This window comes from Musa acuminata, chromosome BXJ1-1 (genome assembly GCF_036884655.1).
Source record: "Musa acuminata AAA Group cultivar baxijiao chromosome BXJ1-1, Cavendish_Baxijiao_AAA, whole genome shotgun sequence".
In the NCBI taxonomy this organism is placed as follows: Eukaryota; Viridiplantae; Streptophyta; class Magnoliopsida; order Zingiberales; family Musaceae; genus Musa; species Musa acuminata.
This window is the reverse complement of record NC_088327.1, coordinates 35,043,981-35,116,069: the sequence shown is the minus strand read 5'-3', so window position 1 is coordinate 35,116,069 and position 72,089 is coordinate 35,043,981. Positions and strand designations below refer to the sequence as shown.

The following is a 72,089-nucleotide window of genomic DNA, read 5'->3' as shown; positions in this document are numbered from 1 at the left end:
TCAAAAGGGATTCAGAATAGCATTTCACTTTTCGCACTAAGTGCAAACCCAAAACGTGCCTTGATTTCCATCACATATGGGTCAACCCATGTCAAAGGTGGTTAAAACACGACTAAAATTTGTCGATCAAATTGCTTAAATTAATTAAATCATGTCAAAGATGAGTTAATGATAATACCATACCATCCTCCACGCACCTCAAACCTATTTCAAAAATTCTTCTTTAAGGGGTGGGGCAGAAATATTTCAAATTTTGCTACATCTATATTTTCACAATCATTAATACATATTTCAAGGAAAAAATTAGCTTTAATTACTAACAAAAGTAGACATAATTATAAACACATAAAATTTTGTCTCATCAGAAAAATTGATAGATTTAATTTTGTGTAAGAATTGTAAAATTACACATGGCAAAAGCTTGACCAATCAACATATTTTGATAGTTTTAAATGTATGTTTGAGGAAATGGAGCATAAAAAATTGAAGTAGTTTTACTAAAAGTAGTTGGTACTTGGTAGATATCAAAGAGAAGGTTTGGATTTTGGATGGGGAATTTGGATTAGGATAATACAATTATAATGTGGAATTTCATAGCTACACAGTTTAAAAGTGTGACAAACGTAATCGTTTGGGAATCTAAACAAACTAGTGTGGCTTCAAGATAGCAGACCTGATGATGGTTTGGGGAGGTTCAAAAAGCAATAACTACTAAAAGTAGTATGTTTTAAAGATTGACAAAATTATAAAAATGAGAAAATTTTGGAAGATATGTAAAACAACGAAGCAAAAGAAACTTATATATATATATATATATATATATATATATATATATATATATATATATAGAGAGAGAGAGAGAGAGAGCAAATTAGAAGGCATTTGATAAATTTTACAACAAGCTAGTAAGTTAAAATATGGAAAAGGACATTTTCCATGTTGCTAAAACCAGGGAAAGGAATAAGGATAATTAAGCGTATAAAGAATGACGATCAAAAGGTACATATTATTATTAATGATATAGAATTTTTAAAAATATGAAGAGATTATTTTTAAAAATTATTTAATGAGCATTCTCTGGATAACTTAATTTTAGCAATAAACAGTAGTGATAAATTTCAAAATCATAGATTAGTTCATAAAATTAAAACAAATTAAAGAGGGTGAAGATAGGTAAAATAGTATAATATGATGAGAAGTCAAAGAGTTTAGAGAGAGGTAGTTTGGTTTACTAGTTTATTTAAAAATTCTGAAAATTAAAAAAGATGTATGACAAACGAAATGGCTTCTAATAACAATTTAGAAGACTTGGAAAAATATTCAAAATTGTTGAAACCATATAAGAATTAAGCTAATGAGTCACAGTACTAAACTTTGGGGAAGGGTAATGGTACAGTAGTAGGAAATAGGAAAACCCTCGGGTTTGACTGCATTCCTCTTAATAACTGGCCCACCTTTTTTAATATGGATGAGATGATGAGGTTCTGGTTTCTAAGTTGATTTGTAAAAGTAGTTGGAATTCTTAATAACTTCATGAACTGCTTATGCTGTTTTAGCGAAGAGGATTTGCAGGATTCGTATACCCTTAGCTTCTAGTGATGACAGCTGAATTTGGGCTTCTCACCCTTTATTGGATGCCTCAGGCAAGAGTCTTTACAAATTTAAGCAAAACTAGCTGATAGCTGGACTGGAAGGCTGAAGTGGAAGGGAGGCAATGTGAGGTTTGGATATAGTTCCTAAAGTTAATTTTTTTTATCTGGAAACTCATTTAGCACAGGCTTGCCTTGTTACATGGGCCTCTGTCTGGTCTGACTTGGAGGTTGTGAGTTGTGACTCGGTTAATCATCTCCTTTGAGTATAGGTACATGATTTCTGTTTGGAGCATCATTCAGGATACTATTTTACTTAAGAGGATTGGAAAAATGGGGCTTGGTTGGAGAAGGGAAAGGATTTAGATGTTTGCTCCAACAAAATCACTTGAGCCATTATAGCCTATGCCCCTGGTTGTTATTGGGAAAAGAAAAGAAATGACACTGTGCATTGCAACCACACTCTGCACCCAGCCACTATATGGACCAATTGTCCAGGTCTGGGCCAGTGAGCATAGCTCAAGTATAGCCTCATCTGAGGGAGCTTGGGGTATTTGCCCAACTGGGAACATCCGAGTCTCCAACCAGGTAATGTACTATATATATATTGTGATAGCTCTTTTGTTGTTAATTTGGTATGTGTAGAGGCACTGGTTTTTGCATCAAAGACACGGAGGAGGAGGACATGGCGGCAGGAAAAGTAGCAGTCAGTCCTAACAGCCCCATCAAAGCTAGTGTAGAGCTGTGTTCCAGGGGCTGAATTGGGCTAGGTAAAGAGAGCTCCAGCATATTTTGGTGACTGGAAGCTAACAGATTGATCTAGATTCTAAACAACTCTGAGCGAAGAACTTGGACTATCAGAAACCTGCTTATTGACTGTACTAAGCAGGGAAATGATGTTAACAAATGGGTTCATGTGCCAAGCAAAGCAATCTTTTGGCCCACCATCTTGTTAACCAATCAAGAACCAATGGCATCTCTCTTTTTTGTAGCAGAAGCTGCAGTTTCTGTAGCTGGACCAATTTCCTTAATAGTGAACAGTTAGTTCTCTTAAAAAAATTTGGGAAAGGATGACTCAAGGAAATATAAGGTGCAGAATATTTATGAGAATCAATGTGGTTTTATGCTCAAAAGACCAAAACACAAAAGCTACTTATTTTTAAGGTAATTTATGAATTACTATAGAGAAAAGATACAGTTGCATATGATTTTTATTTACTTAAAAAAGTCTGACTTTCTAGGTTTTCACTATGGTGGGTTTTATAAAAAAAATGGAAAATCTAGTAAAGGTTGATGTGACAGAATGTGTATAATCGAGATTGTTTGCTGGCATTAGGACTGTAGGTTGTGCCTAGCAAATTTTGTATAACTATAAGGTTACCTCAAGTATCTTGCAAGTGTTTACTATTTTAACTTACTAGTCATATACAGATTAGACAATCATGGTGTATATTATTTACTGTAGATTTTGTTTTGGTTGATGAGAGTCCAGTTGTGATTCATTTTAAATTTGAATTATGGAGACAAACTCCATGCTCTAAAGGTTTTTAATTAAGCAAAGTTAAGACCAAATATATAATATGTAATTTTAATAAACTATTTTAGTATCTTGAATCTAATATTCAACCGAGAGGGGAGGTTGATGAAGATATTCTTCATAGAATAAAGATTAGATTGCTAAAGTGTGAGGGGTATTAGGTATTAGGAATTTTCTGTAATCATCCAGTGCTCCTCTTTTAATGTAGCTAAAGTGGGAATGTTTTGAGTAGAAAATGGGGTAACCCTTTTTCCTTTCCAGGACCATCAAGGACATAATTTGACTTGGATGTGCCAAGTTAAAAAAATAAAATACAATTAAACATGTTTTCATCTTAGGGAGATTTGTCCAAAATTAGGGAGATTCATCCAAAATGGTATGGACAAATTGAAAGAAGGTATAAATGTTTTGTAACAAGACAAAAGAGAATCGATCAAGATAGTGGTGCAAGAAAAGGTAGAGAATTATTTACGGTAAGAAATAAAAAGAATCTAAATAATCTTGATTTAACTTCAGCTATTGTCTCAGCTTAGTGGCAGGCAAATATCCATTGTGATTCAGGTGACCCCCAATATTTGGGACATTATGACTTATTTTTATTGAACAGATCATAAAGATTGAGTTAGGTTACCCAATTAATAAATTGGTTGTGTTTGGAATACAACATCATTATCAATTTAATAGGAACAACACAATAAGATAAGTACAGTAGGACAATTGAATGAAGTGACTGGATTAAAAAATCTAAAAAATATATATGAATAAAATTGCCAAGTACTATTTTACTCATGAAATCCTTCCAAACACCACCCTGGAGAGCTGCCACACATCATGTAAAAGATCCAAACGCACGAGATGAAACAAAAAATACTTCAATTGTGAATGCATGCAACCAAATGATAGCAATTGCATCTCCAAATGCAACATTCTCAATTAACATATTAGTCCAACTAGACAAAAATAAATCATGTTTAACAATAAAGTTCCTGTAGCACTTCTAGATTGTGATTCATCTAACCATCAATATCATCAAGGGTATGTTATTTGTAAAATTGATCAATTAATTATATGAGATGCATGACAAGCCAATAGATGGATTCCACCACTTAAAACAAGCAGAAAAGACAATAAACAAATTTCATTTGTTCATCGCTCAATATCTGAAAAAGTAAACAAAAAGAAAACAAATCAGATTAAGTCAATTGTGAATCTAAGCTTGTTGCTTTAAGACTGAATGATAGTGAAATAGTTGTTTCTGCATACTTAGAGAAGGAAAAAATTCTGAATGAATAAGAAAAGAATGAAGAGAAGAATAACAATATGACAAGGGTAACAAACAGATAGCAAACCCTGCTATCTACCAAAATTGAGTATTGTTCACCATTCAAATCCATATTCTATGCCCTGATTTTTATGTTAAACTCGAGCAACTACTGTCCTAATCAAACTAAGTCTTATTAGACTCTCTACAATTCCAAGAACTTATCTGGATAATGATGAAGCCATATATTCTAAGTGATCTTAACCATTTACAAGACATACATCACAAACTAAGGATATACTCCAAGTAAAAAGGTGATCGACAGAGAAAATGACATACAGATTCCATTCGTCATTAATCAACCAATTAACAGATAATAAGCAAAGTTGTTATTTACCAAAATTGAGTATTTTTCCTTTTCACTAACCATCCTTATTCTATGCCCTCATTGATATGTTGAACTCGACCAGCTATTTTCCTACGTGAGCTAGATCTCAAGAGAGTCCTTACAACTCCAAGAACTGATCTGGATAATGATAGAGTCCTAAAATTGAGATTCTATTTTCATTAGACTTACTTATTCTATGCCCTCATTCTTATGTTGAACTCGACCAACTATTTTCCTACTCAAGCTAGGTCTCAATAGACTCTCTACAGCTCCAAAAACGGATATGGAGAATGACTGAGTGGTACACTCTCAGTGATTGACCAGTTACAGGACATACAACACAAAATAAGAATATATTCACAGTAACAGGAGACCCACAGAACATGGCATATAGATACCATTAATCATCAATCACCCGTTTATATGATAGATCAAGAAATTCTACTAACTGCTATCAAGGACAATACCCTGGAACTAACAGAACACTGCGACGCGTAACCCTAACCAAAGGGAATAAACCAAAGAAAGGCGCTAACATTTCACCTGGATCGCACAGCTGGTAGAACTTTTCGACATCTGCAGCAGCAGCAAAGGCAAAAGTTTAACACATCGATTTCGAGGAAAAAACAACAAGGAATCAAACAAATCCGTAAGAAAAAGAAAAAATGTAGTGATTAAGCACCGGTTGTGAGCGCCTTGATCATGCCGGCTCTTCGGCCTCTGAAGTCGCGGAAGACATCCTCCGCAGTGCGAGAACTGTAAGCTCCATCGCCCCCGTCCATTGCTCGATTCGACCACAAGCTAACGGGAAAGAAATCGAGGATTCGAGCGGGAATTTGACGCTATGGATGACGAAGAACGAGCTCGAAGGGAGGTAGAGAGAGGCTTAGGGCTTCGAATTCATTGAGGGGAAAGATACGGTTGAAGACTTCGAGGGGAAGGAGGGATTCAAAAGCACATCAGACCACGAGCGACAGAGAGGGCTGTATTTGTTATGGGTTTTAGAAGAAGCTTTCTATTTACGGCTCTCTTTACTATTAATAATCTCTTATTATTAATATTTTAAATAATAATAATAATAATATGTTATCGATTTTATTTTTTTTATATAACCTCTTATTTTCATCCTTATCGGTCCCACCCGACCCGCTCATCAACCCTCGATATTGTAATTCGAGAAAGAAAAAAAAATAAAATAAAAGGAATGTGGAGGAGGAGGGTGAGAAGGAAAAAGAATAGAATCTTTATATTTATTTTTAAAAGAATAATTTAAAATTTTTAAAAATAAAATTATAAATAGTAAAAAGATTGTAAAATAATAACCTCCTTTTAAGAATATGGGATGGTTGTAGGTTCATTTTTGTTAGGCAGGTGTCGACAATTAAGAATAATGTCTCTTATGTTTCTTTAGGCGGTCTTCATTTTTTAAATTTTAAATTTGTGTCCTGTCCCTTTCTTAATACTCAACATATTCTTAAACATATTAAAAATTATTTTTTGATGATCACTCTATTAACCATAAGATATATTACTCTAAATGGATGAATTGATCTATACTATGTTATCGACCAATCTGCATCTTCCTCCTCTCCTCTCAACTCTCTCCTCTTCTTCTCTCATCTCTCATCCCTCCCGTCTACTCTCACCTCTCCCATGCAATCTACTAGTGTTACAAGTCTTCATTTTGTAGAATAACATAGCATCGTTTTTTTATTATTGCTCTTTTTCTCTTCTCTCCGAACCAAAACGTGTTAACCAACTTGCGTAGCCGTGCGGCCAAGGTGTCAACATGGTTCAATCTGATTACCGATGTTCAAGATCATCCTGATGATTAAGCCTCCGTCAAATCGGGTTGGCTTCGGACGTAGCTCTCCGACGAACACGTTGTCTACTTCGTGATCATCAGGCTTCAGCACACTTGCCTAGGTTGGGAGATGAGAGGTTTCTCGACTTAGCCTCTTTGATGATTAAATCAGTATCAAGTGAGTTTTATGTAGAAGGGTCGCCCCTATTAGATGCTGATCGGAGGGCTTTTATGCTTGCGGTCAAGGGTCAATCGTACATAATCTGCCTGCACCGACTGACTTCTTGGACGATTGAGTTCGTACCTTTGGGCGACCGCCATCCAGTTTGTATGGAATGGTGTCATTCCAAGCTTTTCGGAACACCCTTCGTCGGTACGATGCTTTCTCGTGTGGCTCCGGATGGTGCGGGAGGGTGCAATCATCGTTTCAAGTCCGAGGTGGCATGTTTGATGTGACGCTTCATCTGGATCTTGAAATTCTACGTCGGCACTGATATATCTGCTGATCACATCCAATGCCAAAATATACCCTATCGATATATGCTCAAACTTCTTGTTACCGATGTGTTTGAAGTATCTTCACAGATATACAGTTCAGCTATCAATCACTTGTGAAACGTGTAAATGTACTCCAACTTTTACAGTGTATTCCTCATTGTATGTGAAAATGTATATTCATATATGTACATGATAGTACTATAATGCACATCATTTTAACATTTAAAATAGTTGTAGTGTGTTTTTTAATCTGAACGAAAATACTATAACGATGTTTAAAAACATTAAAACTAATTTTTTATTACTTGAAATTCCCTCCTATTGTACATATATTGCTCATAATTGATTGTTTAATCGCATAAATTTCAGTGTGGTGTTTTGTTTATTGTTGATAATTAGAATAATGATTGTGACATTTCCTTACATGAAATAGCTAAATGTAAGTTTTATCATACTTCTCAATGCAAATTATGTCAATATCAATTTTAAAGTCCAAGATAATCAAAATCATCAAAATCACTTTCAAGAGATTCAAAATGGCATAAATAACTTTATCAATCTCTTAGTGAAAAATCAATAAAATAGAGAAAAAAAATTCAAGAAAAATACTTTCCTCTTTTTAGTTGTTTCAATTTAAGTAATTTGATTTCTTATAAGCATACCCAAGTTTTTATACCAAATCAAAACATGCATCATCGTTTAAAAGCAAAGTTCATCATCGCAAAGATCATCATGCATAATTTTAAAATATAAACTCATTAATCATGATTTTAAATCATTATTATATTATTTCATCAAACATGATTTCGTAAAGTATTTTTAATCAAAATCATTTTGTTTGTTGTAGTAATGTATTTTTCTTCTTTGCATCAATGATTCAATCATATAATGAGATATACAAATCATAAATACAAAGGAGTCATGAAAGATATAAGATCAAAAATATAACATGTAATTCCAAAATATAAGATTTCAAATCATTATGCATCATTAAATCTACAACATGATCATTTTCAATTAAAATGATTAAGTGAATCTAACTTATCATACTTAGTGCTAAGAGTTAATATGTAATTGTCATGCTCAATATTTTATTTTTTTAAAATCACTAGAAATATAAGCATAATCCCAAAACTTTTCATATTTTCATTATAATATCAAGCATGGTTTCATTCAACATAAGGCATCTTCAATCAAAATCGAAAATCATTAATTTATATACACATTATTTTATACATAGGATTAATCATTATATTTAAATCAAATATTTTATTATATTTTCATAAAACATGTAATTATCATTATCATTTTTAAAATTACTAAAAAAAGAAGCATGATATAATTTTTTTAATTTTCTTATTTTTTAACTAATTTATAATAAATTCATGAAAAATTATCAAGTAATTTTAAAATAAAGTAAAGGAGTTTCATTTGAGTTGTTTACTCATTATCGAGAGTCATCAAAGCGAAGTTTATCGTTTCGTCTTCATCGGTTTGCTCCTCGGCATCGGATGAGCTCAATTCATCCTAAGCTGCCTTAAATACTTTCTTCTTCTTTAGTAACTTTTTTTAAGTTTATTTTTATTCTTTAATTCTTGTTTCATGAATTTTTTAAATTTTATAATGAGAAGTTCAAAGTTATCATTATCATCACTTTGAGTTATCACTCAAGTGGTATTTTAGTGTTCGAAGTGTCAAATTCTTTATGTTCTTTAGAAGGTTATTCTTGTTAGGATCGAGAGCACTAAGAGGGGGGGGTGAATTAGTGCAGTGAAAAACTTTCTGCGATTAAAATCGAAAGCTGCGTTCAAACGATAAAAACGATTTCTGTGTAAAATCTGATTCTAAGTAAGACGATATTAAAGTTAATCTATGCAGGCAGTTTGCAGCTATGATGAAAACCAGAATATAGGCGCAAGCTGAAATCCGACGTTCGTACGAAAAAACTGATTTACGTCTATATGCTGATTCGTAAATCACTTGATTAGGCAAGATGTAGTTTAAGCAAGAGTATGAAGGCAGTTTGCAGTTATGGTAAGGCTCAAAACGTAAACACAATCTGCAATATGATGATCGTACGAAAAAGCAGATTTACGTCTAAACGCTGATTCGGAAAGTAAAAGGCTTGAAACCCGATCGTAAAAGCGCAGAAGGCAGTAAGCTTCAGAGAAGGTTTGCAGTAAAGATAATATGCCCAAAGTAAATGCAAACCGAGATTTAGAGTGGTTCGGTCAATCTTGACCTACTCCACTTTTGGCTTCCTCCACAAACGAGGTCACTTACGTCAACTAGAGGCCTTCCTTCAATAGGCGAAGGCCAACCACCCTTTTACAGTTTCACTCCTTTTGACGGGCTTAGGAGACAACCCTTACAGAAATTTTCTCTCCTCTCTTTACAACTCAAAACTTGAAGAACAGAGGGAGGAGAACTTTTGGCCTTTACAACAATTTTGAGCTCTAAGAATCACAGAAAGATGTCAAGATTTTGAGTGTTAGTTGCTACCTTTCAGTGCTGAATGGGTGGGGTATTTATAGGCCCCAACCCAGTTCAAATTTGGAGCTCAAAACTGTCAATTCCCGGAATTCCGGGATCAGGCGGTTGCACCTCCTGACTGGGGCGGTTGCACCGCCTGGCAGAGCTCGAAGACTGAGCCTCTGGGCGGTGCCACCTCTGTCAGGGGCGGTTGCACCTCTCTGCCAGAGCTCGAAGACCGAGCTCAAGCGGTGCTACCTCCTGTCAGGAGAGGTTGCACCGCCCAGTCTCGCTTGGAGACTGAGCCCAGGCGGTTGCACCTCCTGGCTGGGGCGGTTGCACCGCCCAGTCTCCCTGGGAGACTTAGCCTAGGCGGTGCTACCTCCTGGCTTGGGTGGTTGCACCTCCCACAGCAATTAGGGTCCGAATGGGTTGATCCATTCGGCCCAATTTGGGTCTTTCAGGGGTCTAAATTCTCTGTGCTTATGTATGTTAACCAGGGATGAGAGAAGTATTTATAGGCCTTAAGTGGATTCAAACTTAGAGCCTAAAAGTGTCTCATTCCTGGTTTTCTAGATACTGGTGGTACCACCACCTGTGTTGGATGGTACCACTACTTGTGTTGGGCGGTACGACTGCCTGCAACATTGACACTAGACGATACCACTACCTAGTCTAGCGATACCACTGCCTGACACCCTACCACTGGGCGGTATCACCACCTAAACTAGCAGTACCATCACTTGACACAATCTTGGAGATTATACCATGATGGTGCCACTTGTTGGGTCACTATTTGAGCCTTTCACTTGGCCCAACACAGCCCAAACTTGGGCCTAATTGACCCCTAATTGAGTTGGCTCAATTTCAACCCAATTATGTGTTAATTATAAATTTTAAGACATATACTAAGCTAAATAAGTTTGGTAAGTTTAGGTTTCTTTCGGCAAGCTCCTAGACTTCACGACGATCTTCTTGGTGAGTTTCAACGAGCTTCTTTGGCAAGCTCCTAGACTTCTTAGTCATTTCCAACAGAACTTTCGATGAACGTTCAGACTTCCGATGAACTATCGAACTCCCAACGAAATCTCGTTCTTGACTCCGAGACTTCATTTTGCTTTATGCCTTAATCGCTATCATAGTTAATCCTACATACTTAAAACCTACTTCGATCTAGATGATTATTATAAAGCTTAAATCAAATATTGTCCAGTATGTCATTGGTTTATCGATGCTTCATCCGATTCTTCGGCGCATCGTCCTCTCTTGCAACCTATTACCCAATCGGCTAGTTGACCTCCGTAACTCCGATTTCCTTGGCGTAATTTTTGCTCTTCTTAGCCCGATGCCTAAACCCATAGCTCGAAGCCTTCTGTTGATACGTCGATCAATCCTTCAACTCGACGTCTCGGCTCGACGTCCAATCTTCTAATATGTTCCACTCCGACCCAACATGATTTTTCCTACTTTAATTGTCTCTCCTTGATCGAAGCTTCCTATGTCACTCAAAATGCAGATCAAATCATAAACACTATCAATTGGTTTCATTATCAAAATCTAATATTCAATGTGTTTATGTAATAGACTCTTTTAAAGTTATTGGACAATTCGACGAGTTCTCAAATACTATTTTGGTCACTAATTTTAACTCTTCATTTATTGCATCATATCACCTTTTTTAGAATAGTGAAAACACTGAGGGATCCCTTTGATTCCTATATTATAATATGATTCTTATAAAATATATCACATAATAGTCATAAATGATATAATTTCTTTTCTTTTGAGAAATTCTCAAAACTATCGATTGTGGTTGTTTTACAAGATCATTAATAATGACATCAATATTATATAAGAGTTTAATAATTATTATTTTATTATTCACCTTTATCAAATCATTTAATGATTTGAGTAAAAACAATATCTCGAATGATAAAGGAATATTAATCTATATTTTCTTACTATCAAAATTAAATTTTAAGATTTTCACTCTCGCTGATTCACTATTATTTCTTGGAATTTTACATTACTAGATTCATACTATAATTAAGATAATAAGATATATACCCCTTTGAACTTTTTTGAATAAAATACTCAAAAATAGTTATTAAATCTAATTTCTTTTTATATGAATTGAATATCCTTATCTTTACATGACAATCTCAAATATATAAATATTAGTTTTCTATCCATCCATAATTAAAAAAAAGTTAATAAAATTAATTTATTAGAAACCCTATTCATTATATACATAATCATCTTTATTGCTTCTTATCACATTGATTCGAGTATAGAATAATAACTCATTATGCTCAATCTATGAGAGTATGATTTCATCTTTCAACAATCTTATTCTGTTATAATGCATATGATAAATTATACTGAATATGTATATATATATATATATATATATATATATCCTATTTTTTTAAGAATCTAACAAAAAAACTAGAATTATGATCGAGTTTATCATAAATATCATAAAATTTATCATCCGTGTTTGATATGATAATTATGACTTTTCTATCTAATTATCTTTTGATTTCATTTATATACACCTAAATATATTAACAGCCTGAGACCTTGTATAAATTAGATATATATGATCATATCTTAATATGTTATATATAAGATGATAACATGTCTCTTTTTAATAAAATAAAAATATAAAGTGACCCACGTACATAAGCATTATTTCAAGGAGTTTATAAAACTATATTTTATTTTAATATTTGTTTACAAGATCATTGTAAACTCAATATTTATATTAATTATATATAGATTATTATATAGAATTCAAAGATTAACTTTTATTGAAACATACTAAGTTTACAACCACTAAGAGAGAAATAATATCATAATAATTATAGGTAAAGAATAAAAATTCCTAGAATTATAAGAACATAGCATGTATCCTTAAGATTCATTAAACGAATCGTCTCTAAGCATAAGCGATAAGTACCAACTACTATCGCTTTCACTTTAAGATGATTCCTTGTAATGATTAATATTTTATTCTCCTTTGGTTTTCAAATTAAAATGAATATATATTATTGGCAACATATGTTGAAGCGTTAGAATTACTTTACCAAGTATTAAATTTTTTTATATAATATTTAATTTAAAGATAAGACTTATACATTTTCTTTTCAAACCAAACCTTATGATATTCTTCACATGACCTTCCTTGTCACAAAAGTAGAACTTAACTATAAAGATTTTTTTCTTTTATGAGTTTATATAAAACTCAAGTGATTTACGCTTCAAGTTTCCTTTATTGTTACCAACTCCTTAAGTAGTACCCAAAAGATTATGAGTCTTTTTTATTTTAATATTAATTCTTTCTAAACACATATACTAGTCAGCTTATTTAAGTTTTATTTATCTTTAATTTTATTATTGTGAATTTTAAATAAGTCAAACTTAAAAAGAAAGAGAATTAAGAATAAATTGTATGAGAAAGGACTCAATTACAATCATACGCAATATTCTTGAGTTTAAAATTTTGTTAGCTATATTAAGGATATAATCTTGAATTCCTCAAATACTATGACTTAAATTTCAGTCAGTTCTTTCGTTAAGGTGATAGTTAATGACTTATTAGTAAATTTAAATTGATTTTTAAATATTCTAGTGCTCTAGTTGTAAACTATAATAAAGTCTAAATATTACCGACAAGTATCAGAAAACATGATCTTTTAGACCTTTCTTGATCAATTATTTTAATTATTTATTCCATAAAACTTTTAGTAATTAAGTCTATGATCCTTTCAACTAATCTGATCAAGTTCTAAGACACCCAGTATAAATTGTTTATGCTCATGCTATTTAATCTAGAAAATATAGGGGCCTTTGTAAGAATACAATTAAAGAAGTACCATTATAATATTATAATATTATTACTTTGAGTTCTATTAATATCATCTTTATTTTGGGTGAAATATTGATACATCTGGTGTTCACACGTAATATTATTACTTTGAGTATAGTATAAATTGATATACATTAATATTAATTAATTTTTAGATACAATTTATTTTGGACCAATATGACATTTGTGTTGATTAAACACGTTCAATTAAAAGTGTCGGTGAATGTATTGTTTCAATTGGGTGAATTAACAAAAAAATGAGAAAACACAGGAGAATGGTTGATGACACTTATGTTCAAATGAGAAAATAAAACACTCAAGAAAAATACAAGATTATGGGTTTTTTAAGGAAAATATTTTTTATAATCTCATGATTGAAATAAACATTTATTTTTTAAACTACATTTTACCTATTTTACATGCCGAACTCTTTCCATTATTCCTTATGCTCATATTTGCGTCTTTTTGGACACGTCGATCACTATCTTCCATTTTAATGCATCATTTTCTTTTCCATGTCACACCGTTGCAGCACCTTATCCATTACTGCATTATTATATGAAAAATAAAATATATGAATGTTTGACTTATTTGACTGATGTCATCAACAAGCTTTCGCAGGTCAAATCTTCCAGGCTCCCATCTAAACCATTGACCAGGAAAATAATATCATCTAAATCCCGCAATTATGAAAAGTATTTTTTTTTAAATTTATAAAATATTATCTTTGCTAAAATTTGAATTATTATAATATTTTTTAAGTTTTAAAATAAGGTATATTACTAGAGGTATCTAAGAAAATACATGAAAATTTATTTCTTGGAGTTAAAGGGTATGTGGAAAATTTTTCGAAGGATAGGCGATGGGAAAAATAAAATTTGCAGTAACACCCATGCACTCCTTTTATATGCGCAATTCCATTTTGCGTTATTAATTCTTGCGGGTCGTTACGTCTCCCCTCTTTTGAGTTTCGGAGTTGGACGAAAGGGTGTCGACGGAACAAGGATCGAGAGAGGCGGAAGGCGAACGGCGGGACGATGGCGCCGGTGCCGGCAAGCGTGGCAAGGCAGGCGGAGCTCCTGAAGCAAGACGGCAACAGCTACTTCAAGAAGGAACGCCTCGGCGCCGCCATCGACGCCTACACCGAGGTATGCATCCCACTCTTGATCTCTTTATCGCGAGGATAATTTGGCACATGTGCCCCTCTAACCCTAGTCGGTCCGATCATTTTGGTCGCGCCCCTCCTTTGTTCTTATTAATGGCTAGCGAATTTGAATTTTCTCTAAAATTCAGATTCTTTTGCTTTTTTTCCTTTTGATTGCAATCAATTTGTTGTTTATTGTCGTTGATTCTTTTAGTTGTTAAAAAAAGAGAGAACGATTGGCATTGATTTTCTTTTTGATGTTAGAATATTGCCTCATAAATTGTTGTTTTCATGCGTTTATTGGTTTTAATTTGATTGTGTGATTTGACAATCTAGGCTATTACCTTGTGCCCTAATGTGGCGGTTTATTGGACGAACCGAGCGCTATGCTACCGGAAGCGGAAGTTTGTGACAGCCACTCTATGCTTATTTTTCTTTATTTGTATCAATTGGATCAGTTATCTTAATGAACATGAGACTGTCTTGCTTTTCGAGGATTGCAGTGAGTGGAATAAGGTTGAAGAGGACTGTAAAAGAGCTCTTCAGCTGGATAGTCATTCGGTTAAGGTACATGCATTTGTTTTTCTCCTCTTAATCTTCACGATCCTTTTAGATTTGCTGTGCTGGGGATGTTCTTGACCATTTTCTTGGACATTAATTGTGATTCATCTTGCTGTATGCTGCTTGTTCTTGATCATTTTCTTGAACAATAATCACAATTCATCTTTTGAACTTGGGTTTCTCCTGAGATTAAGTCTATAGCTTTTCTATGTAATCCCATATATTTGCCAACCATCCAATTGGCATATAGTTGAAGATTTTCTTTCCTCCCTAAACGAAAAATGTTGGAAATATTGGGAATTCTTAAGTTATTGAACCACTAGAACAATTTTGTCTGTGCTCCGTTGATTGCTGAAAACAATGTTAAGCACAACCTGGTGAACCAATAGTAGGAGAAAGGTTTTGAATTTATTATATTTAAATAGAACTTAGTGTGTCCAATGTGAGAAATTATGATTTAGACAATATGTCGAAACTCCAAATTGTAAAGGTATTTAGAAAACTGTTGTTTTGCTATGTCATGAATACATCAGAGAGACTGTTTTATCATGTCCCTTTTACTTTCTCTTCTTCTTGCTTGTTTTAAAGATATCAGCATAGCAAAATTCTTTTGTTTCCCTTTTATCACTGATAATTAAATTATTGTTTTTTGTGTTACTTTTGAGATCACTACCTGTTCCACAGCCTCTGATTTGACAGTACCATCTATATTTTGACTTAATGGAAATTTTGTAGCAATGATTACGAAGCAACAAAGCAGGAAATCATGTTTGTAAATTGTAATAATTCTTTCTGGCTTTCCATGGAATTTTTTAGTAATTCCGTAAGACTCACAAATCAGCCTTAGAAATGATCATTCAAGTTGGTCTAAGTTTTAGGTTCCCTAGAAACATATGGAACTTAGTTTGCCTTTTCTTTCTTTTGTGTACTAGTAGAACTTAGGGCCACAGATTGAGGATCCAATTCATGAACCCTTGTGATTTTCTTTCTTGTTTTATTTTTTTAGGAAATTCATAAACCTTTGTGATTCTTTTTCTTGTTTTTTCATCGTTTTGTAGATGATTTCCTACTTTGGAAGGAATGCATATTACTTGTAGCTAAATAGGACAATTGTTTCATCTCTTGTGGAAGGAAGATATTGGATGGTGATTTATGTTCAACAGAACATGGGAGATAGATGGTGCACCCTGTCATAGCATCTCTAGGGATATGAGGTTGTACATGTAATGGAGAAGAATAAAAAATTGAAAAGTAGGTAGTTTATGGAGATAGGCGTTGCAATGCACTTCAGAAAGCTTGTTACCTTTGGTGTAAGATTATTTTATTGTATCTTTCAAATGGGAGTGTTATTTATTACTAGGTTCCTGAATATCTTAATTGTATAACTTAACTAATAGTTTTGCATTGGAAGAAAAAAAAAACTAATAGTTTCGCTATCATGCTTAGTTTCTTAGTAGGGATTAGAATTGCCGATGTCAAATAACAGTTTTCTAAATAGATGGGATCAGAAAAGGATAGCATATGGTATGCAAGTAAGGTAGTTTAAAATCTGATAACAAGGAGGTGATGATGTCCGAGTTCTATTTTATGTTTGCATGATGTATTGATTTCGTCTCTTTTTTCTTTATCTTTTTCTTTCTCTAGTGCATGCACACATGTGCAAACTTACCTTGTGGTGGTTGGATATTGTCATATAATGCTTAAGTTATTATTGTATTCATATAATTCGTTTGAAAAATGTGTTGTTTGTTGCTATAAGTTGCGGTAGTAGTTATGAACTTACTTTTTAATGATTAAAAAATGACCATTCTTAGGAAAAGTAATCACCTACTGAAAGGATAATGGAGTTGATACATTGTTGTGCTTTGTAAATTTATATGTATCTTTAATTATAATGAGTTATACTATTAAATAAATCTGTTTAAATTAGAACAGTGTTAAAAGAAGTGGGATGTGTGTCATAGTCATTTGTAGAGCTAAGATGATACACTACTAATGGCATCAAGTAGCATTTTGGGTTTATAGAGAGCACTCCACTGCTATAGCGACTACTAGGCTATGGACCAATATTTACCATTCTATCTAATGCTTTATTTACATAAAACTTTTGTGGTACATTCTCTAGGCACATTTAGTGCCTATATATTTGTTACAGTAAATTGTTTGATTCATTTTGGTATTATAAGTTTGACACAAGGTCTACCATATAGTGTTGATTGGTGGTATCAGTTCTGGACCAGATCGGTATGTGATACAAATCGGTCTTCGAGAAAAAAAACTAGAAATTCTAATTCAATGATATTTTAATTCTATTTAAATAAGAATAAAGTGTAAATAAGGACAAAATGAGTAGTTTTTATAGGTTATTAGGATGAGAAAGTGAATTTATCTTTTTTGAATCATCATGGAGTGACTTTGTCACATAGTCCTCCATAGTGGGAAGTTGCTTTTATTGATCTTGACTCACCTAGAAAGATAAGGAGTTAAAATGTTGTATTAAGTGTTGAAACTTTATGATTTCAACCAAATTAAATAATAGACAAAAGTAAATTATATAAACCTACTTCTACCACCAATATGAACGAGGCTCCACAACTGGTGGATTAGGGTCAATGATCCTATAAATTTGTATATTAATATGACATGTCAGTCTAACCCAATCTTGAAACTGCTCCAATGACATATTATATAGATAAACCATGTATCGTTGATGCATTGACGTGGTAATAGTCATTGTTGTCTGATGGTCATTGCTAACACGTCTGAGGAGCCTCATGTGGCGATTATGACATGTAGGTGGGGAGGTTGGAGTATATTGAAACTTTTATCACCTTAGATCTAGTGCTCTTTATCTCAAGAATGATTAGATTAAAAAAAATGACCAACTATCATTGTATATATTTTTTTGGTAGGATTCTTCATAATATGAAAACTATGAATATGACAAGTTACTATCAGAACTACAAATGTGATAGGCTACTATTGGTGTCGACATTGTAAAGGCTTTGTCACGTCTGCTCAAATCATCGATTGCCTTCCCCTTTTCTCTATCCTTTTGACCCTAAGCGATATACGTGGATCCTCGTATTAGGATTGGTAATGACACTAAGAGGGGTGAATTAGTGCATATGCAAAATTTAATAAATTTTAAAATTTTGATAAAGCAAATAAGCAAGTATATGAAATTTAATTGAATAAAGCAAATAAGTACAATTAAGAGAGAAAGATAAATATACTTATAATGGTTTTGTTATCTCGACATAGGTTCATCTTTGATCTTTTTTCTTAAGGCCATCGACTTTCCTTCAAATGGGTCAAGATCAGCTATCTATTACAATGAGAAAGATAAATATACTTATAATGGTTTTGTTATCTCGACGTAGGTTCATCTTTGTGTTAGGAACGAGTCGGCACTAAGAGGGGGGGTGAATTAGTGCAGCGGATAAAAACGTCGGTTTTGAAAAATCTTCATTTCGATAAAACCGATATCGGAAAGTATTTAACTTTGAAAACGTTCGTAAGAATGTGCAGCTAAAGTAATGAGGAAGTAAAGCAGTTTGCAGTAAAGGTAAATTGTTCAAAAAGAAATGCAAACCGATTTATAGTGGTTCGGTCGTCGTGACCTACATCCACTCCCGATTCCTCCTCCGTCGAGGCCATCGACATCCACTATCGGTCTTCCTTCAATGGGTGAAGACTAACTACCCTCTTATAACACTTTCTCCTTTTTACGGGTTTAGGAGATAACCTTTATAAATCACTCTTTTACAACTATTCCCTCACACACCTCCCTTAAGACTAATTCTAAGCAGTAGGAGGAGGGAACTCAAAGTTTTGGAAGAGTTTACTCAGTTTTTTCTTCTAAAATTCTTGCTCCTTTCTTACTGGCCAAGTGGGGTATTTATAAGCCCCAAATGGTTTAAAAAATGGAGCCAAAAATTCAAACTTCTAGGTCTTCCGGGTACGGGCGGTACCACCACTTGCAGCCTGACATTAGGCGGTATTATTGCCTACAGCCTCAGAGACCAAGTTTTTCGATTTTTCCAACTTACAGGCGGTTCTACCGCCTGTTCTGGCGGTGCCACCGCTTGGCCCAACATTTGGGTTATTGAATGAGCCTCACTTTAATAGTTCAAGAGATTCATAAAATAACACAAATAGATTCATTAATCTCTTTTTAAAAAAATCGATAAGATAGAGAAAAAGAAAAATTTCAAGTAGAAAGATTTTCTCTTTTTACGTGTTTCAATTTATGTGATTTACGTTCAATATCACATGATTGATTTTATATAAGCATGCTCAAATTTTTATGCCAAATAAAAACATGCATCAATGTTTAAAATCGAAAAAGCAACTTTCATTACGACAAAGATCAATAAGCCATAACTCATCGAGCATAATTTCGAAATATAAACTTATTAAGCATGATTTCAATTCATCCTTATATTATTTCATCAAGCATGATTTCATAAACGTTTTTAATCAAAATCATTTTGTTTGTTTTGGTATTGCATTTTCCTTCTTTACATCAATGATTCAATCATATCATGAGATATACAAATCATAAATACAAAGGAATCATGTCATGAAAGATAAAAGATCAAAAGTATAACACGTAATTAAAAAAACATAGGATTTCAAATCATTATGCATCATCAAATCATCAAGTATGATTTCATTAAACATAAACTATTTTTAGTCAAAATCGAAAAGCAATATGGAAATCATTAAGATACACATTATTGCTTCTTAAAAACATACATAAGATTAATCTTATTAGGTGTATAAGCATTAGATCTAACATTTTGTTCCTTTATCATGAAACATGTAATTTTCATTATCATTTTCAAAATTAATCGAAAAAAAAACATGATATATTTTTGTATTTTTATTTTTATTTTTTACTAACTAATTAAAAAAAATAACTCATGAAAAAGCATCAAGTTATTTCAAAATAAACTAAAGGGGATTTTGATTACCTCGTCGTCGAAAGCCGTTAAGGCGTAGTTTGTCACCTCATCTTGGTTTTTTCTTCATCTTTGGATGAACTCGATTCGTCCCAAGCCACATTGAGTGTTTTCTTTTTCTTTTGTAGCTTCTTTTTAGGTTCATTTTTCTTCTTTGATTCTTGTTTTAACTTTTAAGAATTTTTTAAGCTTTATAATTAAGAGTTCAAAGTCCTCATCACTTGAGCTTTCACTCGAGTGGTCTTCATTTGTTCTAAGTATCAAATCCTTCCTGTTCTTTGGAAGGTTGTTCTTAAGTTCAAGTGCCACATAAGTCATTTCATAGGTCATCAAAGATCTGATAATTTCTTCAAGTGGAAATTTATTTAAATCCTTTGTCTCTTGTATTGTAGTTACTTTCGAATCTCAATTTTTAGAAAGAGATCGTAAAACTTTATTAACAAGTTCAAGATTCGAAAAATTTTTACCAAGTGTTTTTAAACCATTGACGACATCCGTAAAACGGGTGTACATGTCTCCAATGGTTTCACTTGGTTTCATACGAAATAATTCAAAATCACGCATCAAAAGATTAACTATAGAATCTTTAACCCTACTTGTGCCTTCGTGTGTGATTTCAAGGGTGTGCCAAATATCGAAAGCCGTTTCGTAAGTAGAAACCCGATTGAATTCATTTTTATCTAAGGCGCAAAATAGAGCATTCATAGCTCTAGCATTTAAAGAAAAAGTATTCTTCTCCAAATCATTCCAATGGTTAGACCTTTGAAAATTGCTTTCGATAATATTCCATAAATTCAAATCCAAAGAAAGCAAGAAAATTCTCATTCGAGTTTTCCAATATGTGTAGTCCGTCCCATTGAACATGGGAGGATGAATGAGAGAGTGACCCTCTTGAAAGCCGAAAAGAGCCATTTCTCTTGGGTGTTAAACCAAATGAGAAAAACCAGGCTCTGATACCAACTGTTAGGAATGAGTCGACACTAAGGGGGGGGGGGTGAATTAGTGCAACTGATAAAAACGTCAGTTTTGAAAAAATCTTCATTTCGATAAAACCGATATTGGAAAGTATTTAACTTTGAAAACGCTCGTAAGAATGTGCAACTAAAGTAATGAGGAAGTAAAGCAGTTTGCAGTAAAGGTAAATTGCTCAAAAAGAAATGTAAACCGATTTATAGTGGTTCGGCCGTCGTGACCTACATCCACTCCCGATTCCTCCTCCGTTGAGGCTACCGGTATCCACTAACGGTCTTCCTTCAATGGGTGAAGACCAACTACCCTCTTATAACACTTTCTCCTTTTCACGGGTTTAGGAGATAACCTTTACAAGTCACTCTTTTACAACTATTCCCTCACACACCTCCCTTCAGACTAATTCTAAACACTAGGAGGAGGGAACTCAAAGTTTTGGAAGAGTTTACTCAGTTTTTTCCTTTAGAATTCTTACTCCTTTCTTGCTGGCCAAGTGGGGTCTTTATAAGCCCCAAATGGTTTAAAAAATGGAGCCAAAAATTTAAACTTCCGAGTCTTCTGGATATGGGCGGTACCACCGCCTGCAGCCTGACACTGGGTGGTACCATTGCCTAGTTTGGCGGTACCATCGCCTGACACACTGTCATTGGGCAGTACCATTGCCTGACAGCCTTGGAGATCGAATTTTTGGAGTTTTCCAACTCACAAGCAGTTCTATCGCCTATTCTGGCAGTGTCACCGCCTGGCCCAACATTTAGGTCATTGAATGGGCCTCCCAATGAGCCCAAATCACTCCCAATTTAGGCCCAATTGACCCCTAATTGAGTTGGCATTGTTTCATCCCAATATCGACTCAATTAGACCTAAACTAACTCGATCTAGGCATAAACGATTACAAGCAAATCCTATATTGTCCGACATATCATTGATTCATCTAGCGCTTCGTCCGATCCTTCGGCACATCGTCCTCTTTTGCGGCCTTTTGCCCAATCGGTATGTTGAATCCGCAACTCCGATCTCCTTGGCGTAATGTTTGCTCTTCTAGGCCCGATGCCCGAATTCACGGCATGAAGACTTCTACTGACACGTCGACCGATCTTTCAGCCCGACGTCCAATCTACTGACATGTTTGCTCTGACCCAACGTCTGATTCCTCCTGCTTTAATCGTTTTGCCTGTTCTGATCGAAGCTAGTCCTACGTCACTTAAAATGCAGATTAGATTAAACACATCAATTGATTTCATCATCAAAATCCGAGATTCAACACTTTGATCTTTTTTCTTAAGGCCATCGACTTTCCTTCCAATGGGTCAAGATCAGCTATCTATTACAATTTCTAATGGTTTAGGATAAGGATTACACTTGAAAGTTGAAACATTCCTCTCTCAACAAGGAGCAAACTTTATCACACAAAAGAGGACTTCTCACAAGGTGAGCTTCACTCTTGAGAGCACATACCTCAACTCACGAAGCTATATATATATATATATATATATATATATATATATATATATATATATATATATAGGCTCAAAGCATCTTAAAAGATGGAATAAATAAAGAATAATTACCTTAAAATAGTGGTACTAGTTGTCATGAACAAATTTGTACAAAGGATGTTCAATGTAATGTTTGTGTCTTTCAATTTTGTTCATGCTTCGTACAACATGTAGAGGGCTTGCAGTAGGCTTGACAGTCCTATTTTGGTTGATTTTTGTAGTCGTCTTACTCATATAAACGCAGGTTGTATGGAATCATCGTATAGAGACAAAACTTTCTAAAAACAGGCCATCCAGACAGTCATTTTAGGGGGTTTTTAGCTCCATAGAGTGATGTGGAGTGTCAGCCAATACAACACCCAAGAGCTACTTGGGTGGCACATGGTTGGATGGGCCTCTGGAGTAGTGTCTAGGGCTTGTTCATTGCTTTGTTCCGCTGCAGTGTCATGACATCTGATCCTCTAACACAATTTTTGATCTTTTGACATGATAGCCAAACCTCTGGCATGGTGTTTAATTTTTCGACATGGTTCAATATCCAACTCCCTACATGACAATCTTTCAACATACTGTTTGATTCTTTGGCTCGAAGTTTTGTCCTCAAATGGTTCGAATCCTTAGACGAAGTATTTTTTGCATTACTTTTAATAACATTAGTTCCTCAAATTTATCAATTGATTTCATTATCAAAATTCGAAACCTAACACATTGATCTCTGTAATCTGAATCTTAGCGGTATGTGTAAAGTGTTGCTTCATCCATGCCTCACCTTGAGGTTGAGTAGATGGAACAATTGATTGGTCATCGCCATCACCATCATAGGTCAAGGCACTACTGTTGACTTCACTACTATCTCTATGGATCTTATGGAGTGTTGAATGCAAGGGAGGTGTCTTGTCATCGGACTAAAACTGTTGCCCAATAATTCTTCCCAATAGATGAGTCGATGCTACTGCTTTCTCCTTCCCCTTCCTATGCTAGGCAAATGTCTATCATTGTTCGGTGCCACGACCCCTACTAGATTAACTTTGCTATTGAGATGTTGTTCCTCTTCTTCTATAGCCTTAATGATGAAACAAGAGAAACATGGGAACTCCCACTGTTAGGATTCCTTTATTTTATGAGCTTTTAAATAATGTTTATTGAGTTCTTTTAGTTCAGTAAGAGTCGGATAGAGGTTTATTTAATATTTATTTATTATTAAGAGTCTCAAGTCTTGGTGGATTCTGGGTGGAACTCTATAAATAGGGATGTATTTATTTCTTTTAATCAGATAATAAAATATTATTCAGTCTTTTGACAAAACCTAAGAGGCCGATCCCCTCGAAGTGATCATCCCATTTTCCCACTTTCTTCTATGATAAAACCCTAGGGTCTTATCATTTGGTATCAAAGCGGCGATCCTTGGCGTTCTCGCTGTAGTGTTACCGTAGCTATCATCATCTAAAAAAAAAAAAAAAGAGAGAAAGGGTGAAGCCGATAGCCACGCATGCCAATCCTTCTCGATTGAGAAAGAACCCCTACTTCCCGACTAGCGACCACCGCTTCCCTTTCTCCACCGCCGCCGTCGCTCCCCAGCCAGTAACCTTCCCTCCTCGCTGCCCTAACTTGCTCGAGCGAGAAGGGCCGCGACCGCTGTTTCCCGACTAGCGGACCACCCCCCTCGTCGCTTTTACCGTCGGCGACGCTGCCCCCGGCCGCACCACCATCGTTGCCTCCTCTTGGGTCGCAGCCGCAGCCGCTCGACCATCCCTCCTCGCGGCTACCGAAACAGGGCAACCACGACCGCCGCAGCTGTCTCTATTTCCTCCTCGACTAGCAACCTTCCCTCCTCGCTGCCCCAACCTGCTCGGGCGAGAAGGGCCACGATCGTTGTTTCCCGGCCAGTGGGCCACCCCCCTCGTCGCTTCTACCATTAGTGACGCTGCCCCCAGCCGCACCACCATCGCTACCTCCTCTTGGGTCGCAACCGTAGTCGCTCGACCATCCCTCGCGGCGACCGAAACAAGGCAACCACGACCGCTGCAACCGCCACTGGTTCCTCCCCTCTTCGTTGCCGGCATCGACAGCAACCGCTGCAGCCTAGTGCTCAACCATCGCAGCCGCTGCAGTTTCCTCAACCGCCCGCGATCCCTCGGCGTCGCCAGCGCCTCCTTTCGCGATGCGACAGAGACAGGGCAACGCTTCCCTCCATTCACGCCGCTGCAGCCTAGTCCTCAATCGCCGTAGCCATCGTAGCGGCGAGCCCTTGGCGGCGCTGCCCCCAGCTGCACCACCATTGTTGCCTCCCAGCCCTTAGCAATAGCGATCCCTCCACGCAGCGACCGCAGCAAGCATCGCTGCCTCCCACGTAGTGACTGCAGCTACATCCCCATATCCTCGCAGCAACCCTTCACTCCCATAGTGCTGCCATCGACTACGTCACAACAACAACACCAAATAGGGCAGTGTTGATGCCCTTGTCCCGACATCAGAAACAAGAGTTGAGATTACAGATTTGCAGTCTGACGCAATGACTACTGACAACTCAGTAAAAGCCTAAATCGAAGCATTGGAAACCAGAATTGAAAACCGGCTGCAAGAAACACTTAATGATTTTAAAAAGAGCCTACTGGAGAGCTTCAACAAACTTCAACAAGATGAAAGTTCAAGTCTTACATTGAACCGATCTAGAGACACAGGAAAAAGAAACCAAGAACAGGGCACAAGCTACCCACGCATGAAGGTGAAATTTTCAAGATGGGAAGATAGAGATCCGACCAGTTGGATCTCTAGGGCAGAAATATTTTTCCGTTTTCATAGAACCCCAGAAGAATTGAAGGTGGAAATATCCTTAATCCAACTAGATGGAGATGCAATCCAATGGTATGATTGGTACGAAACTTGCCATCGGGTTCCCTCGTGGGAGCAATTCAAGAGAGGACTTCTTATTTGCTTTGGACCATCTGAATATGAGAATGTTGATGGGCAGCTCATTAAAATTCGTCAAACTTCCACAGTGTTAGAATATCAAAGCAGATTTGAACGATTGTCAAATCAAGCCAGAGATTGGTCCGAACGATAACTGGTGAGTACATTTATCGAAGGACTTAATCTAGATATCCAGTGTGAAGTCAAAGCTCACCAACCCCGCACTATGATAGCCGTAATATTATTTGCACGTTTACATGAAGAAAAAATCAGCAGGGAAAATCTTCGAAACAAAAGTGACAACAAACATATGATCAACAAGCCACCCGCCCCATCTATTCCCAACCGGAACCCTAACACTAGAAGACTAACCCTAGAATAACTCAAAGAAAGATCAGCAAAAGGTTTGTGTTGACACTATGATGAAAAGTGGAGTAGGGAGCACCGATGTAAACAAGGGCAACTTATGATGATTGAACCAATTGGGGAGGAACCAAAAGCTAGCAATGTGGACTCTGATCCTGGAGGTATGGACTCTGATGAAGATGTTGGACCTATCATACATACAGTGCATGCATTAGCCGGCTACTCTAACCCACAAATTATGAAAGTTGGAGGAACTTTGGAACATAAGCATGTTACAATTTTGATTGATATTGGTAGCACTAACAATTTTATGGACAGTAAGGTTGCTGACCGATTGGCCTATCACATTGAAGACTGTAACAAATTCGAAGTAAATGTCGCTGATGGACGAATTTTAACTTGTGATAGCAAATGTTCGAAGATAAAGTTGATTATACAAGGCCAAGAGTTGCTTGTGAACTTCTTTTTGTTACCTTTGGAAGATTTCGAAGTGGTGCTTAGAATTGAATGACTATCAACCCTGGGTGATGTTTCTTGGAATTTTTCTAAACTAATCATGAAGTTTTTTATTAATGGAAAGCAAGTGATCATAAAGGGAAGACATGAAAGTAAGGTCACAACTGCCACCAGCCATTGGATGGAGAGGGTTCTTCAGAAGACTGCAATGGCTGCTACACCGAAAGGCCGACCTATTGCTTACACTATCAAGAAATGGAGACCATACTTACTTGATCAACAGGTTGTGATGCGCCGCAAATACCCTGTGACTGAAGTGCTGAAAAAGAAACTCCCCGAGTTAGATGTTGCTCAGCCTTAAGGACAAGACTGATTTAAAGGAGGAATTGTTAGGATTCTTTTATTTTTTGAGCTTTTGAATGATGTTTATTGAGTTTGTTTAGTTTAGTAAGAGTCAGATAGGGGTTTATTTAATATTTATTTATTATTAAAAGTCTAACTCCTGATGGACTCGGGGTGGAATTCTATAAATAGGGATGTATTTGTTTCTTTTAATCAGGCAATGAAATATTATTCAGTCTTTTGACAAACTCTAGGAGGTCGATCCCCTCGAAGTGATCAAGGAGGCTGATTCCCCCGAAGTAATCATCCCCTTTTCCCCTCTTTCTTCTATGATAAAACCCTAGGATCTTATCACCCACCTCATCGAGCAAAGGATCCCAGGTAGATGCTCTTTCGACTCATTCTAGCATCAATTGAGAATCCTTGTTATAGAATTGGAGATCAAAAGGATCTATCTTTGGCGGCTTCTCTAGTTCCTTGTCACGCCAGGCGCATTGCAGTCTTAACATTTATTGTAGTGCATATATACAAGCTTCTCTAGCCATCTATATGGTAGTTCATTACACCTTCATATGAATCAACTCGAACGTTGACCAATTATATTCACATTCACTCGATACCATCATCTATGAAAGCACATATGCTGCAACCTTTGTTAGATTGGGCACAGACCCTCTAAATTATAGCCACCATTCAGATGTAGGAAAATATAATTATTACTATAACAAATCATTAATGATCATTTGAATTTATAATCGACACAATATAACTATATTATTAGAGAATAATCTGACACCTTGTCGCTTTTTGGTAGGAGCCTATATATAACATTATGTAGTGTCTGCAACATATCTAAAGAAGTGACAAGGCTATAATACTAGGATTTAGGTAATAGATTGCAAGACAAACGACTTATTTTGGTCAATATAACATGTTATTAATATAGATTATCTAAATTCTAATTGAAGTCGACATTTAACATACTTGCATTGTAAATATCTTGGTCCATATGGGTCCTACACATACTGATCAGTATTCCACTCATTGTTTAATGCTTTTGTAACCTCCTCTTCTGTCGAAATCAATATATATATATGTCAAGTAAACCAAATCGACTTTGTGGAGGATGCCTTAAAGTAGCTCAACCACTTTTAGGTTACCTATGGTTGCCTCTCCAAATCGTGGCTCTAACCATGAGTATAATCTTAGAGACTGAATCCTACTTCTCCACTTTCTCCCCTTTCGATGAATTCGAATAATGAGAATCAACTTATTCTTGTGATGTAAATGTTGCCTTTAATCCATGTCTCTTTTGTTGAATGGACTTCAAAATGATAAAGTTCATTGCAAGTCAAGTGATGCGTATCCTTCTATTTGTGTACTTTTACATTGAGGAGTGTATCTAGTGATGGTTGTAGATAAACTTCTTGATCGATTGTGCCTTGCCTCTTGTTTATTGTAGCTCACCAGTATCCTTGATAATGAGGTCTATGTAGTATGTTGCATTTGGAGCAAAAGAAAAAAAAATTCCTTTCAGATCTATCGATTGCAAATCCAACTTCTTGAAATTTACTACATTGTTGTTAATAATTTGCACAATATATTGTGAGTCAATCTCCTCTACCATAGTGTCCTTTTGGTTCTTTATGTAGTTCGCATCTTGACTTTTATTTGATGCATTAACGGACATGTGAAAGATGACCCTTGTGTTTCAATATATTAAGAAGTCGACGGTGCTCATTTTATCCAATCTTTTAGTTTTGCAACTCATATACGCCATGTATCTCCTTCGATGTAGGAGGTTAATTGCCTATGCCAGCCTTTTGAATTGAACTTGGCTATAAGCATTGGAACCTAGATGTAAGCATTTGTAAGCATTGGAACTTGGATATAAGCATTAGAATAATGTGAAAGTTAAACCAGTTGGTAATGACTTTGCCAATATGCCACTTTTTTCCTTTGTATATGCATCAATAATCCTTGTTTGTTTTTTTAGTGGATAAGCCTACTGATCAATATCGACAATATTAGGTGTTCCTCCTAGCAAAGCCTCCCATGAAACCTTGTAAGCCATCCTATCTCATGCTATTGATTCTACTCAATTGAGTTGGGGTAGTTGGCAACCTCACTCCTATCCAGTCTTTGTGGTCTAGTGCTACTGTCATTGCCATGCTTCTATTGTGAGTTGCTTGATCGATGTCTCATAGTCACATAATATATATGCTAATGCTTCGATGAGCTAGGGATGCCAATTCCAAGGTCTGAGTCGATATCATTACCATGACCCTCATATTTATCATAAACTAGTTCTTGCATAGCAAACCTATATTATTCCATAGTTTTTCAAATTTTCTTCTTGTAGCCTTTTTCTGCGTAGCAACTGCCAATGATGGTGGTTGTCCAAGCCCCGAGTATGCTCTCAAGCCTAATCGCTTGATTGTTGGTTTGGGATCATTTTTTTACAAAGAATTGTACTGTGATTAAGCCTAGATGATCCTTCATTGGCTCTAAAAGTAAGAAAATAACACTAATTGATTTTATTTAACTTTAGTCATATTAAATACATGAAAGATCCTTAATCAACCTATCAATTCTTAATCAAACCAAGGTATGCAATTTCGTATCGTACTGTGAGTTTCGACGTTCGCTCGGTACGGTACGAAACTGTATACCGAGCGGTATACCGTTCGGTGTATATATATATATATATATAATTCAGCGACGTCACCTCTCTCTTCTCCCAGGCTCGACGACGTCGCCTTGTTTATATATATATATATATATATAAATTAATAAATATGTATTTATATATAAAAGATTATATATATATATATATATATATATATATATATAAAAGGGGACGTCGCATCGCCTCGGCGACGTCGCCTTTTCCTTCTCCCACGCAGGGCGGCATCGCCTTGTTTATATATAAATATTTATATATAAATATTTATTATAAAAGGCGACGTCGCCTCGTATATATATATATATATATATATATAAATATTCTTATATATATAAGGCAACGTCGCCGAAAAAGGCGACACGACATCGCCTTTTATAAAATATTTATATATAAATAAATAAATAAATAAATAAATATATATATTTCGTTCCGTCCGGTAACCGGCGGTCCGTGTACCGGTAAGCTGACGGATCGGTACGTACCGCCCGGTATTATTCAAAATTGTATACCTTGAATCAAACAACTAATAACAAGCTTAATTAAGCTAAAGCCTCTAATTGGATTAGGTACACTAATTCGCTCTAATTACACTTTAATCATATTAAATACAAGAGTTGGTTAATCATATTTCATCATTTGAGTTGGTTAGTGTATTGTTGCACAAGTGATAACTGATAAGTCTCAAGTATGAGTTCACATGTGAGTATCATGTACGCCATTTGATGTAATAGAAATTCCTTCCGTTCTTTTTAAAAAAATATCAAATACAAGAAAAGATTCTTAAACAACTAAATTTATAATGAAACAAATAATAAGAAACTGTGATTAAGCCTGGCTAATGGCCCCTAGTTGGGTCTAAGTATGAAAAATGATACTAATTGCCTCTAATTACAATTTAATCATATTAAATACGAGGAAAATCGTTAATCAACAAATAAATTTATAATGAAACACTAACGACAAGCCATGATTAGGTTTAATTACTCTTAATTTGGACCAAAAGTAAGATAATGGACCTAATGGTGTCTAATCTTACGACAAAGGCACTAGCTATTAAGCCTAATTACCTCCAATTTGGGCCTAAAAGTAAGACAATAGACTTACTTGAGCCTAAAAATAAGAGAGACACTAGTCACCCTTAACAAGCTGTGATTAGACATAATTATCCCCAATTTCGACCTAAAAGTTAGATAATGGCCCTAATTATGCCTAAACTTAAAAGAAAGATACCAATCGTCATTAACAAGCTGTGATTAGGCAAAATTAACCCTAATTTGAGCCTAAAAATAAGATAGTAGACCTATTTGATCCTAATCTTAAGAGAAATACACTAATCACCTTTACCTATTGCCATTTGTAGAATGATAAGCATCTAATTATGTTAAATGATAACTAAAACATAGAAAGAGTATAATACCTTCAATTGAGGACCCCTGATTTGATCTGATTGAATCGATATGGTCTAAATCCGACCATTAATGATCAATACAAGTCGGTAATGAGCGAATTTCAATCGTATCAAGTGGATTGGGTGATATGTACTGGTCCTTAGGCAGAATCCAGCCATTAATGATCAACCGTGGACTGAAATGTACCATCAGTTTTGTATCATTTTGGGTGGTACGACAGTCCTTGATTTGATGTTAGTGCTGCTATTGAGACTTTTACAGCCTTCTATAGCACCTTTTCCTACCATTGGCTATGTACACATCAAATAGTAACAGAGAGAAACTATCAAAGTGCTCCTATAGTGTCAGAATTAAGGTTTATACAAACCAACTGATACTTACAAGTCCGACCAAGTACCAGTATCAAGCATATAATCTATACTGGTACATATATCTTTTTATATTTTTAATTAATTTTTCAATGATACATTATAGATCAGTGTAATATCCAATACCAGTCCAATGGTTTACCAAAACCCAAATCAAACTTGTATTTAAAACCTTGATCATAACAATCATTGTGTTGGAATTCAAGCCTTGTTATATAGAGCTTTTATCATTTCAATCAATTAGAATACAAGGATATTCATCTATAACTAAGTTGTTGGTTGGTTTTCGCAATTTGTTCTTTTATCCTATCTTTGAATGTTTGCTATGGCCATAATTTAGTTACTCTGGTGGTTGAGAACTTAAGTTGAATTCCTTGATTGAGTTGCAGGCACACTATATGTTGGGGCTTGCGTTGTTGGAGTGGCAAGATTTTGCTGGGGGAATCAAGGAATTGGAGAAGGTATGTTTTTGACTTGTTGGTATGATCTCTGTTCTTTATTTCCTCTTTAGGTATGATCTCTGTTCATGGCCTTTACATGAACATTAAGTCTTAAATTGTCATACATTTCACTAAAGGTTATTGTGAATACTGCAGGCACTCAGGTTATCATGACAATTAAGGTTTTTCCAACATATTTATGGCACATGAAGCTTCTATTTCTATGAGAATCCTGCCCAACATTGAAGTTCACATCCAAAGGACCACAGTGCATAATTCAACACATAACAGTACACATCAGTCACATATTCAGGAATAGATGAAAACAAAACAAATATGCTTTGACCATGCTATAAACAGAACAAGGACAGGAAAATTATATAATTCATCTTCATGCCTTTTTTAACACTTGAGTTTTGGATGGATTACCTCTTCAATCAGCAAGAACAGATTCATTTATTTTAACACAAGTTTGCAAGCAATGAAATAAGAATAACTTTGTGAACAATGAACAATATATCATTTTAAAGCAACAATAATAGAAATATGAATCAATACTACTACTTCTTCAAGCTTTTTAAATTTCCATGCACAAACCACATTCACAACGACAAAGATGTGTAAAAGCATATTCAGGTATAACAGTTGAGTCAGGGATAACTAATAAATCTAGTGCCATAAAACAAACAACGAAAATCTAGAAAAATTCACCTTCCGCCAAATGATTGTATCAAAATTTTTATAAAATTTTTCAACTGCTTTTTCTAAGTGTCTGTCCAGCTCTGATTTGCCTTCAGAGTACTTATTTTTCTTTTGCCTTTTTTCTCGTATGTCTTTAGATAATCTAGGCTTGGAGATCATCTACTTCATCCATGTCTGGCACACTGTTGTTATATATCTGGATCTTCTTGTTTGATCCTTCAATAGAAGTTCCTAGAGCAGATGCTTAGTATTCAAATGAAACAAAATATACTTCACTTTAGCATGAAACACACAATTTTCTATCACAAAGAGACGTTTAAACGGGTAACACAGCACAGGCAGAATCCCAGTCCTCATTGGGAAAACCTCTCATCCTTTCTGTCCACATCTCAGATCTGTGTTGTATCATGTTCTTCTGACCTGACAAATGATCTTTGAAACTTTACAACACTCTCTAGCATCATGTGTGTAAAGTATCACCTAATTTCAATATCCATGCATACATGGCTTTTGCTATTATAAAACCTCAATCTTTCAAATCCTCCTTAACAGTTGACCTGTATGTCTGCAGAATGCTTTGGTGAAGATCCTCACTCTTTGGCATACTTTCTTATCATTGCTTAAAAGTCTTTAAAATTGAATACCAAGGCCACTAGAGTTCACATTGTCAACTGTGATTGTAAGAACCCTATCAATTTCCCAGTACCAAGGCCATTTGGTTTTCCAATAATTTCTCCTGAATGTCTATATGGGAATGTAATTAAATGGTCTTTTATGTAATTTTTAACTTTTATAAATTAAGTTAGCCATGAGGCACATATAACTAAGGTTTTTCCTTGAAGTCCATATAAGACAAAATCTTTGGGCTGATTTTGTCAAACATGTCTTCAGCCCTTTTCACTAGCATAGGTGTTAAAACATTTCTGAATAACAGTGAGATGGAATATAGAATTGAGGTTGTATGCCATTGTAAAATTTACAAAATCTGTTATGCTCCAACTCCCAAAAGGAAATTCATTAACCAAAAATTTCCATATCTTGATCAGATTACCATGCAAGTTTACTGCTATTATTAGCTTCACTCTTCCATAATTAATTGATGTTGAAAAACTAGTGTTCTTTGTTTACATTAGTCAGTGGGTACTTTGGGCATTTATTTAGATGGTTTCATGCAGAAGTAGTTCCACTTATATAGATGGTTTCATGCAGAACTAGTTCCACCTATAGTCAGGCACATTAGACAAGTAACCTTCATAAGGCATCTTGGTGGCGAGCTTCCATGCCCTAGAGGTCATTTTAGCTGCCTTACTTTTTTCTTGCTATTATTTCTAGCCTATGCTAATCATTTTGGTGACTTTTAGCAGGAGTTCCAGATTATGGAATTCCAGTTGGAGGATTGTCTGTACTGGTTTTAGGTGGAACAAGCACTTTGAGTGGCCTGCAACAGTGATGCTTGGTTGATTGGGAGAGAGATCAAGGAGGTGGGTTTCTGGTCAATGGGAGATGAACGATCTAGCTTTGGAAAGTGGGAAATTGAGAGAGAGAGAGAGAGAGAGAGAGAGAGAGAGTATATAATGGTGGCGAGGAGTTGGGTTTACAACTTGAGGATAGTGAGAGATAAGAGGAGCTTGACATCACATAGCACGTGCAACTTATGTACTAGGTAAGGTTCAAGTGTACGTGTATCGGACAAATTGAAAAAAATAACCTGATATGTTTCTGTAAAAAACTTGAAAAATAATGTATAATATATTTAAACATATATGGATCTGTTATTCCATTGCATTCAGTACCTTTTGGTTTTGTAAATAGACTGAGACCGAACTGAATTGAACAATTTTTTTCGTTTAACTTCCAAATACAAAAAAAGAACTTCACTAAACCAAACTGCACAAATTGTCTTTTTTTTTGGCTAATCTCGGTTTACAGCAGATGTATAACATATTCGGATATCATTTTTAAAGTAGGATTTTTGCAGGGTAGACCTTATTGATCTTTTTTATATTTGCACCTTAAATTTTGGAAAGTGATTTCGATGTAGTACTTCTATCTGAGACACTTTTGTATCAAATAAAGAACACTTTGGGACATGCACATGACTTACTTTTCTTTGTTATTCGTTGTTAGGCAGATTATTCATTGTTCAAGCCTTCAAGGTGATATCTTGAACAAGTAATCTTGTGGTTGGTCACTTTTTGAATGGTAAAAAATTGTTCTCTTCGAAGTTGATAGAGGACCATAAGTTGGAATAAGGGCAAATGGGAATTAGAAGCTTCGATGCATTTAGCCAGCTCAAGTCTGAATTTAAAATACATGCTAGACTTTCCCTCTCTTTTGGTGTTCTTTTTAAATACTCTTCGAGCATCTAGTCTATCTTTGATTTTGTCAGCACTTTTAGTTTCATGCTGTAAATACTTTTAGTTACTAGAATTTTAACAGTAGGAACTTATTGATGTAGGCACTGGAACTTGGAAGGGGTGCAAATCCTGCGAGCTACATGGTCGAGGAGATCTGGCAGATTCTTGCCAAAGCAAAGTATATGGAATGGGAGGATTCGTCTAGCAAGCGGGCATCAAGACTGCAGAAATTGAAGTAGGTCACATCTTATCTGCAAGTTGTTGACAGATGCATTTCTTGATATCCTCATTATGACGTTTTGAGTCATCTATGCTAATCTTTTTGCCACTATTTGCTTGTTTCAGGGAAGCATGTGAAAGATCTCTTATACATTATTATGCAATTGAGGACTCTCAAGTGGAAAATATCTCTGAAGAAATTGCAAATGGACACTTGCAACAGTTGGGACATCTTGAAGAGGTATTTAACAAAGCTGCACAGGCTGACCAACCTACAGAGGTGAGACTTCAAATTAACTTTTCTAGACAGCATCTTTTGTCATTTTATAAAACTGGTAAGTTGGTAACTGTAACTTCATAGTGATGTTTCAGGTGCCTGATTTCCTATGCTGTAAAATTACACTTGATATATTCCGGGATCCCGTGATCACTCCAAGTGGCATTACCTACGAGAGGGCTGTGCTTCTTGATCATCTTCAGAAGGTAGTGTATCTCATTCTTTACTAATTGTGCCAATATTTCTTGGGGGTATTGACACAATAAACTACTTTTTTTCTAGTTTTGAAAAAATGAGTCACTTTTTCTCTTGAAGAATTGTTTCTTTAAATGGACTAAACCTTTTATCTCATGAAGTCGAAAATATTCAAATTGGAAAGTGGAGGATGTGTGAAAATACAAGTGATGGCTCCTGCCTTCCTTTTTTTCTGCTAGTTGCCTATCATTAGCACAATTACCATCACCACCATGATGTGCCCCTTGTTGGAAGACAGATTCCTCTTTCTTTCTCTAGTCACCACTTTTACTAGGAGGAAAAATTTGTTTCTCAAGGTTAGGTCCATCTCCCTCATCGGCATCACCTTTTACATCTCAGCTTGTTGGGAAAAAAATAGGAAACGAGGGAGAAAAATTCTCAAGATCTTGTTTTTAAATACTTACATACTTTGTTCTTTTGGTTTAGGAACTAGTGGACTACATATTTGTAGCACATATAGGAGCGCTATGTAGCATGGAGAGAGACTGGTACTTGTCAAATACATCTTGAAATATGTGGGATTCTTTGAAATATATTAAGACATATGTATCACCTATACTGATAAGAAAGATTATTACTTCTAACTTTTTATATCTGACATATGTATGACACCTATATAATATGTGCAATACGATTCTATAGTTGACTTTTGGTTAAGTTACATATATTATGATTTCTGTTGATTGTCTATTATACATTAGTATACTAATACATGGAATGTTGGTAACATTAACTGCCAAGTCCATACTATGTTGTGTTCTATATTTTAAAGAATTGTCATTTTGTCATGAATTGTTCATATCGAAGGTGTTCGATGTAATATCCATGCTTTTCCATATTGTTCATGCCTTCGGCAGCATATAAGGGGCTCGCAATAGGCTTGGTGTCATCGAAAAAATTGTAAACGGGGTGTTCGATGTAATGCTTATGTATATCCGTGTCTTTTGGTTTGTTCATGTTTTGCACAGTATGTAGAGGGACGGTCGAAGGTTTAACAACCCCATTTTAGTTGGGTTTGGTGGCCGTTTTTGGCTTGTAAATAAAGGATGTGTCATATGGACACTTGTCGGAGATTTCGGTCTGTAGTGGACCATTTTGGACCCTTTGTTGTGCGACCGCTCAGAGCTTGTGAAGTCTGTTTGTAATTTGCATTGACTATGAAGTGTTTACTCAAATGATTGTTTGTGGATCCGAGTGAGACACTTTCTCTAACTCGTTTTTTCTTTTGTAGGTCCTAAGGGACCATAGGAGGTTTAGGGGAGGCTTACCTTTGCGGATGAATACGCAAGGGTGCTATACAACTTAGGCAAAACCAGCTAAGTGCGTGACATATTGACACGGACTTAGCTGGATTTGCCTAAGTCGTGCGGCACCCTCGCGCGTCCGTCCGCAAAGGTCAGTCTCCCCGAAGCCTCCCATTGTCCCTTAGGACCACCAAAAGAGAGAACGGGTTAGAGAGAACGCCTCCAACGGGATCCACAAGCAAACATCTCCGAAAAACACTTCATAGACAATGCAAATTACAAACAGACTATTACAAGCTCTGAACAGTGGCACAACAAAGGGTAAAATGGTCCATTACAGACCGAAAAGCTCTCGCACGTGTCCACATGACACAACCTTTATTTACAAGCCTAAAGAGGCCACCAACCCAACTAAAATGGGACTTATAAGCCTTCGGCTGCCCCTTTACATTCTGTACAAGGCATGAACATGCCAAACGACACGGACATACATAAGCATTACATCAAACACCTTGTTTAGAAGTTTGTCTGTGACATTCTCTCCCACTTATCCCTTCGACGTCCTCGTCGAAGCCTTTGTGAACACTGCAACTCTTCACCTTTGCTGAGTCTTCAATCTTCTGCTCTAGCTGCAATGCGCCTCCTGGCTCCCAGCTGCTGTTTCTGAGTAGTCGAACCTTTGATCCGCTATGCTGCTTCAACTCACCAATGACTCTTGACTCTGGTGTGGGGTTGGCTGAGTTGTGTTGATCATTGTTGATTCTTACGGATCCCCCAAATGAAGGAAAAAGACCATCCTTACTGCGCCAGTCTCTCAAAATTTCCACATGCTGCTTGAACTGGGTGGATGCTTGTTGGAGCTTTAACGAGCATCGCCTCGCAAACTTCTGAAGTTTTGGGTCCTTCCTCCACAAAATCTGCTCATTGACTCTTCTTTCAGTTAGTTGTCACATCCAAGTAGGTTCGCATCACTTCCGCTTTCGATTGGCATTTCGTTGGGAAATGAAGCGGACAATCTACTCTCAGTAGCACTGATCACCGTTGGTGAGGATTTGACAACTATTGTCTTCCATTATCTTCGAAGGGTCTTTGAACTTGTGCAGAGCTCCTTTGCTGGATAGATAAGAGAACTGGGGTACTCGGTTTCGCCCATTCTCTTAAGAGTTGAGAAGGCAAAGGTTACTTGACTTCGCCCGCCTCCTCGAGGTTGTACTTCATGCATCGAGCTGGTTACTGGCCTTCGCCTGCTCTTTGCTCACACTTCTGAAGCACTTGAAGTATTTGCACTCCTTGCGTTGAGTTAGCTACTGTGATTCACCTTCTCAATGCCATTGAACTTCTGGAATGCAGGAAGTTTTCACCCCAACTTGGAGTAATTCTCTGATAGATGAGGTCGCCTCTGGGATTGTACCGTCTTCTCCATCAACCCTGCCGCCTACTCCACTAAGTAGCAAAGGTACAACACCACGTACTGCCTGCTTCGTTCCTTGGTCGTGCACTCTTGCATGACCCGAAGTCCTTCACTTACGGCTATCTTGATGAGAAACTTGTTGACACCGGTCTTACGAAGTTTCTTGGCCTCTGCCCTTCAGCCTTGTCTCGGTACTTGGAGATTGCCTCTGCATGCTCCACCTCCTCGGCCCCTTTCACGACCAAGCGCTCTCCCTTCGTGAGAGCAAGGGATCAATGACTTTCACGGAAGTCCCGCCTCTGCGGTACCATGGCGCTGCCATGCCCATGGCGCTACTATCCGTCGCCTCGCCTCTGAATCCCTTTTCTTCACGATCAGTAGATATGTCTCCGTGGCACTCCTCTGAGTTCACCTCCATTCTAACTGATGCTTGATTTTGGGTAGCTAAGTCCCTCTGGACTCGTCGTCGCTTCCTCGCCCCTTTCGACCTCCTGCTTCAACACCTCTGTGTTCTCCAAGCAGTCTGTTTGGTCGATGGAAAGACAGACTGCAACTCCCATGCATGGCCTCTGCCATCACATTGTAGGGTTTGCACCGATTCTGTTCTCCTTAGCTTCCTTGGTAGCAACGTTCGCTTACTCGACCTTGTCCTCTGACTTGTCGGGCTCCCTTAAGCGAATATGAGCTCTGGAGCAGTCCAACTCTCCAGCTGCTTCGATCATACCTCTGCATGATCAAGTCCCTCCCATGGAACTCACTGGTACTTGCCTTCGAACTTTTCCCTTAGTGGAACACAGCCCCCATATGCTGATGACCAAGGTTTTCATTCGATGCAAAATTCGATGCACGCCCGGAAGACCCGCCTCTGCGGTACTATGGCCTTCACTCCTTGAATCCATAGCCCTTCTTGTCGTCGTGTTGTTCACCGAAGTGGAGCTCCCAGTAGCTCCCGATCATACCTCCATATGATCTAGTCCCTCCCGGGACTATGTCGTGTGTGTCGCATTGCCACGAACTGTTCCACCACGATCCGCTGCACCATGTCGCCTCCTGGTGACATCTCCATTGCATTCTGATCCTTGTGGAATAAACTCGAATTGTGAACCCTCCATGTGTGGCCTCTGCCAATACATCGCAGGTTCTCCTCCACCTTCGATTTTGTTCGCTCCTTTGGCAATCGACCTTCATCCACCCACTCTTGGGTCACACCTAGATGAAGCACCGCTCTAGGACAGTCCGTTGCCTAGTAGCTCCCGAAGTCCACCGACTTCACTGTAATTTGTGCACCATTGTCTGGATCCTGGGCCTCTGCCCCTACCAGCACAATCTCCGCTGCGCACTGCTTCCTTCATAGCAATTTTGAATGACAACACTGTGGCATATTCTTCAAGAGTACCCGCCTCTGCGTCCTCTTGCCCCGTGCTAAGGCCTTCTGAACCCAACTTCGCCTCCGCAAATTGAGTCGCCTTAGTTCCTCCATCAAATGCTCCTCCGAGATAAGGTGCATGTGCCCAGAAGCTCCCTTCGTCTTTGGCACCATGCAAGATGAGTCCACCCCATCAGAATGAAGGACCCATGGCACAACATGATCCTGCTCTTGCCTCTACAAGAGTTCATGTCCTTGACCTCTGTCTAAGGAAAGCACTGTGCCTCTGCTCCATGTTCCAACTTCTTTGCTGGCTCCCTTCATGCGGCTTGGGTACTTCGCCAAGTTACACCCAAGTTGCTCCGCTCCTCGTTTTTGCATTGAGTCGATGGTGGCCCTCGCGCCCACCATTCCACGGGTCAGCCCTCCCTTGAGTCCGATCTCCATATCGACTCTAAGTGTGCCTTCATTTAAGTTGCTTCAGGTCGCTCCCCCACTTGATCTCGCAATGCATCCACCAATGCATTCTCTCAAGCGAGATCATGCGACGACTCCTCGCCGCTTGCTCAGTCCATCGAGCTTCGTGGAGTTGTTGTTTGTTGAGGTACTCCTCCTCAACATGTGAGGTCCGTCTCACATGATTCTCCCTCTGGAGAGCCGAGACTTATCCCTCCTGGATAACTGTCCCATTGGAGCAACATCTCTCTTCGTTTCGGAGACCACCATCCCCTTGGACTACTCCGATCTGCTGAACAAACTGTGCATTGTTCTGCCTCCTGCAAACGCACTTGCTAGATTGCGCCTCCACGTCAATACAGCCACCACTGCACCCCTCAAGGCCTAGCAACATGCTGAACTCGTTGCACACTTCAGCCTCCTCCGGACGTATCCTTCGCATGCCGAAGAGAAAGTTTCAATGCTCCATAGCGCCGAGTCTCGGTCGCCTTGGGATGGCCACGAACAATCCATCGTCCGCATACAAGCCCATGCATAAGTACCGAATTCTTCGAGTTAGCAATTCCCCTCACCTCTGTGAGCTTTGCACAACTCTTTCGGTCGCTGAGCAACTCATTCCACTTTGCATGGTCTCGTCCTTTGCCAAGCGCCTCGCTTGCCTTGAGCACCATCAAGTAAAGTTGTCAACGTTGAGCCGTAGCTCAAACTCAGCCATCCCAACCTTTGTGCGCTCCGCATTCTTCCAAGCTTGCCTGTTCTCGTGGTGCCTCTTGCGCGAAGGGTTGGCCATTCCTCTGAATGCCAATGTCAGATGCCCGCTCCTCTGAGCGACTCTTTTCCCTATATCTCCATGCCCGTTTTCCCTCAAACGGTCGCGCGTGTGCTGACTGCCTTCCATGCAGCCCCACTAGGTCCCCCACGTTTGCATGTCAAGTGTTTCTATGAGTGCTTGTCCCGCTCTGATACCATATGACACGGACTTAGCTGGATTTGCCTAAGTCGTGCGGCACCCTCGCGCGTCCGTCCGCAAAGGTCAGCCTCCCCGAAGCCTCCCATTGTCCCTTAAGACCACCAAAAGAGAGAACGGGTTAGAGAGAACGCCTCCAACGGGATCCACAAGCAAACATCTCCGAAAAACACTTCATAGACAATGCAAATTACAAACAGACTATTACAAGCTCTGAACAGTGGCACAACAAAGGGTAAAATGGTCCATTACAGACCGAAAAGCTCTCGCACGTGTCCACATGACACAACCTTTATTTACAAGCCTAAAGAGGCCACCAACCCAACTAAAATGGGACTTATAAGCCTTCGGCTGCCCCTTTACATTCTGTACAAGGCATGAACATGCCAAACGACACGGACATACATAAGCATTACATCAAACACCTTGTTTAGAAGTTTGTCCATGACAATATGGTATAAGAGCGGGACAAGCACTCATAGAAACACTTGACATGCAAACGTGGGGGACTTAGCGGGGCTGCGTTGAGGGCAGCCATCATGCGCAACCGTTTGAGGGAAAATAGGCATGGAGATGTGGGGAAAAAGAATCGCTAAGAGGAGCGGGCATATAGATTAGCATTCAGAGGAATGACCAACCCTTCGCGCAAGAGGCACCACGAGGAAAAGCAAGCTTGGAAGAATGCGTAGTGCACAATGGTTGGGATGGTTGAGTTCGAGCTATGGCTTGACGTTGGCAATCATACTTGATGGTGCTCAAGGCAAGTGAGGCGTTTGGTAAAGGATAAGACTATATAAGGTGGAATGGGTTGTTCGGCGACCGAAAGAGTTGTGCAAAGCTCACATAGGTGAGGGGAATTGCTAACTCGAAGAATTAGGTACTCATGCAAGGGCTTGTATGCGGACGATGGAATGTTCGTGGCCATCCCAAGGCAATCGAAACAATGTGCCATAGAGCATTGAAACTTTCTCTTTGGCATGAGAATGATACGTCCGTAGGAGGCTGAAGTGTGCAGCGAGTTCAGCATGTTGCTAGACCTTGAGGGGTGCAGCGAGGGCTGTATTGATGTGGAGTCGCAATCTAGCAAGTGCGTTTGTGGAGGTAGAACAATGCAAAGTTTGTTCAGTAGGGCGGAATAGTCTAAGGGGATGGTGGTCTCCGAAACTTCCACAGGGAAGGATGCGAAGAGAGAAGTTGTTCCAACGGGACAGATACCTTGGAGGGATTAGTCCCGGTTCTCCAAAGGGAGAATCATGTGCAACAGACCGCACATGTTGAGGAGGAGTACCTCAAAACAACAGCTCCACAAAGCTCAACGGACCGAGGGAGCGATGAGGAGTCATCGCATGATCTCGCTTGAGAGAATGCATTGGGGGATGAATTGTGATATCAAGTGAGGGAGCGACCCAAGGCAACACAAATGAAGGTACACTTGGAGTTGATATGGAGATCGGACACAACAAAGGGCTGACCCGTGGAATGGTGGGCGCGAGGGCCACCATCAACTCAATGCAAATCGAGGAGCGGAGCAACTTGGGTGTAACTTGGTGAAGGACCTAAGCCGCATGAAGGGAGTTTGTATAGAAGATGGAACATGGAGCGGAGACACGAAGCTTTCCTTCGACAGAGGTTTGGGACATAAATTCTTGTGGAGGCAAGAGTGGGATTATGTCGTTCCATGGGTCCCTCATTCTGATGAAGCAGACTCATCCTGCATGGTGCCAAAGTCGAAGGGAGCTTCGAGGCACATGCACCTTATCTCGGAGAAGCATTTGACGGAGGAACTAAGGCGACTCAACCTGCGGAGGCGAAGTTGAATTCATAAGGCTTTGGTATGGGGCAAGAGGATGCGAAGGCGGGTACTCTTGAAGAATATGCCACAGCGCTGTCATTTAAGTTGCTATGAAGGAAGCGGTGCGCAGTGGAGATTGTGCTGGTGGGGGCAAAGACCCAGGATCTAGACAATGGTGCACCAATTTCAACGAAATCGATGGACTTCGGGAGATACTAGGTGATGGACTGTCATAAAACTGTGCTTCGTTTGGGTGTGATCCGAGAGCGGGTGGACGAAGGTCGATTGCCAGTGGAGTGAACACAATCGAAGGTGGAAGAAGCCCTATGATATATTGGCAGAGGCCACACATGGAAGGATCACAATCCGAGTTCATCCCATAATGATCAGAATGCAATGAAGATGTCACCAGGAGGCGACATAGTGCAGTGGATCGTGGTGGAATAATTCGTGGCAATACGATACACACGAAACTAGTCCTGCGAGGGACTAGATCATACGAAGGTATGATCGAGAGTTACTGGGAGCTCCACTTCGGTGAACAACACGACGACAAGAAAGACTATGGATTCAAGGAGTGAATGCCATGGTATCGAAGAGGCGAGTCTTCCATGCGTGCATCGAATTTTGCATTAGATAAAAGCCTTGGTCATCAGCATATGAGGACTATGTACCATCGAGGGCGTATACCGAATGCAAGTACCAGTGAGTCCCATGGGAGGGACTTGATCATGTAGAGGTATGATCAGAGCGGCTGGAGAGTTGGACTGCTCCAGATCTCATATTTGCTTAAGGGAGCCCGACAAGTCAGAGGACAAGGCCGAGTAAGCGAACATTGCTACCGAAGAAGCTAAGGAGAACAGAATCGGTGCGAACCCTGTAACATGATGGCGGAGGCCATGCATGGGAGTTGTAGTCTGTCTTTCCATCGACCAAGGGGAACTGCTCGGAGAACACAAAGGTGTGGAAGCAGGGGGTCGAAAAGGGCAAGGAAGCGGTGACGAGTCTAGAAGGACTTAGCTACCCAAAAACCAATGAGTCTCATGGGGGGGGGGGGACTTGATAATGGAGAGGTATGATCGAAGCGATAGGAGAGTTGGACTGCTTCAGAGCTCATATTCGCTTAAGGGAGCCCGATAAGTCAGAGGATAAGGCCGAGTAAGCGAACATTGCTATCAAGGAAGCTAAGGAGAACAAAATCAGTGCAAACCTTGCAACATGATGGTGGAGGCCATGCATGAGAGTTGCAGTATGTCTTTCCATTGACCAAGGGGAACTACTTGGAGAACACAAAGGTGTTGATGTAGGGGGTCGAAAGTGGCGAGGAAGTGACGACGAGTCCATAGAGACTTAGCTACCCAAAAATCCAAGCATCGGTTAGAATGAAGGTGGACTCGGAGGAGTGCCACAGTGCCATAGAGGCAAATCTACCGATCGCGAAGAAAGGTACGTAGATACGAGGCGACAGATAGTAGGGCTGTGGGCATGACAACGCCATAGTATCGCAGAGGCGGGACTTCTATGAAGTCATCGATCCCTTGTTCTCATGAGGGGAGAGCGCTTGGTTGTGAAAGGGGTCGAGGAGGTGGAGAATGCAAAGGCAAACTCCAAGTACCGAGACAAGGCTGAAGGCCGGAGGCTATGAAACTTCGTAAGACCGGTGTTAACGAGCTTCTCATCAAGATAGCCGAAAGTGAAGGACTTCGGGTCGATGTAAGAGTGCACGACCAAGGAACGAAATAGACAGTATACGGTGTTGGACCTTTGCGACTCAAAGGAGTAGGCGGTAAAGATGATGGAGAAGACGGTACAATCCAAAAGGCGACCAAAACTACTAGAGACTTGCTCTAAGTTGAGGTGAAAACTTCCTGCATTCCAAAAGTTCGATGACATTGAGAAGGTGAATCACAGTAGTTAACTCAACGCAAGGAGTACAAACACTTCGAGTGCTTCAGAAGTGTGAGCAAAGAGCAGGCGAAGGCTAGTAACCAGCTCGATGCATGAAATACAACCCTCGAGGAGGCAGGCGAAGTTGAGTAACCATTGCCTTATCAACTCTTAAGAGAATGGGCGAAACCGAGTGCCACAATTCTCTTATATATCCAGCAGAGGAGCTCTGCACAGGTTCATAGACCTTTCTAAGAAATCTAATGGAAGATAACAGTTGTCAAATCCTCACCAATGTTGATCGATGCTATTGAAAGTAGATTGTCTGCTTCATTTCCTAACAGAATACCAATCGAAAGCGGAAGTGATGCGAACCTACTTGAAAGTGACAACTACGTGAAAGAAGAGTCGATGGACAAATTTTATAGAGGAAGGACCCAAAAACTTCAAAAGTTTGTGAGGCGATGCTCGTTAAAGCTCCAACAGACATCCATCCAATTCAAGCGGTATGAGGCATTTGAGAGACTGACGCATATTAAGAATTGTCTTTTCCTTTATCCGAAGGATCCGCAGGAACCAACAGTGATCAACACAACTCAGCCAACCTCGCACTAGAGTCAGAGTCATTGGTAAGTTGAAGCAGCATGACAGATTAAAAGTTTGACTACTCAATAACAGTAGTGGAGAGCAGTTGGGAGCCAAGAGACGCATTGCAGTTGGAGCAGTAGATTGAAGACTCTACAAAGGCGACGAGTTGCAACGTCGACAAAGGCTTTAACGAGGACGTTGAAGGAATAAGTGGGGGAGAAAGTCACGGACAAAATTGTAAACGGGGTGTTCGATGTAATGCTTATGTATGTCTATGTCTTTTGGTTTGTTCATGCTTTGCACAGCATGTAGAGGGACGATCGAAGGCTTAACAACCCTATTTAGTTGGGTTTGGTGGCCGTTTTCGGCTTGTAAATAAAGGTTGTGTTATGTGGACACTTGTGGAAGATTTCGATCTGTAGTGGACCATTTTGGACCCTTTGTTGTGTGATCGTTCAGAGCTTGTGAAGTCTGTTTGTAATTTGGATTGACTATGAAGTGTTTACGAAAATTATTACTTGTGGATCCCGAGTGAGACGCTTTCTCTAACCTGTTTTCTCTTTTGTAGGTCCTAAGGGACCATAGGAGGTTTCAGGGAGGCTGACCTTTACGGACGGACACACAAGGGGCTCGTAATAGGCTTGACAGCCCTATTTTGGTTGGGTTTTGTGGCTCTTTCTAGTATGTGTAGCTTGTGTGTGATTATTGTGTGGAGGCAAAATTGCCTAAAAACGAAACCTCTAGCCTGCAACTTATAAGGATTTCCATGAGAGGAGAGTGGCCCAAAACATCAGCCATCTCAGACCCTTAGAACCCTAGGTGGCATATGACTGGATGGGGCTCTCGGGTAGTGCCTTGGGTTGGTTCGTCGTTTGGTTCCGTAGTAATGTTGCATGACACTTGTGCGCTAGGACTTGCATATGGCAGAATGACTTGGACCTTTCGTTGTTCGATAGTTTAGACCTTTCAGTGCCTATTAAGTGTTTACATTAATGTTTGCTTGTGGGATCCTGAGTTTAGGCTTCGACGGAGTAGTGGCGGTAGTATGCTTATACGTTCGCTTGTTTTGTAACTTGTTTTCTCTTTTGTAGGGTTCTTAGGGGCTTTCCGAGGTTATAGGGTTGTATCTTTACAAATGAATATGCAAGGGTGTCACATGACTTGGCAAACAAAGTATGGTATTAGATGAGACAAGCACACCAAGAAACACTTATGATACAATGTGGGGACCTAGCGAAGCTGTATAGAGAGTGGTCTACACATCCAATCGTTTGAGGAAAACTAAATAAGTCATAGAAATAGGTGTAAAGACAGAGAAAGGAGTTGCTCAATGGAGCGAGTATCAAAGATTGACATTCAGAGGAATAACCAACCCTTCGTACGAGTGGCACCATAAGGATAAGTGAACTTGGAAGAACATGCAGTGCAAAAAGGTTGGGATGCCTTAGTTTTAGCTATAGTTTGACATCATAAACCTAACTTGATGGTGCTCAATGCGAGCAAGAGTGTTTGACAAAAGATGAGACCATGCAAGCTGGGATTGATTGCGTGATGATTGAAAGAATTCGTGTAAAGCTCGCGGAGAGCGAGCGGAATTGCCAACTTGAGGAATTCGATGCTAAAGCAATGACTTGTGTATGAATGGGAGGTGTCCATGATTATCCCAAGGTGAATGAAATTCGATGTCATGGAGCATTGAAATTTTTTCTTCGATAGGAGGGAAAAGGATGACTTTAATCTGTGTAGGGACTTCATTATATTGCTAGGCTTTGTTGGGTACATTGGTAGACGACAATTGTATTTGGGAACACATTTCAGTATGCATTTGGAGAAAAAGCTTGAGTGAATATGCAATTATAGAATACCTTGATTGTTTGATAAAAATAAGTGAAAACTATATTTTAAAAATGCATTGATGTAAGTGTTATTTAGGTAAAATTATATTTCAAAAGTCTATTGAATATTATGTGACAAATCTACCCTTCTAATATTTTTAATATTTATTCAAAAACAAATACATATTTTTATTAAATTAATAAGTAAATAAATAAAATAAATAAATGAATGTATATAATCTTACAAAAAACGTATGGCCTAATATATAATAAATAAAAATTATAATCATATAAATGAATATAAAATAACCTTTGAAAATAAATAAATAAAATTTCACCCTATAGAAGACAAATCATGTTGGTTTCTCATTGAATCATGTTGACAATCCTATGATTTTAGATAATGTTATAAGGTATTTTGCGTACTGGAAAAATTATATTAGCTTCTCGCAAAAGGCTAAATGTGAGCATTTGCAATGCAGCATAAAGTTTAAATGTGATTTGAAAAAAAATATTAAACACTAAGTCATATTTGAAATATGCATTAGGCCCTCAATGTACATTTCAAATATGTTCTCAAATGCACCCTACATTGGTGAAGAGTTATAATCTAGTATGTGCGTTTTCATAGTGACGAAATAGTACTCTATTGTGTCTTGGAAAGACGAAGTATTCTTAGGAGATAATGGTCTTCGAAACTTTCAGGAGAAGTATACCAAGATGAAAGTTGCTTCAACAAGACAAGTATCCAACGAATGTTTCTTGGGTTTTTAGTGGAGGATTCATGTGCAACAATATCGCATGTTCTGAGGGAGGTACCTCAAGGTGAAAGCTCTATGAAGCTCGAATGGGGCTAAGAATTGAGTAAGTGGTGAGGAGTTATCACAAGATCGCATATGGGGTAATACATTGGTGGATGTATTACGAGATCAGCTGGGGGAGCAACCGAAGGCAACATCAAAGATAAAGACACTTGGAGTCAGTGAGAACATCAAGCTCGACGAAGGATTTGCTCATGGAACCATGGTCTCAATGAATATTGTGATCTCAATGCGAATTGAGGAGCGGAGCAACTTGGGTGAGACTCGATGATTTAGGGATGAAGGGAGTTGATGTTGAATGTTGAACATGGAGTGGAAGCACCAATCTCGTGGAGCATTCATTGGACAAAGGTCGAGGACATGGTGTAGAATCATGTTGTTCCTTAGTTTCCTCATTTGATGGGCTAGACTAATCTAACATGATGCAAAAGTCGAAGGGGGCTTCAGTGCACATGCACCTTATCTCGGCAATGCATTTAGGAAAGATTAAGGTTAGGGATCGACTCAACTTGTAGCAGTAAAGTCTCAATAGGGGGCAAGAGGACATGGAGGGGGCAACTTTTTCGTCAATGGACTATTCATCGCTTATGTTTGCTTATATATTTATTTGGCATTATGTTTTGCCTATTTTTGTGTGTTTTCCTTGGTTTTTGAAAGCATAGATAGTTCGCAAGGCTGCTCAAGGATTGCTCACCGTATAGGGCAAAATTGGACCAAAACAACCTCATTTTTGCATGTCGTAGTTTGACTTCTCAAGCCTATAGCGTGGTGCAAAATGTCAGCTAGTATCAGCCCCTTAGAGCCCCTCAGGTGGCATAGGGCTAGATGGGGCTTTGGTGTTGTGTTGGGCCCTTTTTGGATTACTAGTTTATATGCAAAGTGTGCGTAGACTTGCCTAACACCCTAACACCCAATTGAGTGGCCATTTATGGTCTTGCGATTGTCTTTTTCCCTTCCAAAGTCCTTGTTGTTCTTTGCTCTTTAAGTGTTTGTTGAATTGCTTGTTTGTTGCACGTTTAAGTGAGATGTCGAGACTCATCCACCACTCATTTTCTAAATTCGAATCAACTTTCTCACTTGCAGGTCCTTCGGGACTTGTATGTGGTTGCTTCTAGACTTATCCCATTGAGGATGAATATCGCAAGGGTGCCTCATGACCTAGACAATTTCAGCTAAGTCCATAATAGGGTGCTCTTGGAGAATATGTCGAAGTGCTGCTATTCAAGTTGTCGTAAGGAAAGTTGTGTATAATGAAGATTGTGCTAGGGGCTGAGGCTTAGGATCCTAGCTATGGTATACTAAATTTCAATAAAGTCAGGGGACTTTAATAGCTGTTTGGTGATAGATGGACAAACCTAAAGCTATACTTAATTCATGAGTGACCCGAGTTCAAGTGGATGAAGGTCGGTTGTCAAAGGAGTGAACATAATTAAAGGTGGCGGAGGCCATATTATGTGTTGGTTGAGGCCTCACAAGGAGAGATCGTAGTCCAAGTTCACCACACCAAGCTTAAAGGGCAATAAAGACGTCACTATGAGACGATGCGATGCAGCAGATCATGGTGGAACAATTCGAGGCAATGCGATAAATCAAGAATTCCTATGAGGGATTAAGTGACTTAATGATCTGGAAGGACGGTTGGAGCTACTGAGAACTCTATTTTGACGAGTAACCTAACAAGAAGGACTATAGATTTAAGGAGTGAATGTCATGGTACTATAGAGGCGCGTCTTCCATGTGAGCATCGAATTTGCATCGGATGAATGCTTGGGAAATCAACAGATAGGGGCATTGTACCACAGAGGCGGACCTTCCAAGTGTAAGCATTAGTAAGTTCTATGAGGAACTTGATCATATGGAGGCATGATTAGAGCTATTGGATGATGGACTTCTCGAGAGCTTATATTTACTAGAGGGAGCCCAGTGCAGTTAGTGGACAAGGTCGAGCGAGAGAATATTATTACCAAAGATGCAGAGAAGAGAAGAATCGTTGTGAGCCCTGCAACATGATGGTGGAGGCTATGTGTAATCATATGGTTACCAAAGTTGTAGTTAGTCTTTCTATCGACCAGGGGAGAATTGATTGGGAAACACAGAGGTGTTGAATCATATAGTTAAAAGGAGCTAGAAAATGATGATGATTCCAAAGGGACTTGGCCACCCAACATCAAGCATCGATTAGAATGAATGTAGATTCAAATGGAGTACCAAAATGCTGTAGTGGTGGATCTGTCGATCATGAAGAGAAGGGATATGGATGCTAGGGCCATGGGCATGAGGAAGCACCATGGTATCATAGAGGCGAGACTTCCATAGTGCCACTGACCCCTTCCTCTCATGGAAGGAGAGCGCATGATCGTAAAAAGGGAATTGAGACAGTGGAAAATGTAATGGAAGACTCCAAGTACTAAGACAAGGTAAAAGTGTAGTGGTTAGGGAAATTCATAAGACTTGTATTGAAAGGCTTCTCATCAAGATAATTGAAAGTGGGAGATTTTAGGTCAATGTGATGGTGCTCGACTAGGAACGAAATAAGTAACATGCGATGTTGTACCCGTTTTTGCTCAGTATAGGTTACGAAAACGATGGAAGTTGTACAATCCTAGAGAGATAATCAATTAGGGACTTGCTTTACTTGGTGCAAAATTTTGCTCTTTTTGGGTAATACATCTTTTATTTCAAAAGTTCAATAGCAACAAGAAGGTGAATCACAATAACTTAGTATAAGGAGTGCAACACTTCGAGTGCTTTAAAAGTGTAAGCAATGACATGTTGTCACGGAAAAACTTGTAAACGGGGTGTTCAATGTAATGCTTATGTATGTCAGTGTATTTCGGTTTTGTTTATGCTTTTGCATAACATATAAAAGGTTGGCAGTAGGTTTAGCAGCCCCATTTTCTTTGGTTTTGGTGGTCGTCCTAGGCTTGCAAACAAACGTTGTGTCGTGTGGGCACTTGTGAGGATTTCGGTCTGTAGTGGACTATTTTGGATCCTTTGTTGTGCGACCGTTCAGAGCTTGTAAAGTCTGTTTGTAATTTGCATTAGCTATGAAGTGTTTACTGAAATGATTGCTTGTAGATCCTGAGTGAGACGCTTTCTCTAACTCGTTTTCTCTTTTGTAGGCCCTAAGGGACCATAAGAGGTTTCGGGGAGGCTGACTTTTGCGGACGGACATGCAAGGGTGTCGTACGACTTAGGCAAAACCAGCTAAATGCGTGACATATGGTATCAGAGCGGGACAAGCACTCATAGAAACACTTGGCATGCAAACGTGGGGGACCTAGCGAGGCTGCGTTGAGGGCAGCCAGCACGCACAACCGTTTGGGGGAAAACACGCATGGAGATGTAGGGAAAAAGAGTCGCTCACAGGAGCGGGCATCTAAGATTGACATTCAGAGGAATAGCCAATCCTTCGCGCAAGAGGCATCACGAGGACAAGCAAGCCGGGAAGAATGCGTAGCGCACAAAGGTTGGGATGACTGAGTTTGTGCTACGGCTCAACGCTGGCAACCATACTTGATGGTGCTCAAGGCAAGCAAGACACTTGGTAAAGGATGAGACCATGCAAGGTGGAATGGGTTGTTTAGCGAGGGACCATGCAGCATGACAGATTAAAAGTTTGTCGGCAGACACGTAAGGGTGCTGCTGTATGACTTAAGCAAAATCAGCTAAGTCCATTAACAGCACATACGAGTTCATACAATGGTCATGCTTGTTTCACGGTTGTGTCCATGTTTTGTACCATGTAGGACATAAAATAATAAACTAAAGTTTGGCTTTACAATAATGTAGCAGTTGATTTCCTAGAGGCAACTGAAGGACCATAAGCAATTTATGTAGTTGTGATGCTCCAGTTACTTTTGTTTTACTTTTCTGATTTACTGTGCTTTAGATCACATTTCAAATTGGTGATTTTAATCCTATGTCAAAATTTAGTATTATCCTTTGTATCTATTGTTGCATACTTGCAGATCCTTTTGCCTGTCTAATCTTCTTTGTAAATTTTCTAGGAATTTGGAGATGATAACAATGAGAGTCATCAAATTCTTCTATTTATTTTAATGTTTTGACTTAGGACTTGTATGTATACAACTACGAGTACTACTTGTTCTCTGAAAAAAAAGAAAAAACATTGGATATCTGGAGAAGGAAAAGGGGCATGTGATCGTTGCATAGAAAGAAGTATATAATGATACAAAATATCCTGTTGTTTAGAAACTTTCTTCTAACTCTGACCATCAATCTTTAAAATTAGGTGGGGAAGTTTGATCCGGTAACAAGGGAGCCACTTGATCCACACCAGTTGGCACCAAACCTTGCTATCAAAGAAGCTGTTCAAGCATTTCTAGATGAACATGGTTGGGCTTACAAGATGAGCTGATCCAAGTTGTTTTGCTCCAGCCATTAAAATTCGTCTGATCAAAGAGAGTAGAGTATGTTGTACACTCCGTAATTAATTTTGTTGTTCCCTTGGCTCTTCTAACCATCATGCAGGAAGCTCTGGAACAGTGTACATATAAATCATTTTAACTTCTTTTGTACAGTCTGATTAGAGTTCTATGTGAATCTCATCCCCCGGAAACTGTATTCATGCACAGCGACAGACAACTAAAGCTTTGGATTTATGATGGAAGTGTTTGATGACTTTGTGTTAATAATTCTTCTTCTCTCCGTGTTCCTTGGTTATACTGCATTTGATTTGTTTCATGTACATGGAAAAAACGGGGTATCATTCACCGGTGTTGGGGGTTTGTTACCATCTTTTTCAATTGGAATTTAAATTTAGAGAAACATTTTTTTTTTGTTTTTTGAATCACTACTGATGTACCTTTTAGGCTACAAGCTTTGAAGACTTGGTCTATTATTGCAAGTGCTAATTACTTGTGCCAGAAGAAACCAGTGAATTTAGTAGCTTTTCTCTTTTCCTTCTTTTGCCCTTTCTCAATTTTGTTTAGCAGGGGAGGAGGATTAACTAAAACTTGATATTTAGCCTGGACATAATAACACTCTTTCGTGAGCTAAATTTTTATTACTAGTATGTCAGCTTTATGTTGCTAGTAAGTCCAATTCTTCACACTTACCGGTGTATCTGCAGAAGATGATGTGACGTCTGAAGCTTCCTCTGACCGTGATCTACAGCGTAACTACTAGTAAATTGAATCATTTAAGTTTCAAAAGTGCCTTTAGCTACTGCGATCTGAATTAAGTGTAATGTATTTTTTAGTCATGGTTTGCAAAAGGTGGAAATAATTAAGATTTTATTAACGTACTAGATCCGTACGATATCAAGATACTAAGTGGTATAGTGATTTAAAATCGGATATCACTAAAAGAATATAATGATATGCCCAGTTATCAATATCTAGTACGGTGTGAGTATTAATCAGTATACGAGTACTTTGAAACTTGGGGAAATTTTTCAGAAAAGTTTCTTGTATTAAGAAATTCTCGGTTAGCACCTCATTTTTCAAAAATTTTCAGAGAGAGCATTGAATTTTAAAATGGTAAAAGTAATCATCAATCACTTTTTATCTTTTTCTTTTTAAAAATTATCATCTCTCTCTCTCTCTCTCTCTCTCTCTCTCCCCTTTTTCAAATTCATTATATTAAACCAAACTATTAAATTGGTCAAAATAAGGTCAAACATCATGGAATCTTTGACAATAGCCCCAGATGAACAAAAAAATTTAATATTTTCTATTTTTAAGAATATAATAGATAAGTTTTTAATTAATTTAGCTTGTGAACAGTTTGATTTTTTTTTAAAATTCAATTAAATTTCATAAATTTTGATGCTTCTATGCATTATTTGATAACATTTGAACCTTGCTAATTGGTTGGAAAGATGTTATGAAATTTTGATTCAAAAACATCAATATTTAGACCTAATCAAAACGAGGCCAGATTTCATGGAAATTTTAGCAATGGTCCGATATGGACAAAAATATAGTATTTTCTAATTTTAAGAATTTAGATGACCATTTTCTGGTTTATTCAGCTTGTTAATAGGCTATTTTTTTTAAAATTCAGATAAACAAAATTCGATGCTTCCATAAAATCTTTTGTAGCATTTGGAGTTGTTAATTGGTTTGAAAGATTTATGAAAGATTGGCTACCTAGGTTTAGACCCAATTATACTATTTTGGTCCCTTTTAAAAAATAGTGTAACTAGGTCTAAACATGGTCAAAATAAGGTCAAACTTGATAATGGTCTAAGATAGACATATATATTGTTTTATTTTGATAATTTAAATGATAAGTTTTTGATTAATTCAGTTTATTAATATATTGAATTTGTTGAATCTCCAATTTTGATGTTAAAATCAATTGAGTCAGTTATGATTTAATCAGCGTTTGAGTGATGTAGGACTAACTTCGATCATGGAAAGACAAATCGATTGAAGTAGGAGGAATCATACATTGGGCCGGAGTGGAACATGTTAAAAGATTGAACGTCGGGTCGGAGGACTGGTCGATGTGCTGGAAGGACTTCGTGGCCATGAGTTCGGGCATTGGGTTAGAAGAATCAGACATTGCACCAAGAAGATCAGATATTGCGATAGGTCAATATGTCGATGGATTGAGCAACACGCCAAAGGAGAGGATGATGTGCCGAAGGATCGACGAAGTGTCGAAGGATCGGACGAAGTACCGGATAAACCAATGACATGCCGGACAACATAAGATTCATGTTTGTAATTGATTATGTCTAGATCAAAGTAGTTTAGGTCTAATTGAGTTAGTTTCAAGTGTAACCAAGCTAACTCAATTAGGGGTCCATTGGGCCTAACTCAGGGCAGATATGGGCTCATTGGGAGGCCCATTCAGTGATCCAAAAGTTGGGTCACGTGGTAGCACCGCTAGAACAGGTGGTGGAATCGCTTGTGAGTTGGAAAAGTATAAAATGTACTTCTTATAGAAGACTCGTCAGTGGTACCGTTAGTGTTAGGCGGTGGTACCACTATGCACAAGCGGTGGTATTGCTAGTACCCCAAAATCCCAAGGATTTAAATTTTGGCTCTATTTGTTAAAGTCATTTGAGGTCTATAAATGCCCTAGTTATTCCTGCTTGGGAAAGAAAGAAAAAGAGTAAAAAGGAAAAAAAAATCCTTATGAAAAAAGAGTTGTAATCTCTCTAAACTTTAAAGTCTCTTCCTTATAGGTTTAGAAGTTCTTCTAAAGAGAGGAGTGAGGTCAGTCTTAGTATAAAAGAGAGATATAAAGATTCTCTCCCAAGCTTGTGAAAAAGAGAAAGAGTTATAAGAGGGTAGTTGATCTTCGCTCGTTGAAAGAAGATCGGTAGTGAATGTCGGTGGCCTTGATGGAAGAGGGATCAGGAGTGGACATAAGTGGCGATGACCGAACTACTATAAACTCAGTTTGCATTTTTGTTTATGCTTTTCATTTCATTATAAACTAATTTATTTACTGAATGTTTTTAAGTTAAAATCGATGTTTTTACAAAAGCACTAATTCAACGTCGCCTCCACCTGCTCCGTCTTAATGACATTTTCGGTCCTAACAGAATTTTTTAAATTCTACTAAGTTTCACAAATTTTGATGCTTTTATGAAATCTTTTGTAACATTTGAACTTGTTAATTGATTTTTAAGATAGTTTGAAAGTTTGATTCAAAAATACCCATGTTTAGACCTAGTTATATTATTTTTTTAATCCCTTTTCAAAAGTTAATTGAGTTTGGTCCAAGCGAGGCCAAAGTTTATGGAAACTTTAGAAATGTTCCCAAATGGATAAAATTATAATAATATTTAATTTTAAAAATTAAATGATCACTAATTAATTCAGCTTGTTAATAGGCTGAATTTTTCTAAATTCAGTTAAATTTCATAATTCTTTGATGCTTCCATGAAATTTTTTGTAATATGTTGACTTGTTAATTGGTTTGAAACGTATTATGAGTGTTTGGTTTAAAAAATCTAGGCTTAGATCTAGTTATACTATTTTTGGTCCTTTTCAATAGCAGCCTAACTGGATCTAAATTTGATTAAACCAAATCAAGACAAACTTCATGAAACATTGACTATGGTGACTGATGGACAAAAATATAATATATATTTTTTATTTTTTAAAATTTAAATGATTATTTTTTGATTAATTCAGTTAGTTAATATGCTGAATTTGTCAAATTTAGCTATCAAAACAAAATCTTCTTAATTGGTAATCGTTCTTGAATCAAAGGGTTCATCTTTATCTGTTTTGATTTAAGTCAAATTCGAAACTGTTTGAATTGTGTGACCTCACAGTGAAGGGTAACCAATCTAAAGTAATTTGATTATAACACAATCCTGATCATAAGTAGAAAGTTTATATTCTTCGATCATTTATAAACATTTTATTGGACAACACTCGATACAGTCACTACAAAACCATACTATAATTAATTAATTATTTCTATTTTATATCTCTTTCCAATCTTCAATCAACAACAGATAGATTTATTGGGCATACACGAACACATACTTCGCAAGTAATGCAATTTATCAAAATCAAATTTAATTTGACAACAAAAATGCTCTAACGTGATTGATTTCTCATAAGAATATTGAATAATAAACAGTTTGTGTGGGATAAGATAATTATGAAACTTTGATCAACGTACCTTATAGCTCATATTGTTTGTTGACCATAATTCTTGAACTTAGTCACGATGGGAAATATATTGTAGATATCTATGAATAAATTGATGTTTTTTTTAAAGTGATTATGAATTTAGAATATCATTATTGGATTTTGTCATCTATAGTGGAATAAGTTTGAGAAGAAGTAGTGAATAATAGAATACCCAAAGAAATAGAAATATGTAAAAGAAATTTCATCCAAGATTTAATAGCTAAGTCTATTCTCATCATAGGTAAAGTCCATCTTGTTGACAAATAAATTTTAGCTAATGTAATAAAGATACCGATTGTCATTCCAAAGACCTCAATTATCTTTTTTGATTCCGAAAAAGCTCAATATATACAAAATAGATAAATTGTTGCATCTCGGATTTTGATGATAAAACTAATTGATTGTGTTTAGATGTTTAACTGCATTTTGAGTGATGCAGGTCTACTCGATCAGGATTAGATAGTTGACGCAGGAGGAATTAACGTTGCGCCGGAGGAGATCACGTCAGGATATTGGACGGCAGAAGGCTTCGGACGTCGGGCATCGGGCCAAGGAGAGCGGAATTGCGCCAAGGATATCGGGGTTGCAAAGGTCAACCGTTGATTGGGCAACAAGCCGCAAGAGAGGACGATGCGTTGAAGAATCGGACGAAGCGCAAACCAATGACGTGCCGGGCAACAGAATGTCAATTCGCGTTGTAATAATTGTCTAGATCAGAGTAGAGTTTTGGCTTGTGTGTGTAGGATTAACTACGATAACGATGAAGACATAAAGCGAAACAAAGTGTCGAAGTCAAGCGCGAAGGATTCGTTGGGAGTTTGAGAGTCCGACGGAAGTCCGAAGGTTCGTCGGGAATGTTGCCGAAACTAGCCGAGAATGAGTAGGGAGCTTGTCGAAGGGTTTTTGGAAGCTCTCCGGAAGGTACGTCGGAAGTTCACGGAGCTCGCCGAGAAAGATTGTAGCTTGCCGAAGAAGCTCGTCGGAACTCGCCAAGATCAAATCTTGAAGTCTAAGAGTTTGCCGGGAGTTCGCAGAATGGTTTCCGAGAGTTTATCGGAAGACCGTCGGAAGTTCGCCGGAAGCTCATCGGAAGAAGTCTTGACTTGCGGACTTTGTAATAGCTTAGGAAATGTCTTTAAATTCGTAGTTAGTACATTAATTAGGGTTAGGATTAGGGGTTAATCCTATAACCTGGTTAAGAGCCAATTGGGCCCGAGTTCGGATTGGTTTGGGCCAAGTTTGGAGCCTAACTAGTAAGCTGAAATAGTGTAGGCGGTGGCACTGCTAGACTAGGTGGTGGCACTACCAGACTAGGCGGTGGCACCACCCAGAGCCTGAAGTATCAGGCGGTGGTACCGTCGGACTGGGCAGTGGCACCGCCTAGCACCCGAGAGTTCGAGCGGTGGCACCGCCCAAAACCCGAGAGTTCCGGCGGTGACACCGCCAGAACTCTGTCAATGTTGAAATTGACATGCGGTGGCACCGCCAGCCTCAGAAACCTAAGAGAATTCAAAATTTGGAGCCCAAATTTGAATCCTCTTGGGGTCTATAAATACCCCTCAATTCTCAGCAGAGAATACAACCTTTGAGAAGTTAGAGATTGAGATAAAGCCTTAGCAAAGTCTTTAGCAAGTCTTGTTTTTAATAGTTTAAGTGTTCACCTCCCTCATTCTCTTTGAAAATCTGTAAGAGTGTGAACCACTTATAAAAGGTTATAAGAGGGGTATTTGTCCTTCCCCTTCAAAGTGATTTGCTAGTGAAAGTTGGGAACCTCATCGAAGAAGGCTTCGCAAGTGGATGTAGGTCATTTGACCGAACCACTATAAAATTGGCGTGTTATCTGGTTTGCATTTACTTATTGCTATTTACCTTACTACAAACCTTCATACGTGCTTTACTTTCTCGTTTCTTTTGCTGCACACCTTTACGAACACGCTTTCAAGTTAAGCAATTCCGAGTTCGATTTTTATCGTATAAAAGATTTTCCAAAACCGACGTTTTAATCAGCTACACTAATTCACCCCGCCCCCCCCCCCCCCCCTCTTAGTGCCGCTCCGATCCTAACAATTGGTATCAGAGTCATGGTTTTCTACTTTGGTTTAACACCCAAATAGAAATGACTCTTTACAGCTTTCAAGAGGGTCACTCTCTCATTTGTCCTCCCTTTTTCAATGGGACGGACTATACTTATTGGAAAACTCGAATGAGAGTTTTCTTACTTTCGTTAAATCTCAAGCTTTGGAATACTATCGAAAATGGATTTCAAAAATCTTCTCTTCCGATGAGCGAATGGGATGTATCAGAGAAGAAAGTTTTTGCTTTAAACACAAAGGCTATGAATGCCTTATATTGTGCACTTGATAAAAATGAATTTAATTGCGTTTCGAATTGTGATTCGGCTTTTGATATTTGGAGAACACTTGAGGTCACTCATGAAGGCACTAGCCGAGTGAAAGAGTCCAAAATCAACATTCTTGTGCATTCTTACGAACTTTTCCAGATAAAACTAAGTGAGTCCATCGGAGGCATGTACACCCGTTTCATGGATGTCATCAATGGACTTAAAGCTCTTGGTAAAGATTTTTCTAACTTTGAACTAGTAACTAAAATTTTAAGATCCCTTCTAAAGAGTTGGGATCTAAAAGTTACGACCATTCAAGAGACCAAGGACCTTAAAACATTTCCACTCGAAGAACTAATTGGGTCTTTAATGACCTACAAAATGAAAAATGTGACAAAAATGGAATTCAAAAATAACCTTCCAAAGAATATGAAGGATTTGAGACATAGAACACATGAAGACTACTTGAGCATAAGCTCAAGTGATAGTGAAATTGAACTCCACACTAATAAATTTAAAAAATTAATGAAACAAAATTTTAAGAACAAAAAGAACATAACTACTTGCTTTGAACGCAAGAAAAGGAACAAGAATTGGGATGAATCGAGCTCCTCCAAAGACGAGGAGAAAATCAAGAAAGGGGAGGTGCCAAACTACGCCTTAACCACTTTCAATGATGAGGTAATCAAAATCCCCCTAATTTACTTTGAAATTACATAATGCTTTTCATAATGCATTTTTTTTTGTAATTTAGTTTTGAATCAATTTTTTTTTAAATTAAATGTTTAAAAATAAAAATGCAAAAATATGTTCATGACAATGAAAATTGCATGTTTTATGTTAATACAATAAAATGTTAGATATAAATCTAATGCTTGTACACCTAGTAAGATTAATCTTATGTATGTGCTTGAGAAGCAAGAATGTGTATTTTGATGATTTTCATATTGATTTTCAATGACGATGCATGGCTTTTGAATGGAAGGCTTGATGATTTTTTATGAACCTTGTCTTTGGTTTTCGAACATGATGTATGGTTTTGACAAAATTTGAATCATTCAAAATTTGATCATGTTAAGATAAAGTCAATCATATAAATTAAAACTAAAGAAGTTTTAGTTATCTATAAGAATCATTCAAAATTATGTTCAATAAAACCAATGAAAAATGATGGAATGAAAATATTAAATGTTTTGATACCATTTTATGCATGAGATTTTAAAAGTTATACATAATGATCTTGATGGTTTTTATGAAGAAATTTATTTTTTGATCCTAAATGATTGATGATATATATATATATTTTTTGGCACAAAAAGGACAAAGGCATGCTTATATGAAACAACTAAATAGATAAAAGTATTTTTCTTGAAACTTCTTGGTTTGATGAATCTATTTTATCATCTTTTTATGAATCTCTTGAAAATGATTTTGATTTGATGATTTGAATTTGAATGAGCTTTATCTTGATTTTTTGAGATTTATAACTTGAGATTTACTCTATAAAAAACAAGATCTTGTATCCTCAATGTTCCTTTTTAGCATCTACTATCCAAATGAATTATGATTGGTATCATTGCTATATTTCTTCTTATCGTGCACTAAAGAGAAAATTTTCCTAAATGAATCGTGATTTTTCGGAACCACAATTCTTTTTATGATTCATAATGAATTGAGAAATTTTATATGCTTGAATTAATATCTTGTTCTCTTATAAGATTGAATGAATTTTATCTATATCATAATCTCCTAAGATTTTCCCTTGATTATTTAAGAGGAGATTTTTCAAAAGAAAACGTGTCTTCTGTTATTATCTTTTCATGATATGGATTTTATGCAATTCCTTGTACTCATGAAACATTTATCTCATCACCCAATAACTCTTCTTGATATTCCTTATGTGATGAAACGAAATAATGCATGAAATACAAATAAGAAGTTAATGATCATGCATGATAGGATGTAATGAATTTTGACATTTAGATACTATCATTTGAATAGCTATGATCATGCTGCCAAAATGATATATCATGAATGCTTGAATATCATGTATGATATGCCCATATTGATGATTGAGTTATTTGTATCATGCATGAAAAATGAAAGGTATAGTTTTGAAATTGTGCATGTTCAAATTCGAAAATATGATGATGCATAATGATGAAATTGTATAATGAAAATATTAAACGTTTTGAAACCATGTTTTAGTGTCATACATAATGATCATGCTTAATAAATTTTAAAATTATGCATGATGAATCTTGCGATTTATGGATTATTGATTTTAACTATAATGGAAGTGCCTTATTGATCTTTGTTGTAATAAATCTTACACTTTCGGTTTTAAACATGATACATGTTTTTATTTGGCATAAATGAAATAAAATCATATGAATTGAAACAACTAAAAAGAGAAAAATATTTTTTCCTTGAAAAATTAATTTTCTCTATCTTATTGATCTTGATGATTATTATGATAAATCTATGTATACCATTTTGAATCTCTTGAAAGTAATGTTGAGATTTTGATGAATTTGACGATTTGAATTTGAATGAGTTTGTATTCAAATTATGATCTTGATTTCTTGGATTTACTACTTGAGATTCTTTTTTAATCACAATCTCTTCTTTGTACACCTATAATTTTTGTTATTTATAAAAGAAAGAGATTTGATAAAATGAATCATGTCTTTTGGTATTCAAATGGTCTTATCTTTGATGATATGATTTCTTTGTATCTATAATATAAATGCCTTGAAATGATTGAAATATTTTACACTTTTATGCTCTTCCCTACTTTTTTGTTTTCAATGATAAAATTGGGAGAAGTTTTGATCATGCATGGTAGGATATAATTTGACAAAATTGATACCATCATGATATGAAACATTTATGATTTGTAATGATGCATGCAATACTTGTGCTTTCTAATTATGATGTGATGTATTGCATATGATATAAATCATGATTTAAAATGCTATGAGTTGTTGCTAAAATGATAAATGTTGATTTAATGTTTTGTATCATGAATGCTCTAAATGATGAATGTTTGGTATCATGATCAAAATATTGATAAATAATTAAAAATTTTAGTATCATGTATGATATCCTCATAATGTTGATCGATTTATTCAATATCATGCATGAATGAAATATAAGGTTTTTAAAAATATGTATATTTTAATTTAAAAATATAATGATGCACAAATAAGATTGACACTTAACCCTTGTCATGATTTGAAGATTATAGTAAAGGGAAATGAATTACACTATTGTATTGTTATTCCCTTCTATTTGACAATGACATAGGGGGAGCAAATTTTGCTAGCTAGCTTGCAAATCTTAAGAGAAGCAATGAGTACTAAGTTACACATTTTGAGAAGAAATTGCTATATTGAAACATTAATGTAATTATGAATGATGATATGATATTATGCATGTAATACTACAACTTATGATAATGATGCATGCAATGATAAAATATTCATGATGAAAAATTGTCTTGACATTCATAACTTGATTATTCATCCTTTGTCATGATTTTGAAATCGTTGTAAAAGGAAAAAGAACTACAAAACTGTATTCTTCTTTTCTTTTTTACAATGACAAAGGGGGAGAAATATTGCTAGTTCAAGATGCAAAATTTGAAAACTTACACATTGCAAAAGAAGCAAAACTTGCAACTTGCACATTGCAATAGGAAGCAAGAATCATGAGCTTACACAAGAAAGCTATCTTGTATTTGCTTTCGTAATTTTTTGCTAGCTTGTATATAATAAAACTTGCATATCGTAAAAATTGCTAGCATATAGTCTAAAGAGAAGCAAATAGTTGCTATCTCAAAATGCAAAATATGCTAACTTGCTACGGAAGCAAAATTGCTAGCTCAAACATTGCAAAGGAAGCAAAAATTTGCTAGCTTGCAACTTGCATATCGTGAAAACTGATAGCTAGTAGACTAAAGAGAAGCAATCAGTTGCTATCTCAAGAAAACCAAACATGCTAAACTTACACATCTTTAATCGCTAGATTGCATGATGATAAAACTTGATATTATATTTTTCATGCAATAAGTTGAATTCATCTCTCAAACACATAGAAAGTGACACTTCTCCTTTTTGTTGATGACAAAGGGTGAGAAGTATGTTGAGGCCATGTCATGATTTGATTATAACATATTGCTTGGATTTTTGAATCCAAGAGTTTCTATCAATACGATATATTGATAGAGGGAGTTTGGTTAAGCTCCGGGGAGTTAAGGTTAACTCCGTTAGTCATCAATTAGTTGTCATCATAAAAAAGAGGGAGATTGTTGAATCTCGGATTTTGTTGATGAAACTAATTAATTTTGTTTAGATGTTTAACTGTATTTTAAGTGATGCAGGTCTACTCGATTAGGATTAGAAAGTTGACGCAGGAGGAATTGACGTTGCGCCGGAGGAGATCACGTCAGGATATTGGACGGCATAAGGCTTTGGACGCCGGGCATCAGTCCAAGGAAAGTGGAATTGTGCCAAGGATATCGAGGTTGCGGAGGTCAACCGCCGATTGTGTTGGGAAATCATGGGGGCGACATCACATGCGCAGCGGAAGAACAAGAAAACAAAATCCCCGATTCCCAAAGATATGTTCGTCGTCGTGTGAAGATTGGTGCACAAAATCCGCGAAACTTAAAACTGCGTATAGAGTAGGTTGTGTTACCTAGGGAGATCGTATATCCCTGTTTCCTTGCAGATCTTTAGGAGAGGGTGAAGGAGGTCAAGCGTCCTCCTCTCTAGCGGTGATCCACACAGCAGGGTTGCGACGACGCTCCTCATAACTCCAGGCCTGCTCTGAGGTGGAGAGGGAGAGGAGAATAGGAAAGGCAAGCAAAAGCTCTCTAGCCTATGGGGCTCTGAATCCCTCCTATTTATAGAGGTCCCCTGTCAAACCCTAATGGGTCCTCCCCTAGTGGGTATTGGATCTGCATCCAATAAGATAAGGGCTCCATCGGATATCTCATATCTGAACCTCTACTCATCGCAATGCCTACCATATGTGTGTGACCCTCTAGGCCCAATATTGAGCTGGCCGTGAGTCATACATGTCAGAACTCCTTCTAACTCAGTGAATTATTATCTCTGTAATAATTCACTCGACTCATCGACTACGGACGTACTATGCCACTACGCCGTAGTCCCCAGACGATACAGGGGAATCCAATCCATTGGACCTGTCTGTCCTCAGTTACCGTGTACCTATAGTCCCTCATCCATCTAATATCCCAGAGACTGTATATCGAGCATGGTGTTGTCAGACCCATACGGTTTCTACTCGAGTCTCGCTCTAATCGGATTCTCCTGGAGAACTCTTTCTCCCTTAACCCGAATGACCCTGGCTAGGGATTTGTCTGAGCAAGAACACATGGGATATTCCTCTCATGACGCCGAGAGTGGATGATCCTCTATCGACACTCAATAGCCCTCGTAAGGCCGACTACCACTCCCAATGACCAGCTGTACTAGATCTAGGACAGCCAAACCTATAAGTCTGGTATCAAAGAGTGGAGCACTCATACAGGACATCCTTGGTGTCTCAAGTCTAAGGACCAGATACACCACTAGGACTACGGAATCGCTGTTTGACAATAAGGCATCATCAACCATCTAGCATTCCGTAAGTGGATCAATCAGTGAACTCATTCTCCAATGAGCACCTGTACTGTATCTGTTAGGATCGGAGCGGCACTAAGAGGGGGGGGTGAATTAGTGCAGCGGATTAAAACGTTGATTTCGACAAATCTTTCGTACGATAAAAATCAGAATCGGAAGTGATTAACTTGAAAGCGTATTCGCAAAGTTTAGCAGCAAAGATAATGATGAAACAAAGCAAGTAAGAAGGTTTGCAGTAATGTAAATGATAATAAGAAATGCAAACCAGAGATTACGCCGTTTTTAAAGTGGTTCGGTCAAGTGACCTACATCCACTTGCGAGGCCCCTCTTTGATGAGGCTCCCACCTTCCACTAGCAAATCTCTTGAAAGTGAAGGGTGAATACCCCTCTTACAACTTTTACAAGTGGTTCACTCTCTTACAGATTTTCAGAAAGAAAGAAGGAGGTGAACACTAGCAAATTGAAAACAAGACAAGCTAACACTTTTCTAAGGCCTTTCTCTCAAACACTTGCTGCTCAAAAAGTTGTTCTCTCAGCTGAGATTTGAGGGGTATTTATAGGCCTCAAGAGGATTCAAATTTTGGGCTCCAAAATTTGAATTCTCTTTGGGTTCCCGAATGCTGGAGGTGCCACCGCCCAGCCAAGCGGTGCCACCGCCCAGCGCTCGGGTGCTGGACGGTGCAACCGTCCAGCCAAGGAGGTGTCACCGCCCAGCTCTCGGGTGCTGGGCGGTGCCACCGCCTAGGCCAAATCAGCTCACTGGTTGGGCTCCAAACTTGGCCCAAACTAGTCCGAACTCGGGCCCAATTGGCCCCTACTTGGGTTATAGGATTAACACCTAATTCTAACCCTAATTAACGTGCTAACTATGAATTTGAAGACATTTTCTAAGCTATTACAAAGTTCGTAAGTCAAGACTTCTTCCGGCGAGCTTCCGGCGAACTTCCGACGGTCTTCCAATAAACTCTCGAAAACCATTCTGCGGACTCCCGGCAAGCTCCTAGACTTCACGATTTGATCTTGGCGAGTTCCAAGGAGTTTCTTCGGGAAGCTCCGATCTTTCTCAATGAGCTCCGCGAACTTCCAACGAACCTTCCGGCGAGCTTCCGAAAAACCCTTCGGCAAGCTCCCTACTCATTCTCGGCTAGTTCCGACAGCATTCCCGACGAACCTTCGGACTTCCGTCGAACTCTCGAACTCGCAACAAATCCTTCGCGCTTGACTCCAGCACTTTGTTTCGCTTTATGTCTTCATCGTTATCGTAGTTAATCCTGCACACACAAACCAAAACTCAACTCCGATCTAGACAATTATTACAACGCGAATTGACATTCTGTTGCCCGGCACGTCATTGGTTGGCGCTTCGTCCGATTCTTCGGTGCATCATCCTCTCTTGCGGCTTGTTGCCCAATCGACGGTTGACCTCCGCAACCCCGATATCCTTGGCGCAATTTCGCTCTCCTTGGCCCGATGCCCGACATTCGAAGCATTCAGCCATCCAATATCCTGACGTGATCTCTTCCGGCGCAACGTCAATTCCTCCTGCGTCAACTGTCTAAACCTGATCGAGTAGACCTGCATCGCTCAAAATGCAGTTTAAATCATAAACACATATCAAGTGGTTTCATCATCAAAATACGAGATTCAACAATCTCCCCCTTTTTGATGATGACAACCACTTGATGACGGAGTTAACCTTAACTCCGGGAGTTTAAACAAACTCCCCCTATCAATATGCCATATTGATAGAACCTTGAATTCAAACTCAATTCAAGTCATTGCAATATTCATCATTAATACTTGCAACACATCATCATGAACATATGCATAAACTTATGCATATCATGTTATCAACATACTTCTCCCCCTTTGTCATCAACAAAAAGGAGAAGTACAACTATTCTTTGTGTTTTTAATATAAGTTCAACTCATTGCATGGAAAACATAATATCAAGTTTTATCATCATGCAGTTTTGAAGCTAGAAAATTTAGCAAGTATTGCATCATGCTTAGGACATTCAAGCTATCAAGTTTTAGATATGCAAGTTTTATAGCATACAAGATAGCACTTTTGGTAATGTTCAAGATAGCAAGTTCTACATCATGCAAGCTAGCAAAATGTTTGAAAAAGTGATCAAGTTTTGCAACATACAAGCTAGCAAAAATGTCAAACTAGCAAGAGATAATGTTTTACATGAGGCAAGCAAACAATTTGGCAAATGTTACATTTGCATCTTCTCTTTTGAGAAGTGCAATTTTTGCTTTCATCTTGAATTGTGCAAGCTAGTTAGTTTGCCTCTTTTCATGATGTCCACGCTAGAAATTCTTGCTCCCCTTTGTCATTGTCAAAAAGAAGGGAAGACCCTTATATCAATTTTCATATTATGACAAAGGTAAGTATCATTCTTATTTGTGCATCATTATATATTCAAATTAAAACATACACAATTTCAATAACCTTATTTTTCATTCACGATACCGAAAAATAAATCAATCATCATTAATAAGCATATCATACATGATACTCAAACATTAAAATTTTCAAGCATTTATCAACATGTTGATCATGATACCAAAACATTCATCATTTAAAGCATTCATGATACACATCATATGCAATACATCACATAAAAAGCATAAGTGTTGCATGCATCATTTTAGCAACAATTCGTAGCATTTCATCATATGACAAGATATCAGCAAGTAAAATTACAATGCTAGTTCTTGATATCTTAATATGATGCAAACATGGCATATGGCTTTCATAGCATTTCGATTATCAATTTACCATATATTTCGATGCAACCTTCTTTTGATATCTCAACATAATTCAAATTTAAATATGGCACTTATAGTATCAATTCATATATTTCTCCCCCTTTGTCATTACCAAAAAGAAGGGAGAAATCGATGGCCAAAAGATTTTAATCATTATACAAGCCAACTTACAAAATCATGTCATGATATCAAGAAAATTCAAGAAGGACATGATTCATTCAATAAATCCTTTTAATAGAGCAAAAGGATTATACAACCAAGGATCATGATTAAAATATATCAATATCATAGATCAAGTCATGATTCGTGATTCATCATAAAGCAAATTAATTTTCAATCATCTCATAAGGCTTTTAAGGAATTTTTGAAACATAGGAGAATGATTAATTTAAGCATGCAATGTTTCAATTAAATTCAAGTCATGAATACCAATACTTTCATATTGTGAGTATCAATTCATGAATACCAAAAGATATTATTTGTGATTCCAATTTTACAAGATCAAGATTATGATTTAAATAAAACTTATTCAAATCAAATTGGTAACTTGAAACTCATAATCAAGTCATCAAAATCAATTTCGAGATTCACAAAATATCATGAAATCATTAATCTTGATCCGATGGGAAAAGCATTTTTGAAGTGATTCTTTTTCATCTAAGTATGCCTTAGTCATTATATGCCAAATCAAGATAAGCATGAAAGTTCAAGACATAAAGGCAAAATCTTATAAAACAGCTAATCAAGCAAGATTTTAAACATCTATTTTCAAGCTAGAGTAAGTCAAGGATTTAATTATCTTATGTCATGAATTCCAATAGGCATCTCAAATTATCAACATCACATTAAAGAGATATTTCAAAAAGACATATCGATAAGTGATTCATTTGCATCATTTTATTTTTGGAAGATTCTCCTCTTTCGTAAATAAATCTAGGAGAACAAAATGAATTAAGGGAGATATAATATGATTGAACCATTGAACATGATTCATATTTAAAATGTGTCTCATGTCATAAGTATGAATCAAGCATTTGTGAAATCCGAAATCATCCTCAAAATCACATTCAATAAATTCATACATGACAAGCATAGATTTATTGAAAAATCGATAAGATAGAGGATCGTATTTCGTTTTTATAAATTTCTATTCATGTGATTTACTTCTTATAAGCATTCCTTTACCTTTAATAAAACAAGTGTCAATATTTAAGATGGAAAGGTAAATTTCATAGAACAAATCATCAAGTATGATTCCATGATAACATCCTTTTAATATCTTGATATTCATCATCAAGTATGATTTCAAAAAAATATGTTTAAGAGAAATCATTTGAGACCAAATACATGATACACTCATTTATTTTTAAAATATTCATCATGTTTATTTTCATGAGATTCACAAGATTGGTAAACTAAATTCATTAATCTCAATAGGATATAAAATTTATTTCCATTTCATATAATTGATTTCATGTGAGGGTGTTCAAATCTTTTTGTGAAAACATGTATCATCATTTAAAATCAAAACAAAAGTTTCGTCATAAAACCTTCAAGACCAAACACATCAAAAATAAAACATCATGATATCACATCTATCATCAAAAGACTATCAAGAAATTCATACATAGATGTACATACACTTTGTCATCTTAATATGTTATGAGAATGTCATCTTAATTCATCATAAAAATGATTAAACCAAAAACATGTTAATCCAAAATGAGAGTATCAAATCAATATTCACTTCAAAAACTCATGCATGACATAAAATCATCAAAATACACATGCATGAATTAATCCTAAGCATTATATATAACTATCATCCATAATGTTGCATACATCATTCAACATTTCAAAACATAACATGTATGAAACCTTAGCAATATACTTTTCATGATCAAATTTTTAATTTTTTCAAAGATGCTAAAAAGAAAAACATGATATAATTTTTGAAAAACAATTTTTTTTTTATTTCCTATTCCCACTATCTAAATTAAGAACTCATTAAAAACTTTAAGTAATTTCAAAATAATTCAAGAGAGTTGAGTTACTTACCTTGTAGTTGAAGCTCGTCAAAGCCCTCGTCGTTTCACCTTTGGAAGTTCTTGATTCATCCTTGGTTGCCTTCCTCTTCTTTGGTCTCTTCCTCCGTTCAAGTTCATTGTTTATTTTAGATTTTTGTTTAATGAACTTATTAAGAGTTAGTGTTCGAAGTTTAAGTTCATCATTGTCCTCATCACTTGAGTCATCGTTCAAGTGGTATTCATTTGTCCGAGGTTCCAAATCGTTCCTGTTCTTTGGAAGGTGGTTCAAGTGTTCATTGTGTTCATCATGTGCATTGCGCACCATTTCTATTGTCATTAATGAGCCGATAAGTTCTTCAAGTGGAAAAATATTTAAATCTTTCGTTTCTTATATTGCCGTTACTTTTGATTCCCAAGTTTTAGAAAATGATCGTAAAACTTTACTAACAAGTTCAAAATTCGAGAAACATTTGCCAAGAGCTTGTAAACCATTGACGACATCCGTGAAACGGGTGTACATGTCAACAATGGTTTCGCTCGGCTTCATTTGAAAAAGCTCGAAATCATGGATTAAAATGTTGATTTTCAAATCTTTAACTCTAGAAGTGCCTTCGTGAGTGATTTCAAGAGTGTGCCATATGTCGAAAGCCGTTTCGCATAAAGAAACCCGATTGAACTCATTTTTGTCCAAAGCGCAAAATAAGGCATTCATAGCCTATGCATTTAAAGAAAACATCTTCTTCTCCAAATCATTACATTGGTTCATTGGAAGAGAAGACATTTCAAATCCATTTTCGACTATGTGCTATAAATTCAAATCCAAAGAAAGTAAGAAAACTCTCATTCGAGTTTTCCAATAAGTGTAGTCCGTCCCATTGAAAAAGGGAGGACAAATGAGAGAGTGAACCTCTTGAAAGCCGTAAAGAGCCATTTCTATTTGGGTGTTAAACCAAGGTAGAAAAACGTGGCTCTAATACCAATTGTTAGGATCGGAGTGGCACTAAGAGGGGGGGGGGGGTGAATTAGTGCAGCGGATTAAAACGTTGATTTCGACAAATCTTTCGTACGATAAAAATCAGAATCGGAAGTGATTAACTTGAAAGCGTATTCGCAAAGTTGAGCAGCAAAGATAATGATGAAACAAAGCAAGTAAGAAGGTTTGCAGTAATGTAAATGATAATAAGAAATGCAAACCAGATATTACGCCGTTTTTAAAGTGGTTCGGTCAAGTGACCTACATCCACTTGCGAGGCCCCTCTTCGATGAGGCTCCCACCTTCCACTAGCAAATCTCTTGAAAGTGAAGGGTGAATACCCCTCTTACAACTTTTACAAGCGGTTTACTCTCTTACAGATTTTCAGAAAGAAAGGAGGTGAACACTAGCAAATTGAAAACAAGACAAGCTAACACTTTTCTAAGGCCTTTCTCTCAAACACTTGCTGCTCAAAAAGTTGTTCTCTCAGCTGAGATTTGAGGGGTATTTATAGGCCTCAAGAGGATTCAAATTTTGGGCTCCAAAATTTGAATTCTCTTTGGGTTCCCGAATGCTGGAGGTGCCACCGCCCAGCCAAGCGGTGCCACCGCCCAGCGCTCGGGTGCTGGACGGTGCAACCGCCCAGCCAAGGAGGTGTCACCGCCCAGCTCTCGGGTGCTGGGCGGTGCCACCGCCTAGGCCAAATCAGCTCACTGGTTGGGCTCCAAACTTGGCCCAAACCAGTCCGAACTCGGGCCCAATTGGCCCCTACTTGGGTTATAGGATTAACACCTAATTCTAACCCTAATTAACGTGCTAACTACGAATTTGAAGACATTTTCTAAGCTATTACAAAGTCCGTAAGTCAAGACTTCTTCCGGTGAGCTTCCGGCGAACTTCCGACGGTCTTCCGATAAACTCTCGAAAACCATTCTGCGGACTCCCGGCAAGCTCCTAGACTTCACGATTTGATCTTGGCGAGTTCCAAGGAGTTTCTTCGGCAAGCTCCGATCTTTCTCGGTGAGCTCCACGAACTTCCAACGAACCTTCCGGCGAGCTTCCGAAAAACCCTTCGGCAAGCTCCCTACTCATTCTCGGCTAGTTCCGACAGCATTCCCGACGAACCTTCGGACTTCCGTCGAACTCTCGAACTCGCAACAAATCCTTCGCGCTTGACTCCAGCACTTTATTTCGCTTTATGTCTTCATCGTTATCGTAGTTAATCCTGCACACACAAATCAAAACTCAACTCCGATCTAGACAATTATTACAACGCGAATTGACATTCTGTTGCTCGGCACGTCATTGGTTGGCGCTTCGTCCGATTCTTCGGTGCATCATCCTCTCTTGCGGCTTGTTGCCCAATCGATGGTTGACCTCCGCAACCCCGATATCCTTGGCGCAATTTCGCTCTCCTTGGCCCGATGCCCGACGTTCGAAGCATTCAGCCATCCAATATCCTAACGTGATCTCTTCCGGCGCAACGTCAATTCCTCCCGCGTCAACTGTCTAAACCTGATCGAGTAGACCTGCATCGCTCAAAATGCAGTTTAAATCATAAACACATATCAAGTGGTTTCATCATCAAAATACGAGATTCAACAGTATCCCTAGTGTCCCTACACGAGCAGCTATGAGATCAGCTGCATCCATCATATAGACGGGTATACAGCACACCAGTCTGTCCGGTTACCACAATGTCCCTCTCGAGTAACCTATGACCGGGATTATTTAGGATATGTGTTTAAAGGTGAATCGATCTCATTATCGTGATCTCATCACGATCCGATTCCCATTGCACAAATCCAAGACATCATAATATATGTATGCATTTATGCAATAGCAAAAAGATTCTGTATCAAGTCACACGTGCCATCACTCACGTGATTGGCTTGCTGGGCACCTATGACTAGCAGATTGGGCAACAAGCCGCAAGAGAGGACGATGCGCTGAAGAATCGGACAAAGTGCTAAC

The 72,089-nt window shown here is 37.7% G+C and overlaps 2 protein-coding genes across 6 annotated transcripts in view; one reads left to right on the top strand and one right to left on the bottom strand.

The window, feature by feature from the left end:
• Nucleotides 1-5,765, bottom strand: part of LOC103973840 (PHD finger protein ALFIN-LIKE 8) — a 24,311-nt gene extending 18,546 nt beyond the window's left edge. For both annotated transcript variants that reach the window (XM_009388503.3, XM_009388504.3), the window contains exons 1-2: nt 5,458-5,765; nt 5,319-5,351 (exon numbers count right to left, since the gene is read on the bottom strand). In XM_009388503.3, coding sequence (XP_009386778.2) covers nt 5,319-5,351; nt 5,458-5,557 — 133 coding nt within the window. In that variant the 5' untranslated portion in view covers nt 5,558-5,765. The remainder of the gene's footprint in view (nt 1-5,318; nt 5,352-5,457) is intronic.
• Nucleotides 5,766-14,337: 8,572 nt separating this feature from the next.
• Nucleotides 14,338-52,339, top strand: LOC135678116 (E3 ubiquitin-protein ligase CHIP-like). 4 transcript variants are annotated; one of them, XR_010514819.1, is made up of 8 exons: nt 14,338-14,568; nt 14,901-15,131; nt 31,487-31,558; nt 34,698-34,831; nt 34,942-35,095; nt 35,188-35,298; nt 51,970-52,147; nt 52,259-52,339. XR_010514819.1 is itself a non-coding variant. In XM_065190535.1 (8 exons), the coding sequence occupies exons 1-8, from the start codon at nt 14,458-14,460 to the stop codon at nt 52,093-52,095; spliced, it is 840 nt and encodes a 279-aa protein (XP_065046607.1). In that variant the 5' UTR covers nt 14,343-14,457; the 3' UTR covers nt 52,096-52,339. The 4 variants fall into 4 exon arrangements, 3 of the variants coding, with proteins under 3 accessions (XP_065046592.1, XP_065046607.1, XP_065046613.1); XM_065190535.1 differs by having other exon boundaries at nt 14,343-14,568; nt 14,901-14,968; nt 15,068-15,131; nt 51,970-52,339; XM_065190541.1 differs by lacking the exons at nt 51,970-52,147; nt 52,259-52,339 and adding an exon at nt 50,837-51,546 and having other exon boundaries at nt 14,344-14,568; nt 14,901-14,968; nt 15,068-15,131.
• The last annotated feature ends 19,750 nt before the right edge of the window (nt 52,340-72,089 follow it).

Bases quoted from the DNA above. Each gene is read 5' to 3' on its own strand.
- LOC135678116 (XM_065190520.1), top strand. From the start codon at position 14,458: ATGGCGCCGGTGCCGGCAAGCGTGGCAAGGCAGGCGGAGCTCCTGAAG. The intron at 34,832-34,941 runs GTAGGTCACATC...TGCTTGTTTCAG, and splicing joins TCAAGACTGCAGAAATTGAA to GGAAGCATGTGAAAGATCTC. The intron at 35,299-51,969 runs GTAGTGTATCTC...CTTTAAAATTAG, and splicing joins TTCTTGATCATCTTCAGAAG to GTGGGGAAGTTTGATCCGGT.